The 72089-nt window shown below is 36.1% G+C and overlaps 3 protein-coding genes and 1 long non-coding RNA gene across 8 annotated transcripts in view; 2 read left to right on the plus strand and 2 right to left on the minus strand.

Moving 5' to 3' along the window:
• The first annotated feature begins 8768 nt into the window (after positions 1-8768).
• On the plus strand, positions 8769-45030 carry LOC125670557 (regulating synaptic membrane exocytosis protein 1-like). Of its 2 annotated transcripts, XM_048905781.2 has the most exons (21): positions 8769-9190; positions 9480-9640; positions 10152-10368; positions 12524-12685; positions 20865-21696; positions 25066-25134; positions 29936-30052; positions 31278-31398; positions 31572-31624; positions 31708-31808; positions 32022-32191; positions 32930-33023; positions 34264-34591; positions 35509-35607; positions 35981-36076; positions 36868-36996; positions 37575-37677; positions 37974-38068; positions 38457-38570; positions 40197-40339; positions 42447-45030. In XM_048905781.2, exons 1-21 carry the CDS (start codon positions 9170-9172, stop codon positions 42612-42614), a joined length of 3393 nt encoding a protein of 1130 aa, XP_048761738.2. In that variant the 5' UTR covers positions 8769-9169; the 3' UTR covers positions 42615-45030. The 2 variants fall into 2 exon arrangements, with proteins under 2 accessions (XP_048761738.2, XP_056020049.1); XM_056164074.1 differs by lacking the exons at positions 8769-9190; positions 9480-9640; positions 10152-10368; positions 12524-12685 and having other exon boundaries at positions 19148-21696; positions 35981-36082.
• A 2779-nt stretch (positions 45031-47809) lies between these two features.
• LOC125671458 (serine/threonine-protein kinase mos-like) lies at positions 47810-49425 on the minus strand. Its single transcript, XM_048907211.2, has one exon. It carries the CDS (start codon positions 49167-49169, stop codon positions 48186-48188), a length of 984 nt encoding a protein of 327 aa, XP_048763168.1. The 5' UTR covers positions 49170-49425; the 3' UTR covers positions 47810-48185.
• Positions 49426-61659: 12234 nt separating this feature from the next.
• LOC130054416 (uncharacterized) lies at positions 61660-62485 on the minus strand. The gene is made up of 2 exons (XR_008802732.1): positions 62396-62485; positions 61660-62210 (listed from the first exon to the last, which is right to left on the minus strand). It is a non-coding gene; the product is annotated as an uncharacterized LOC130054416 (long non-coding RNA).
• Positions 62486-64629: 2144 nt separating this feature from the next.
• Positions 64630-72089, plus strand: part of LOC125672299 (uncharacterized) — a 21887-nt gene continuing 14427 nt past the window's right edge. Inside the window, exons 1-5 of one of the 4 annotated variants that reach the window (XM_056164094.1) lie at positions 64630-64873; positions 67650-67838; positions 67930-68067; positions 68158-68221; positions 69998-70185. In XM_056164094.1, the coding sequence (XP_056020069.1) occupies positions 64783-64873; positions 67650-67838; positions 67930-68067; positions 68158-68221; positions 69998-70185 (670 nt within the window). In that variant the 5' untranslated portion in view covers positions 64630-64782. The remainder of the gene's footprint in view (positions 64874-67649; positions 67839-67929; positions 68068-68157; positions 68222-69997; positions 70186-72089) is intronic. The other 3 variants (XM_056164096.1, XM_056164095.1, XM_056164097.1) reach the window with 3 other exon arrangements.

Raw genomic sequence — 72089 nt, forward strand, 5'->3', positions numbered from 1 at the left:
TGCAAATTTTCTCCAGCAGACTGTTTGCCAGAAATGTGCAGCAAGTGCGTGCCGCAATTTTGCCGCAAACTATGTGCATGGCATTAAATGAATTTGCAAACGAAAAGTAGTTGTCGTAAATGTGCATCAACTACAATGTATTTGTAGCAAACTTGCAGGAACTATGTACTTTAGAACTTATATTTAGTAAGGAAAACAAGGGGGTGCTACATGTACCCCAATAGCCTATAATAGACAGCCCAATAGCCTATAATAGACAGCCCAATAGCTTATGATAAATGCATGCAGCCCAATAGCCTATGATAGACAGCCCAATAGCCTATAATAGACAGCTTAATTAGCTTATGATAAATGCATGTAGCCCAATAGCCTATGATAGGCAGCCCAATAGCCTATAATAGACATCCCAATAGATATAATAGACAGCCCAATAGCCTATAATAGACAGCCCAATAGCCTATAATAGACAGCCCAATAACCTATAATAGACAGCCCAATAGCCTATAATAGACAGCCCAATAGCCTATAATAGACAGCCCAATAGCCTATAATAGACAGCCCAATAGTCTATAATAGACAGCCCAATAACCTATAATAGTCAGCCCAATAGCTTATGATAAATACATGTAGCCCAATAGCCTATGATAGGTAGAAGTCGTTTTTACATAGCATTAATTTAGATTCTGAGATTGATCTAGTATCGTCTACTTATCAACACATCTCTCTGACAACAGCCAATGATCCGCTGTGTTGGTAACATACCTCTTTGTCGCACGGATACATGATATATATATAAATGGCAAGTACATGTGTGAAAAACCAATTTGTGCGTAGGCACCTGCTTTTCGCCTCTACGACTGCAAGTGACATGTGAGTCTCAATATAGCCGGTGAAACCAGCTAAGAGGGATTTAACAAGGACCAGGAACTACCCCCGGGGTCAGGGTAAGTCACGGGGAGCGAGTAATAAGGGGGATGCAGGGTGTGAAAAACACCTAGATGACGTAGATAGCGACATTTCGAATCAGTTGTGTTTTAATGATAGAATAAGAGATGTATCGATTTGAATGAGGACTTTTATGGACCTGAAGTCGTGTATATATAACCCACAAATATGTTTGGTTTTTTTAGCAATTTTTTAAAATACATTTTTTTGCGTTACAAGGCCGTCTCGTCATACCCCTCCTGGGGACCTAGGGTTTTATTGTGCTGTAACCCCTTTTGTTGAAAGTTTAGGTTTAAAATGAGTTTACATATTGGGTACTGATATTACAAGTGACCTACATGTAAAAAAGATTTAACGGTAAATTCCACAGGCCCGCATATCTAAGGTAATTTGAATTTATGAAATAGTATGTACCCATGTTGAAAAAGTAAACTTAGTTGTTCAATAGACATTGTACAAGATATGTGTGTGAAACTATTTTCTTTATTTGTTGGTTTAATGATTTCGTGTGTCGTATAGGGTTTAGAGAGAGAGAGAGAGAGAGAGAGAGAGAGAGAGAGAGAGAGAGAACGATTTGCCTCAGGTTAAATTATGGGTTTTGATGACATCGAAGTATAATGATCTTTGTTTAATCTGACTTCGGAAAGTGAAAATGCGGGGGGCGAGGTGATTATCTTCAGAAATAAAAGGTTATCAGAGTCATTAAGAGAATATTAGGTTGGCGGCAACAAATAACAGAGAGTTCAGTTTATTTTTGTACCTTTTTTTTTCAAATGTAAAAATCTAACAGGATTTATGGCAAAAATAGGTTTACGAAGACTACACGAAAGAAAACAGCGGGAAAATCTCACGAAATCGCGTGTGGTGTTGTACAGTATCTCATCTTTATTTGAAATCCATGTTTTGTTACTTAAATGAACGCAATATCATACAAAACATCTAACACAGCAAGGAAGTGGATTTAAAGTGTATCCGAATCATTCGGGACGTGGGCAACCCGGAGTAGATAGATCTAACGTAAGAACAACACACACTAAAAGAGCGTGTCGTGTTCAGACAGAGGATTCATCAGACTTCACTGATGCGGTGGTATCATTATTGGATGTGGTAATATTATATGGTGTGGCAATATCGCTATGTTAAGGAAGAGATATCAATTGTATGATGTGGTATGTTTATTGATCTGTGATAAATTCATTGTAATGTGGTACCTTATAATTAGATGATGTGATAATTCATTATTATGTGGTACCTTATAATTAGATGATGTGATAAATTCATTGTAATGTGGTACCTTATAATTAGATGATGTGATAAATTCATTATAATGTGGTACCTTATAATTAGATGATGCGATAAATTCATTATAATGTGGTACCTTATAATTAGATGATGTGATAATTCATTATAATGTGCACATGGTATCTTATACATGTAATTAGATGATGCGATAAATTCATTACAAGAGGTCGTGAAATCGTTACATGATATGGTGACACCATTAATTGGTTGCTGTCGTCTCGTTTTTTTTATCATCACCAGATATTGATTAGTTTTCTCTCTATTTTTCACTCATTCCTAGCTTGGTGTTTTCTTTCTAGTTTTCTCTCTATCCTAGCTTGGTGTTTTCTTTCAATTTTTCTCCCTATCCTATCTTGTTGTTTGCCCATACCAGTTTTGAGGTAGAGATTGAAAGGTTGATACTAAAAAAAATTAACCATTGAGGGTTTTTTTTTTTATTTTGATAGATAAGTTTATTCCAAGTTTGGGCCCAGAGGGCAAAAGAGCAAGACAGCTTATAAAGAAGGAAATTTCAAAAAAAAAAATTACAACATTCAGGCGCGGATCCAGAATTTTTTTCCAGGGGGGGGGGGCGAACCTTTTATAATAACAGTCAACTCATTTTTCTTATAAATCGTTATATTATAATTTTTTTATCTTTGCAAATTCCAGTCCCCCCCCCCCTCTAGATCCGCGCATGACATTAACTACAGATTGCATGAACTGCAAACTACATGTGGGTGTAACATATGGGGAAACGAGTACATACATATATGAATTGCAAATCAGTTGTATACATAAGTAAATAGACAATATCAGTATTATACCAACATACGAATAATTTAAAACTATAATGATTTTGCAGTTTTAAAGGATCGCCTCTTTTTCTGAAAGTTTTAACTAAATATTAACTCAATTTGATAATTACTGGTTTGTCTTCATTAATCATCAACCAAGTAAATTGATACATGTTAGTTTTGTTGAGCTTGTATACGTGTATATTATGAAAAAACACATTTTTCACTTCAACATAGAATGGACAACTAGTGAGGAAATGAAATGCATCTTCTATACAATTTAGGTTACATAATTCACATATTCTTTTGTTTCTTTCTAGAGGAATCTTCTGGCCGGTATTGCTTTTTATAAATTCATATCTTTCTATTTCAATTCGAAGGTCATGTGCACTAATTTGAAATCTACATAGAGTTTTTCTTAATTCTAGGGATTTTAAAAATATATAATGTTCCATATTAAAGTTTTCTTCATAGTTGTGAGTTTTCCTGATTTCTGACCCTCTTCACGTCGTTTTTTCCTGATTTCTGACCCTCGTCTTTTTTACCAGTAAAGTAAAAATTGTTTCCGTATCTGATTCTTCGTTTGTTTCTTGAAAAATGAGAATTTGAGATTTTTACAATTGGATACCAAAATGCCCATTTTTTATCTAAAATAATTAAGTACCAACAATTTATATTACATGTATATGAATTCAGATTGATATTCTCTGTATAAGCACTGTATAACAGGGATGATTCTGGGCAATTCTCAAGTATATGCCAATATAGTAAAATGCTTTAGATTATAGAGCAGAACATGGGATGTCTACCCAATTCAGAAATCACTGCAATATTAGTACTTCTTTTCCGACACACATTACATGTTTACAAAACTTAATATTCAGGTTTTCTACCTCCCAATCTTCAAAGATATCGTATAAATCTCTGTCTTTTTCCAGCATGCGTGCTCCCACATAAAAATGCACACACACAAATTAAAATAAAATTTATATTTGTTAAAACAAATGTCTCCTCAACTCTCCGAATTACACCCCGCCCAATTTAATGCACTGCATGATATGGAGGAGAAAGAATGAGCAGGAACATAGACATCATGAATTCCACTCGGTGCTTTGGGAAGAAAGATTCAACCAGCAGAGATAAACTACTGACCTTTTTATAACTTTTAAAAGATGTTTAAGCATTCCCAAATTACCTACTTGAGAATTGAACATGGCAATAATAGAAGGTTTCTATAAACCATTTATGAATGTATGTGCTCTTGTAGTTGACCTTTTTTCACTCACAATGATTGCATTAATATTTAGTTATTTTTCATACAATTTTTTATAATAACCAGACAGAATTACGTATTAAATATACACATTTTTTAAAAAGAAATTGATATGATTATACAGTATAGTACACCGAATATGTTTAAATAACAACTTTATATCCAATACCAATGGAAATTTTTCAACCCAAGCGACCCATGGATCTCAAGGCCCAAGGCATCGATCTGAGCTAGCGTGCTCTCACCGATACATGTATATGTATTTCATAAGTTTATAACTTGTAGTCTCACATTGAACCAAAAACTCACTATTAGATAACTCAGAATGCATGCATATTGCATTAACTATTTGTAATTTCTCCCAGTTCAAGGTATATGTGCACTCTGTGTGTGTGTGTGGGGGGGGGGGGGGGGATTCAAACACATTGAATGCAGTTGTAAAATTGGTATTTTATTTTCATTTAGAAATGTTTACTGGTTTTGATAAATCAAAGACTTAGAATAATCAACAATGACACTTCCTCTATATTTATGCAATATTATTGTCTTAAAAAAAGACATGTAATACATGAGTACATGTACTTGTTTTCCATTAAACTCACACTTTAGTATGTTGCACAATATCCATTGAACACATTGTTGATTCCCACATTTTGCAGAAGTTCTTGAATTTTGTCTGTAAACTGTAAAGTTGTACGATCCAGGGGATATGACATCATCACTGTAAACAAAGTGCCTGTTAAAATATATCTATATATTCAAATGTAATATTGAAAAAAAGGGAATATCTAATATACTAAGATTTATCTTTGCAAATGTCTGGTGTTAAAATGAAAAATTCTACCGTAGAAAATATTGTATCTTTCTTGCTAATTTTCAAGGCAAATTGCTGTTGAACTTGTTGGCTCGAAGCCCATTTCAAACTTGCACTGGTCCTTAGGATGATGCTTAGAGAAAAAAAAATCGCCATGATTGATATTTGCAGTTATTAACCATTAATTATACGGTGTCAGACAATTTAAATTTTATAATTGTGTGTCTCAATGCATATTCAGTGAACTTTGAAATACTGATATATTGAAAATTACATACATAGTATGTATTTCATTATCTTAAATTAACTTAAATCTGGTCTGAAATCAATATTACACGTGTAATGTGCAGTGCAGCAATGTGAACTCTGACAGTAGTAGTACATCTGAATGATGGTTATTTATTTATATTGTTATGGCTAACTACTATTTAAACTGTACATATCCCCCAGGGCCTGTGGTTAATAAACATCATTATCATAATTATTGCAATATGAGATGACAGATGTGTGTTTTCATAAACTGCCAGTTCATTCTAATTCAATATCAAAACAAGTCAACTCTAGATTTATCAGACCTGTTTTCTTTACCGAGTGAGAGTCAAGAGAAGTACATACCTATCTTATTTTCATACAATACATAAATTTGCGTATGAGGGGGCTTGTGATTTTACAAATACTATTATTCTGGTAGAAGGACAATCTCTAAAACTTAACAAAAAGGATGAAACGATTACATAAATCGAAAGAGGGATGAGATAGACCGGGAATTCACACATTTCAGAGAAATTATTGCCACAAAAAAGGGGGGGTAGGGTAGTAATGCATCCATACTTTGGGTGCCTGTGGTCTTTTGAAGTCAGGGTTGTCTGTTTTTTGTTGTTGTTTTTTTTGTAAATCTCTATTGATATTCATCGAATGATCTGTTCGGGGATTAGAAGATGGTAGCCGTTTTTAATTATCATTATCATGGTACTTGAAGGCGTGATATTCGTTTCATCTTATAACACAAAGTTTTGTTCTTTTTACTAATTACTCAAATAAGTAATATTATTTCATTTTTATCATCGATTTTGGATCTGAACACATGGAAGGGGCTTAATGAAATATTTGGTTTATACAGAGTCACACCTTTTGAGATAGACGAATGCTATGTGGAGCATTGCCAATGGTGCTTTCATGGCTCTTTCGGATTTCCATGGAAAATTAACTACCAAACTGCGAAATGCTCTGGAAGTTTTAATCATATTTGTGAATATGCAAGTCTTTCCACAACCGGCTTGGTCAGTTATAATGAAATTATGGCCAGGTTCAACGCCTTTACTTGGTCTTCGTCCATGTTTATGATTTAATGATATTCTCTTATCTTTTTCGTGAGGCTAATTGTTGATGGTATTTGCATAAAAGACCTCGTCTAGGGATAGATAGTTGACTGCGATAACATATTTTCATCTATTTGATTCGTAGAAAGAATTCAGTTTGTATGTTAAGATGTGATAAATTAATGGCTATATAGTAAAATTAAACTTTCTGTAGTTGATGTATAAAGCTTTTTCCTATCATTCAACATGATGGACAGAATATCAAGAAATTCATTTTTTTTTTTTATTGAGCAATTTGAATTAAGAAATAATGGGTTTAACTTTGTGTATAAATAATGAAGATTACGTGAATCGACAAAAAAGTGTATATAGAATGTGAGTGTAATCAATTTTAAACAATCAGTAATGTAAAATTCTAATTGAATATTAATTGATCAGATACTATGGAAAATCATTTCAACATCATGAATCTAAAAGGCAATATAATCATTTCATCTATCTGTTTAGCAAACGAAAACTAAATTGACATTGATTCAGTACATGTGTCAATTTTCTAATTTCTATTGTTTTACGCGAGATATGCACGAGCTCTATCTGTCAATCACCTGACGCTTACTGCTTTGTCGTGCCTCAAGGAAAAATGTGTATTGAAATTAAGTTATTAGAATTCGTATTGAAAAACACTGAAATTCTATGGCGTGTCGTTTGAATTTCAAACTTATGACAAAGTGTCTTGAAAACAACAAAATATTTGTTTGTTTGTTTTTTTGCCATCGATATTTGATTTTTAAAGGTAACTCCATACTCGCAGTTTTATCTGATGCAAGTTTGAAAAATGTATCTATTTCCATTCATTAGAGTTAAAACTAACAAATTATCAAATAAAATACATATGTCATCACACTTTTTAAGATACGAGACGTACATAAACAGAATCATATATCACCGTCAGAAAATTGCAATTTTCCTTAAACAGCGTGATCAAAATTTCATACAAACTGGTTATCACGATATAGTAGCATTCATAACAATTTCATGAAGCTGTATCTTCACAAAAATATACAAAATGTCTGTTAAAATACAGGAAATCTATCGCATAATAGACTAGATAAAGAAATCAATAGAAACAGAGTTATTGCCCTTGGATTCAATAATTTAAAACGTATCATTGATTATTCATTTATAATTAAGACTTTTAAAATAATTTATTTTTAACAAGATTTTTTACAATAACTATCGGAAAAGACTCCAACAAAATTTATGTTCCTATCACGCATAAATGTAAATAAATCATTGATTTTGCAAAATCTGATGACATCACAGGAGGGTGGAATTACTGACAGTTTGAAAATGTCTAAGCTGTATGACTGTTTGTTTCCCTGCTAAAATGATTAAAATGAATTTACTGTCGATCTCAGAAGCTTTATCATTAGAGTGAACAATGAATGCACCCACTCTAACATTGAATCTGGCGATTCACGATATTTTTGGTTCGCTTCAATTTGACGCTAACACAAATCAGTTGATTTCCCGATTGTGGACCCGTGTATACATGTAAAAATGTATGTGAAACTTTGGATTTGAAAGGTCCACGCAACTGCTATAGAATACCCACAAACCGCAATTTCAAAGACACCGCCTTATTTCTAGACCCACGCGAAAGCATGGACTTTCCGTCCGTGGTCCCGTGTTTTTGACCTGTACTGTATATTATGATCGGTGATATTCTGTCTGCGTGTAGGAATTTTTGAATAGTGTGAAATATCGCTGTCGACATTAGATTGTATTTCTAGTAATATTTTGGTCGTTTTTCCAGTTACATGCTCAACTGATCGACGTTAGAAAAGTAAATTTTAAAGAAAGTATGCATTTAAACGTGAAATACGTAAACGGTTTTACGAACTATTTGCTGCTAGAGCAGAACATCTGTTTTTAAGAAGTGCTAAGGTCCATACCACTTTCAACCGAGTGACTGTATAGAGGAGTTGATAAAATCAACTCCATAAGGACGACTCTAACGACTGTACAGCTTGTCATCTGTTAACATTCGATAAATGTTGTGAATATAGACACCAGTGTTCGTATCATCTTTCCCGTTACGTATGTGTTTACAGGTTAACCATCAGAATCCATTGATAACTATATATAACTATACATAACAATAGTCTTATTCGTTTACGTGTTCCTTTGTCAGGCATCAGATAGTGTACAAAGTGAAAAAAAAAAAACAACCCAAAAATAGAAGTTACCAAGAAATGTGGGCGTGACTTGAGAATCCGCCTGATGCCAGCTGGGGTTTTTTTTTTTTTTTTTACATAAATGTACTGATGTTGTGGTAGTGTGGTAGATATGGTTTTCTAATAGCTTTATACGCCTTTAAATAGCTCGATCTGTCGAACTCTGGAAGAGGTCCCGGGCTCGGTCCTCAGCTGGACGCGCATTCATATCGTCAATCGGAACTTTTCGGGCTTTTCTCGCAAGCGAAAAACAACCTCGAATGTATTACGATATCCTCCATTTCTATCTAAAATCAGCATACGAATATGAAAAATCTTTTATTTTAACTTTTGTAATAAATTTTTGCTAGAAACGATGAGATCTCTATCCACAGTTTGTTTAAAACATGTTAATGATTGCTAATTAGTGACTTACACAGTGGTTGAAAGTATCTTTTTTAAGTCAATGTTTTAAAGTTTTTATCTTATTTCCAGATCCCAGATATGAGTCTATATAGTTTGTGATGGCGCACGTTTTCAGAAAGGTAAGCAACTATTGATGATCTGACAAATGAACTTGTGAAGTTACTGCTATTAAGAATCATGATTCTACCAAAGCTACATAGGTAACGAATATGTCTTATAAGTTCGCCAACCTTTTCATTGGGAGGGGGATACGTTTTTAAGTTGTTTTTGTTTATAATTTATGTGCATTTAATTATTTTTGTTTATAGTTCATGTACGATATATGTGCCTATTTTAGTATTTATTTATTGACTCAGTTTTCTCCAGTGACCTTGACCTCATCTAAATGTGACCCTTTTCTCGCTGCAGAAAAAATCGACTCGATCCGGATCCGGATCCACTAAGTGCGAGAGTCCTGAGGAACCGCCCTCCCCTGACCTCTCTCAACTGACCCCGGAAGAGATTGATATCCTTCACAGGGTCATTCAGCGACAGGAAGAGTTCGAGAATGAAGAAGCTTCCTGTATCTTGTAAGTAGGGCCAACACTTATCCATGAAAATTTTCAATTTTATTACATAGAATTAATAAAAAGCTATTGTAAAAAGTGCATTATTATACATAAGATAGAATAATTTTAACCAAAAAATGTACCTAACTATTATCAATATCACTATTATTCTGTTTATTAAGCAGCCGCATCTGTTTTCATCAAACCATATCTTAGATCCGACCCCCCATCATTGATCTTAGATTTGTATATGAAGCGAGCAATTAGGATTTGTATTATCGATTGTAGCTCAAATGAAAGGAATCTTTACATCTAGGTAAATATAACTGAGACAAAATCAAAAACCCAAGGAAACACCCATTTTGGCATCAGTAATGTTAAAGAACAGGGTCAGCCATCGTAAATCTATACTACATCATTTCTGAAACCGCAAACTCCGCCGTTTCTAAAATGCATTGTTTAATCTTATATGACGGATTCAAAATCCCCATTCGGTTTCCCAGTAATTAAACTCGACATCACTGAACTTTAGGACCATTCACCATCAGCTGGAACAGTATGAGGAAGCGGTGCGCGCGCAGGGCAGCGGGAAGGGCCGCTTAAAGCACATCGATCTACGACTTTGTCGTCTGTGTTTTAAAACGAAATTTGCCGACGGCATCGGGCGCCTGTGTCACTACTGCCGGAAGCGTGTCTGCCAGCGCTGCGGGGAGTTCACAAAAGGCCGCTGGGATCACAAGAAAAAAAAGGTAAAACAGTTTGATAAATTTACAAAAAAATTCACCGCATGCAGCATCGTTTTCCATTAAACCGTTGTAGAAAATGTGAGTATGACTGTAGACAATGTGAGTATGACTGTAGACAATGTGAGTATGATTGTAGACAATGTGAGTATGATTGTAGACAATGTGAGTATGACTGTAGACAATGTGAGTATGATTGTAGACAATGTGAGTATGATTGTAGACAATGTGAGTATGTAGACAATGTGAGTATGATTGTAGACAATGTGAGTATGACTGTAGACAATGTGAGTATGACTGTAGACAATGTGAGTATGATTGTAGACAATGTGAGTATGATTGTAGACAATGTGAGTATGACTGTAGACAATGTGAGTATGATTGTAGACAATGTGAGTATGATTGTAGACAATGTGAGTATGATTGTAGACAATGTGAGTATGACTGTAGACAATGTGAGTATGATTACAAAACTACTTCTAAAATATAGTACGTCTAATCTAACGGCTTGGATTCCGACAAAAAAGTAGAATGTGAATATAAATTTGAAAATACACGAGGGTATAATCGAGAACGCAAACTAACGCACTTTATGAAGTATGCTGGCGTGAAGCATCGCAATTCATACCCTCGTGTATTTTCAAAGTTGAAATTCATTTCTTGAATATTGTCGTTGGCATCAGATTCCCGTGCTATGTCATGAGATAGTGTAGTTGGTAACATATTTCGCGCCATCTTATGAGATCATTTTATTGGTATCAAATTTCGCGCTATGTCATGAGATAGTTTTGTTGGTATTAGATTTCGCGCTATGACATGAGATAGTTTTGTTGGTATCAGATTTCGCGCTATGTCATGAGATAGCTTTGTTGGTATAAGATTTCGCGCTATGTCATGAGATAGTTTTGTTGATATCAGATTTTGCGCTGTCATGAGATAGTTTTGTTGGTATTAGATTTCGCGCTATGTCATGAGATAGCTTTGTTGGTATCAGATTTCGCGCCATGTCATGAGATAGCTTTGTTGGTATAAGATTTCGCGCTATGTCATGAGATAGTTTTGTTGATATCAGATTTTGCGCTATGTCATGAGATAGTTTTGTTGGTATCAGATTTCGCGCTATGTCATGAGATAGCTTTGTTGGTATAAGATTTCGCGCTATGTCATGAGATAGTTTTGTTGATATCAGATTTTGCGCTATGTCATGAGATAGTTTTGTTGATATCATATTTCGCGCTATGTTATAAGATAGTTTTGTTGGTATCAGATTTCGCGCTATGTTATGAGATAGTTTTGTTGGTTTCAGATTTCGCGCTATGTCATGAGATAGTTTTGCTGGTATCAGATTTCGCGCTATGTTATGAGATAGTTTTGTTGTTTATTAGCGGACATCTGCTTTCTGCTTCTTTATTTTTTTTTTCTCTCTTAAAATGAACATTAACTTCTTTTGAATTATCAATTTTTCGTGTACTCGATTGCTCCACTATGGAAATATCTCTACTTGTTATGGTCAAGTTGAGCTACACCGTGTGAATTCTCTCGACCATGTGACTGTTTAACTTTCCCCTACTGTATTTTTCATTATTCAAAGCAAAATGTTTATCAATTTATAATTTTAGAAAGCGATTTCTCCCTGTTTTATATCAATATATTTCATACTACGTAATCATCTTCCTATCTTAATAAGTACATGTATTAATTTCATAAAGTCGACTGCAACTGTGTCATAAATTTTGATGGAAAAATACACGAAAGCATAAATGTATACTTCATTTCTAAAACAGTTTTGAACAAATGGCAAAAAGACATGTCTGGTTAGATTGTGACAGCCAATCGTTCACAAAAACGTACTCACTTGTATGAGTTTAGTGTCTCTATTGACGTTTCATTTTATCTACAAAAGCTCTACACAACCGTCATCGATTTTCTGTAAGTCACTTTCCCTTGAGCAGAATCAAGTTGCAAACAGCAAATTTTTTTTACCGAGATGGTCAAATGAGGACCACGGTCTTATCGCACCTCTCGCCGGTGTGTGTGGATCACGAGATACGTGGCGCCATATTAGGTACATAGGATGGTTTTGGAAAAATGTAGCACATGAACCTGTCGTGATTTATTGTATTTTGATACCAATAGCATCAAATGATTTGAATTTTTTCAGGTTGTACGCAGTAAATGGCGTTGCAATATGTGTGATATGAAGAGGAAGTTCTTTTGCAAAACCGGTGTCTGGTACCATGGACAACGCGCGCGACCCACACTCAACAACGCCCTCTTCAGTCAAAAGACGAGAAGTCTGGATGCAGATATCACAGAGGACGAGGTAGTAGACATGCCATTTAAATTAAATTTAATGTACTGTATTTATAGATTTCTTACTTTTATTGAGGTAGAGTATACGATACGAAGGCCCACTGCAATAGGGAAATATGTTATTGTACATGTAACTGACAGCCGTCATTTATTATTTGACAGTCGCGATATAATTATCTGACAGTCGCGATATAATTATCTGACAGACGCGTCATAATTATCTGACAGCCGCGATATAATTATCCGACAGTCGCGATATAATTATCCGACAGTCGCGATATAATTATCTGACAGTCGCTATATAATTATCTGAGAGCCGCGATATAATTATCTGACAACCGCGTTATGATTATGTGACAGCCTCGATATAATTATCTGACAGCCGCGATATAATTATCTGACAGCCGCGTTATAATTATCCGACAACCGCGATATAATTTTCTGACTGCCGCGTTATAATTATCTGAAAGACGCGATATAATTATTTGACTGCCGCGATATAATTATCTGACAGTCGCGATATAATTATCCGACAACCGCGATATCATTTTCTGACTGCCGCGTTATAATTATCTGAAAGACGCGATATAATTATTTGACTGCCGCGATATAATTATCTGACAGTCGCGATATAATTATCTGACAGACGTGTCATAATTATCTGACAGCCGCGTTATAATTATGTGACAGCCGCAATATAATTATCTGACAGCCGCGATATAATTATCTCAGCCGCGATATAATTATCTGACAGTCGCTATATAATTATCTGACAGTCGCGATATAATTATCTGACAGCCGCGTTATAATTATCTGAAAGACGCGATATAATTATCTATCTGACTGCCGCGATATAATTATCTGACAGACACGTTATAATTATCCGACAGTCGCTATATAAATCTGACGACCAACATTTAGCTTTTCCGGCGACCGCTGATAATTTTTTGGCAGCGACCACAGAGTGGCGGCTGCTAGATAATTAAACCATGGATGCCATATAGATACCGTATAGCGATTTTTTCCGCGGGGTGATACATTTAACTTATTTTAGCGGTTAAATAGCTTTCGGCCAAAAATTCACTCGCCAAATATGCACCCAATTGCGATTTCAGTATTTGCAAGAGAGATTACTCTTCCTTGTCCGCCAAAATATATTCCGCTAAAATTATTAGCATATCTTTGAGCCAGCAAATCGCTAAAATTTAGACCCGCGGAAAAAAACGCTATACGGTACGTGGTGGTAAGTCAGATGAAATGTTTTCACGATGCGGCAGTGCATGACTTCCTTGTCTTATCAGACCAGTCTGTAGACTTTCATCTCTCAGCTAAAATGCTTACGCTTCTTATATACTTCAGACTCATTAATCTGAACGCCATTTTTCAACAGGCTCGTTCTGACTGAATTTTGGTCGGAAGGCTTTAAATTATATAAAATCTACACAAATCGACGCAGTCAGGCTTGACTATTATGCGACGGGTAGGCGGACGGACGGTCAAAATTTGGTTTAAAAATCCCCCCAAACACTATAAGAACAATAAAAATTACTAATTTCTCCATCTTCCCAAGAGACCGGCCTGCCATTGAACTGTGGCGACAAAGAGGCCTGATCTCAATCAGTTATGTCCTCAGAGATCAAACAACGGTTGCCAATGTTTAGTGATGAACTAGAAAAAGAGAGTATATAGCCTCCGCTTGAAATATACATGTACCTAGTCAGGGGCCTCCGAAATAGAGGCTGGTGGAGATTTCCATGTAGCAACCGTTGGGAAGAAACATAATCTACTTATCAGTATATTGGTACTGAACTCTTTCATTATCGTTAGATATAACTGTCTAATCGGTTAATCCCTGTGGAACTGTTGATATTGTATGTTTTTATCACCATTCGAATCGGTGCAAACTATATGTTATTTGGACGTAAAAGTTTTTTTTTTTTCGGAACGATTTTTCAGAAAACGATATTATACACAGCTCAACAATGCAAGTTTTACCAAGCTCAAAGAAGGTTGTCGTTATCGTGATAATGTTTGGACCGTCATCATTTAATTCACATTGTGCCCTGAACAAAGAATCTAATCCTGTTAGAGCTCTCCTTGAGGTGCTGGTCTTGAATTAGCAAACATGAATGTGAATGGATTGTTTGATGAATTTACAGGACAGGAAATTGTACTTAGTCATTAATTTCTGTAAATAAGACATTTCTCCTTCATTCTTCAGCACACAGCTTTACTATTAACCACAAATAAGTATACAACACTTAAAAGAAAATCGATGAACGTATCGAACATTGTATTTACCATGAAAGGGTGAAGATAACGAAGTGATCAATCTCATAACTCCCGTAGGAACACAAAATAGAGAGTTGGGCAAACACGGACCCCTGGACACACTAGAAGTTAGTGCGATCAAGTGCCTAGGAAGAGTAAACATCCCCTGTTGACCGGTCACACCCGCCGTGAGCCCTGTATCTAGATCAGGTATACGGAGTAATCCGCAGTCAAAATCAGTGTATAAAGAACGACCTAACAATCGGTATGAAACACGTCAAACAGCGGATGACCTAACCGCAGGTTGTATTGGCAAACTAGATCGTTATAATCATTTCTTGTTGACTGTTAAAACCTAAGAAGAAGAAAAATTGTTAATTTTGTTAATCATTGTTACGATATACACATTGTTGGCTGTTGATTGAGTAACTGTGTGTTATGCATCGTTCTGGTTCTCGACAAACAAAACACATATCAGGTTTGTTACTGACTTTCTACAGAAATTTGTCAGATTTTTTTTTTTTTTAGGAAAGTCTCGTTTTCAAAGGACTTAAACAACGCATTCTTTGGACTTTAAACCTGACAAATTTCTACAGACAATCTGTAACAAACCTAATGAGTAATAATGTCACATATGTGATTTGTGGTGAATTAAGTCGGAAAATAACGAAATGTATATTACTGAACCTCAAATGGAAATGGAATAGGTCGGAAGTTTCATTAAGCAAGCAATTCCCTAATCAATAGATTCGTGGCAAGGAACGCCATTTTGTTGTTTTGTATAGAGTTACCCCCTTTAGGTGGCTTATTACACTGACATTTTATCCAAATGGCTTGTGTTTTATCATTCCAGGGAAAGAATCACAAAAAATTCATATCCAATAACCAAAAGCTTGTATCACTCTTTCAATGGTGAAATAATGCTGTGGAAGCATCATTGTTGTTAGACATTGATGTTCGTGGATTTCGTGGGTCACTCTTATTCACGAATTTACGTGTCCTCCAACATTATTTCAAACCAAAAAGAGTTATCTGTCCTAGTGACACCGTATCGCTTACCCACGAAATTACGTCCCCATGAACCAGCAAAATTTTGATTGCCCACGAACATTGGCCCCCACGAATTAAAGTGATTCCACAGTACTTCATACGAGGTGTTTTAACGAACCATTATAAAAATAAAAAAATTTTTTAATGAGCCTCCTTAAATCATAGCCTGATTATGTAAAATGTATATACATCTAGTTTAATTCCTAATTAATATTTTAATGATGTTAATGATGACGGTCCGGCCATTATACTAAGAATTATTACTGTACGTATATCTATTGAGTATATGTCTGTGGAAGTAGAGCAAACATTAGTATGTTTATTAAATATGATTGTGTAAGAAGACTTTGAAAGGCGAAGATAACGAACAGTGCAGTGATCAATCTCATAACTCCTATAAGCAATACAAAATAGAGAGTTGGGCAAACACGGACCGCTGGACACACCAGAGGTGGGATCAGGTGTCTAGGAGGATTAAGCATCCTCTGTCGACCGGTCACACCCTCCGTGTGCCCTATATCTTGATCAGGTAAACGGAGTTATCCGTAGGCAAAATCAGTGTGCCATGAACGACCTAACAATCGGTATGAAACATGTCAGACAGCATTTTACCCAATGATAGGTTGTATTGGCAAACTAGATCGTTATAACGACCATAGAATTTGTGAAATACTGATTTTAAACGAGACTGTTGGAACCCCTGCACCATGACTAATTAGTACAAAATGTCTCGCTTATCTGGTGAAGTTAGAAGATAGATATACATATGATGTACAATTCGTGTCTTTCTGATTAGACAGTGATTAAAATTGTCTTCATTAACATCAGTGTATGAGGGAATTCTCTGTACATCGGTGTCAGTTACGCTGAATTATTGTAAGTGACCTAATGTTTCAGTGCTGTTAAGGCTGAAGGCGTGTCACTGACACTGTAAAAATAATGGGATTGTTAGTATCTCCTTGGCAGAGTCGCGCGTAGGGGATGTTAATATCCCTGTGAAATGTGGATAGAAGGCGATGTTAATATCCCTGTGAAATGTGGATAGGAGGCGTTGTCACTATCCCTGTGAAATGTACATGTTTGTGTTAATATCCCTGTGAAATGTGGATAGGAGGCGTTGTCACTATCCCTGTGAAATGTGCATATTTGTGTTACTATCCCTGTGAAATGTGGATAGGAGGCGGTGTCACTATCCCTGTGAAATGTGCATATTTGAGTTACTATCCCTGTGAAATATGCATGTTTGTGTTACTATCCCTGTGAAATGTGGATAGGAGGCGGTGTCACTATCCCTGTGAAATGTGCATGTTTGTGTTACTATCCCTGTGAAATGTGGATAGGAGGCGGTGTTGATCTCCTCTTGTATCTAGAGTCCGTGAGAGGTGTTAGTATCTTCTACATAGGTACTAGTTCTCATTAAGGCTCTGTAGACCTGGTGAGTCTTAGGTCTCAGTAATGTCTTGTGACTGGAGAGAAGGCAAGCCAACAATTGACATCCATAGTGAAGGCCAGGCAGGTCATTTATATACAGTGTGCATATTTGTTTATTTTGATGCGCGCCAAGGTATCCTGAAGGTCAGTTAGACCTATTGTAAATAATTTGCAATTATATCTTCCGTTTACCAGCTCAAAAGATAGGGCTCATGGTGGGGTCAATATAGGATTAAACATTCTTTTTGAGAAATTTATCGATGTGTAAATTCTGGAGATTTTACTCACAAAGTGAATAAAATGTGTGAGTAAAATGTCAGAAGTTTGTAACACATCGATTTGATTCTTATAATTCCAATTCGTTCCCTGTATTATCAATTTTAAAAAAATTGAATAGTTTCCCCGTACTATGTTATTTGTTTTCAGGCGCGTATGTATACATAGCGTGTTTGGATTTATTGATGTGTACATTCTCATGTCCAATCAGAACAATTGTAATGAATAACATTGGAATTATCAGGGGATGTTTACTCCTCCTAGGCACCTGATCCCGACTCTGTAGTTTCTAGCGATCTGTGTTTGCTGTATTCTCGGTTTTGTTTGATAGGATTGATGATTTTGATTACTGTATGTTATCTTCACATTTTCATTTGTTTATGACAATGTCTGCAGCTGTACATCAGGCTCATTAAGGCGAAATTCGCCTCGCCGTCTGTGGATTTCAAAACCCATTGTAATTCAGTAAATGGTCAGCAGCAGACCGTTGAACCGCTTCATTCTGTCGATAACACAAATGTTAAGCAATGCTACATTAATAAGTCTAAAACTAAAAACATACATATACCCACCTCAACTATAGATAGTGTTTACAAAAGGGGCGCAATCCAGATTTAACTCGCTCTCATTCAATTCATATACTGTGATCCATTGCAGGTTGATCGTAAGTTTCAGCACGGGTCTGTCATATTGCTGTCTATGTTTTTGCTACTGACTGTAGACGTATGATAGCTGTCAATCACGTGACATGTTTCACCCAATGACAGAGCGAAAGTCTAGTCCAAGACAAAATAAATCTTAAAAGTCCTTGTTCAGTATTCCCGTTCTAATATTAATGCTTTACGGCAAATCGAACCTTTGTATTCTTCTATGTGAAAACTTTCTTAATTTGTCAAGAAAGGGAAAGGGGGGTTACGCCATTTGTTTGGTTTTTTTAAAATAAAGTTCCACTGTTCTCATATGAGAAGAATTGTGTACCTTGTCATAGCGACATGGTTGTAACTTTAGGAGATAATGCTTCTTTCAGAAAATATATCTCTACAGAAGTATAATTGGATCAGAGTGAGAATTTAGCATGTCTGAATGACAGTAGCATCGACATTGAAATGAACATATCTGAGATTTTTGAATCCACATTCAAATCTTAAATTTGCAAAAAATGGTTGTGTGACGTTATTCTGGACTGTTTGATCAGTTTTGACTGTAATGTCCAACAGGTTTTAAAGTGATTTAGATAAAACCTTTCATGTCGACATTTCAAGTACACAGGTCCTGCATGTCGCGGTCTTTTCCCTGTGAGTGTGTTTGAAAACTAACTCTACTAGAATAAATATAAGACTAATTACGAAAGAGTCTGTCAGGAAAACCGGGTGAAATAGTGCAAGACAGCTTTACAGAACGTAGTACTATTTGTATTGAAATAAGAAAGAGGAGATAAAGCAAACATTGAGATGAGGCAGCCATGGTAACCATTGAACGAAAGGTTTGCCCAGTAATTTCGGATTGGAAGATTCTTAAAACAATACTAAAAACGAATGCAGCCCTCAAATTTTGTTTCAAAGAGTATTTTGTAAGTTGCAATAATGAATTATTTTCGTTTTTGAGCTGGAGTGGTTGATTTCAAATTTGTACTATTAAAATTATATGAAGCGTCTTTGATGTACTGTGTTAGTGACATCGTGGATCAATTTGTGTACATAAATCACGTGATATTGTGAACTGAGAAGAAACGCAGATCTTAACATTTGTAAATTCCGTCCTTTAGAATGTGTTTGAATTGTTCATGTAATGGTAAGTATGCATTTCTAACATAATATGTTTCGAACGTTGCAGGTTTTAGAGGTGTTTGATATGTCTAATGGACAGGGAATATACATTTTTCATTTGAGTTTTACAATAATTGGGAATTTCTGTTCAAATCTGTGTACAGATATTGGGAACACCTAGGAATTCCCGAGTGTTCGTGCACTGGGAATGTGTACGTTCTCTTTTAGTACATGTAGCTAAAGGGTTCCCAAGTTCTCTGTAGTGAAATTCCCAAGTTTCCATAGTGAAATTCCTAAGTTCCCTGTAGTGAAATTCCCAAGTTTTCTGTAGTGAAATTCTTAAATTCTCTGTGGTGAAATTCCCAAGTTCTCTGTAGTGAAATTTCCAAGTTCTCTGTAGTGAAATTCACAAGTTTCCGTGGTGAAATTCCTAAGTTCTCTGTAGTGAAATTTCCAAGCATTCTGTAGTGAAATTCACAGGTTCTCTGCAGTAAAATTCAAAAAAAAATCTGTTTTAGGATTCTTTGAGAAATATTCTTTTCAATAGCAAATTAGCTATAATATTTTACATCTTCATTTGGCGTGGAGCCTCAATATAAAATCATCAGACTTAACCCAGGTAGGACTGAAAGAAACAGGTGAGTGTTGTGGCTCACATAAATCCTTAATATAAATTGCATAACAATCTATATCATACATCGTAAGCTGTGTTGGATCAATAGAAGGCATAATTACATAAGTTTTATTTACGATGCAAATGAATATTCGTGGTGTTGAAGTGCCCGATAGCAAAACACGATCGTTTTGCATTTTGATACACGTCCATCGTATTGCAGCTGATTTCCCGAACGTTAAATGTAACTCAATAAATCAGCTCCGTAAATTACAATAACACTTATTGACAGTCCGGAACGATTCCGTGGCATTTAACCAGAGTAAATAAGTGGACATTAATATAGATGTCTGCTCTCTTTGGAATGGATTAATCGACACTGATATGGCTCGTGAACGAAAGCCATTTACCAGAGTACAATGTAAAAATTCTTCGAGAAGTCATTTGCCGTAAGGGTTTTTGTTGTCCTCGAATTATAGAAAACCACAGTGGCGTCCAGCAAACGGTAACCACATACTCGTCAGGTAGATCTGCTATTGATTCTTATATCGTTTACTAATCATCATGCGATGACAAAAGCGCCACGCTTCACCATGGTGACTTACTAATGGCCAGTCATCATTAAGATTTAGCGACTTCCTGCATCAGACCAGATTGAAATGAAGCGCATCTGTTGACTCGTTCTGTGATCGATTTTAATTTTCTCGCGTCTCAGCGGACCTCTTTTTTAACGAGGACGAATATTGCGCAGCCCTGAGCAATCTGTGCTTTATCTTTTGTAGAGTCACTGGCGCGCACTGTCTCCCGCCTCTTCGGACGCTGTTGTCACGGACACTGACCTCCCAAGGGCCCATGTATCCTCCTTCCAGGCGATAATGCAGACTAGGGGACGCCGGAAGAGTATGCCGATTTTCCGGACGGAGTGTTTGGACATCTCTGACAATGAAAGTGATGAGGATCCCTACAACCATAGTATTCGGCGCAGGCGATCTAGGCGTCACAGCAGACGACACTCTAGGCGCAGCCGACAAACATCGCCTGCACAGACAGTCCGAATGCCACCTAGAAACCACGTGGGAAACGATGACTACGAGGAAAGTTGTCCAAATGCAGGTGAAATAGGCTTTATATCACGTGATATTCCTAATCAAAGAGAGCTATTTTTCTACATGTCGGGGGATTCCGATAACGACAGTATACCCGAAACTTCCGATTATTTACTGAGTAATAGGAAGCCGGATGGTCAGAGTCATGATTCTTCGGAACACCTCGTAAATGTTCTGTCTCCTGATCATATGGGCAGCATTTCGTACAGCGGACCGCCTGAATCACAGTTTAAATATCCGTCAAATAAAAGCCCGGAAAAGATTGTGATAGACAGTGTGTGCCGAGATATAGAGCGAAGGTTTTCTAGCGAAGTCGTATACCAGCATAACACACCACGAACCGAAAGACGTCGAAAGAACCCAAGTGTTGACCCCAATTATCTAACTCCAGAAAACCCAGAGCGGAACCGAAGTTATTCGTCGGATTCCAATTCGTCGATGAGATCTTTCGTGTCCTCCATCACTGATTATGATAACGCTGAAATCCATCAAATTCCTTTCACTCAAGGTAAGATCAGTTTAAATTCTATGACCTTGACCCTTCTATCAGTTCATGGAAACACTGTTACAAAGAAGTAAACAGGGCATCGAAAACAAGTTCATTATAGTTTTTAGAAATATTAGTCTTACTTTCTGATTATATTGAAGTATATTGACCTTGGAATGTACTGTAGTAGTTAGGGCTATACGGAGACTGTGGATATCGGATAGCTGGATAGATCAGTGGTTAGAGCACCTGACTAGTAATACAAACTAATGCATGGGTCCAGGATTCGATTTCCGGTCCAGCCATAGCTTTTTCCTCTATTATACTGCAGTACATGTGAATTTGTACTTAAGTTTTCTAATCAGAGATAGTGGCAAATCAGAAATCGGGGGGATTTAATGCTCTCATCAATAATCGTATTATAGGTGATACTGACTTCAAAATCTATTTAATGAACATTTTGGATGAGATTTATTTTTTTACCGAACCCACAATACAACGGTATATTGGAAATATAGCTGGTAGGCGTTCTTTCGATATTGTTTACAATTTTACTGTGGGCTTTTTTTAAATCCAATTTTCTGAAATTTTCAATTCATAAAAAAAAAAAAAGATTCGATAACTTCATTTGTTTTAAAAGATCATCAACATACGAATTTGAACGGAATTCGAATATCAAAGATTTAGGCCGTGGCCAAATCGATTTGTCTTGCATGTAAAGGTTTGGATTGTTTCAAATGATGGCGATGTAATCAAGTTAACTTTTCCAAGAATGTGGATCAAAATACTCTAAAGATTTAACTTGCAGTGAAACACGTTTAAACGAATACTATTAGTCGACGTCTTATTGAACGCGTATAAGACAGCTGATTATTCAGAACAGCGCTTCCTTCAGAGGTAGGATAAGTGCCCCATTTGACCCCCATTTTTCTTAAAATTTCAAAAATAAACTTGAAACCGTGAAACCTTGTAAAAACAACCTATTTCAAGATGATGCCTTAGTAAAGATATATTACCATGATCATGAATGTTTATGACTAAAGCTACACATTTGTCATTGATTTCAGCAAATTCAGTGACACGGAAGAAAATGGTTTTTTGGGGGGTTTTTAATAACATTTTGTTTTGGAAAACAAAGCACATTTTTTGCCTATATATCATTTGTATGCCCCCCCCCCTCCCCCCTCTAAATAAGGGAGTATATTGGTCTGCACCTGTCGGTCGGCTCCATGTTGTCAGAACTCTTTGATGGACAGACATCAAACTTGACATACTGAATTCCCCTAAAAAGTAGATGACCGCAATTGATATGTCCGTTATCTTCACCTTGCATGAAGATCACAAGGTCAAAGTTCAAGGTTCAATTTATTTTGGACATAGGGAGATTATATATTGTCTTGTAAATATCTTGAGGACTCTTTGCTTGACAAACGTCAAACTTGGTACACTAATTCTACGTAAGGAGTAGATTACCCCTTTTGATTTTGACGTCACAAGGTCAAACACCGGGGTCAATCTACCCTGGATATAGGAAAATATCCACTCGATATGATGAGAACCCTTTGCTTGACAGACATCAGATTTGATACACTAGTTCTACTGAAAGGGTAGATGACCCATATTAAGTCACAAGGTCAAAAGTCGTGTCTCAAAAGACTGGTTGTTTGGAAATGTCTGTTCAGTGTCTTGTGAATTCTTGATCTTATCATTTTATAATTGTTAAAGAAGTTAACAGGAGCAACATGAAACGTACTACACTGGTACCTCCTAAAGTGTAGATATCCCCCAATGGTTTCCTAGTTACAAGGTCAAAGGTCAAAGACGGGTTATTTGGATGTGTATTCTCTGTATTTTGAGAACTCTCTTGTCACATCGTCTTGTAAATCAGATTACAGTCAAACTTAAATTTGCGGTTGTCCCTGGCCAGAAGAAAACCTATATAATTATTTACTAGCATTACAAACATTCTGAATTTTAAGTGAACCCTTTTCAATATTGCTACAACAGGGTGGGGAGTATGTTGTATGTTCCTAAGCATGTCTTGTTAACCAAAGTTGCAACAGGTACAGGTTTACAAAATATGCATGATCGAGAGACAGGCAAGTGCATGCTCTGAATTTTTAAAGTAACATTTGCTTTTTCAAAAGTTTGCCAAAAACTACGCTTTCATTTATTTCGAGACCTTCCCGTGAACGGTGAAAATGTCCTATGTGAAAACTGATACTTATTCTAAGCTAGACATCCTCTGGAATACTGAACAATGATTTACAGTTTTGTTCGTGATGACGTTCTAAAATGGGATCATATAAAGCCTTACTCTCCCGTCTTATTTCAAATAATGATGCTAGTAAAGCCTTTTAGAGCTTGAACCGGAAGTACCGGTATGGCAAGTTTTTTATGCGCCACCTAAAAGCAAAATCATTTTGCAAACAGGAGTGACTCTTGTTTGTAAACGCTGCCAAGCCTTGAAATTACGACGCAGATGAGTATCCATTGAAATCTGGCTCCAGATTTATATAATAGTTGTTTGTTTGATCGATTTATGTCACAGATTGCAAACCACACTTTTCTAATGTGAGGAGTGGTCTTTAGATTCATGACTTTAAATCGAGAAAAACGTTTGATCAAGATTATGGAATTTAATTTCTGGTATTTTATAGATTTCAAAACTTCTAGTCACTGTAGATATTTTATTTTTAAAAAATTTAAAATTCTCGTCACTGTAGATATCTCTTTTTTTTTCTTTTTTTTTTTACGATTTTCGAAATTTCTCGTCACTGTAGATTTTTTTTAAGGTTTTGGAATTTCTTAATATTATTTCTGATATTCTGTATAAATGATATTACGGAGTTTCACGACATTGTTTATATATATGCAGATTTCGGAACTTTGTTTCACTATTTATATTTAATTGATGTTTACCATATTTTAATCATATGCATATCGAATAAAGGGACACAAGTTTTCGATAGTATGTACATATATGAACTGTATGGTACGAAAATTGGACAAGCAAATTGATCGTCTGTGTATCTGTTTGTCTCAATATATATACATGTGTGTGTATATATATATATATATATATATATATATATATATATATATATATATAAAACAGCTCTATCCCTTCACAGGCTATACATCACATTAACAGGTTCGCAACAATTTATAAACGAAATTTTATGGAAGAAAATGTTCGTTGGCAAATACACATATTTGCATATTGCAAGTAGCAGGATATGCGAGGAATTTCTCGAGTATTTACACAATGTGGTGAATGTCATCACAGCTTAATTTTGTTACTTTACAATATATTTCAATTTTCGTGACTTTTAACAGAAGTTTTTAGACATACCTGAATTCATCAGCTACCATTCTTATCTTTTTCAGACTACTTCACATCGTTGGAGCCACGGGAAATTCTTTTGTATCGTGACGTCATGGATCAAAGCACGAGGTGTAAGTCAAGCGACATACTATCGAAAATAAGTATCTGTTCAAAGTCACTCTGAAAGAATATGTAACGTACATTCTAATGCAACTGTTTTGTAATTTGCAATTTGATTGGCTAATGCACTGATTTTAAGCCCATGAAAGAGGTTCGCACCTGAGATTTGGAGTAATGACAATTTTTTTTATTTTGAGAAGTGTGTTTTTTAATTTCTACATTGAAGGAGAATTAGGAAATTAAAAAGAAAAACACCGAAACGCTTGTTATTGAGCTACAGTGTTCTAAACATGACCTTTTTGCACTTAAAATTTATTCAATTAAACTTGATTTGTCTGTTGGTGTCAACACAACATAAGCAACACAAATGAATAATTACATAAAATAAATACAAAACCATGTCTTCTAACACTACGGATTAAAAAAAAGTTTAATACTAGTAATGGAAATAAATAATTACTTTTTTGCACTTGATAGACAAAAAATTCATGATTTCAAATTTGAAAGTTTAAAAGGACATATTAGGAGTAAAGTCAATTTCTAAAATTTTATATAATTTTCAAGGTCTTGTCTTAAAATTCAAAATGTAACTTTAAAAGAGACCATTTTTTTTAATTATTGGCGAAGATACTGAATTTTTATACCAAACTTCGAGTAAATTAATTTAAACGTTTTAAAGAATCAGTGTTCTCTTTGCAAAAATATATCAACCAAATTAATGAATTACAACATTTGAACTAGTTCCAGGTCTCAACTACTTGTATCATAAATTATAAAACTGAAATACATGTATAGGAGTGATTCGATTTGAACATATTTTATTGTCTACATGTTATAACAAAAGGATTGAGCACAAGTTCTTAAAACTTAGAACACCCTCTCCTATATAACAATTGATCACACAAGATAATGTTCAAGAAATGAAACACAAAGGTATCAAAGGTCAAAAAATTATTTGCTTTCATAAGGTAATTATATAATAAATTATATCTTTAGATATGTATGTACAGTTGATTAATATGTACATGTACGTGTGTGTACAATTGATTAATATATGCATGTAGTACGTACAAAGTAATCGCTGTGAAAATTCCATTAACTCAAAAACGACCAGATCTCTTTATAAATAACTGAACATAGGAAAATATTTTTTTTCATTTTCTGTGGCACTGGTTGCGTTATCTCCTCATAATAAAACATGGTGTCTACTATATGCAAATTATCCATTCTAAAAATAGCATTAAATAGGTCATTACTTGGATCGGTGTCTTTTGCACATGAGAAACAGAAATGGGAAGCATCTTCTACTTTACTTCAAGTACACAAAGGACTGTCAATGATGTTGCATCTAAATAAATCTATACTCAATACACAGTCGTGTCTTAGTCTCGTGTGGATTACGTTCCAATAACGTTCTCCGAAAGAAAGAAAAAAAGAATGGAAGGTACGATTTTTGGAGGCGTAAATAATTTCTAAACGAGATTAGTGTCGTAGATTGCCTTGTTCCTACGGGCAAGGAATTCCAGCCACGTACCCCTCTTGCTACAAAAGATGATATATAGATGTTTAAAATGCATGTAGGAATGTCATGATTTTGCCATTGTCTGGTAACGTAATTTGATTCATGTGAACGAATATTTGGTCAAATTTCTTTCAGATACTCGGGTACCATATTGTGATAAATTTTGTGCATAGTTATTCCTCATTTTGTCAATCTTCTAACAATACGTGATTCCCACCCAGTTTCGAAATATAGAGATTCCTGTGATGCCAATGATGTTAGTCCAGTAACTAATCTTGCTGCTGCTAATTGTAGTTTTTCAAGTTATTCAGAATCTTTATTTTAACACACTTCCCATTCTTCAGAGGTATATTCCAGCGGAGGTCTAATGAAAGTAGTATACAAAGTAGCTAGTAAAGTTTTCGAATTGGGTTTGAACTGTATTTTTTTTTAAATCTAAGTAATCCAAGTTTTTTTTATAAGCATTGTCTAACAAAATCTATATTGCAATTTTCAAAATGTAGACAAGGGAAATGTGTATTTTTCTTTGCACTAAAGAAGACGGCTTTTGTTTTAGAAGGATTAAGATTTAAAACAACTATTGTTTAGACCATCGTTCAAGCCGAAGTAAATCATTATTCAACACGAATTGGATATCATAGATATTGGTAGAACAATTCTGCAAAGAATTATCATCAGCGAAAAGCCTACATAAACTTGACATGTTTTGAGCAACATCATTGACATATATAAAAAATAAAAGAGGATCTAATACGGGCCTTTGAGGGACTCCAACATGCAAAGGTTTGAAATCAGACATTACATTTCTATGTCATACCCTTTGAATTCTGAAATTTAAATAGATTTGAAACTATTGTAATAAGTTACCACTCACTCCATAAGTTTGTAGCTTAAAAAGAAGTCCCTTATGCCATACACGATCAAAGGCCTTTGACAAATCACAAAACACCATGCAGCAACATTTGCCCTCATCTATAGATTTCGCTATATGATCATATGTTTCAATAAGCATATAGACAGTTGAATGACCAGGTAAAGAAACCAGCTTGGTATTTGTAAAAAAGAATATGAAAAGGATATATTGGAAGAAACAGAAACTGTAATATCACGCAGATTTAGAACTTTTTGATTAATCAGTAAATACTTAGTTGTAGCATTCTGCGCAGTTGTGCTCAGATGAGGAAAAGCTTTTCATTGTGACGTCATAATAGAATGATGCAAACACATAACGTTAAACGTAAACGTTTCGTGACGTATTTCATATAATAAAAAGCTAAACTCAACGTTTTTTCTTTAAATTAAGACATCCATTGACCATCTGTAAAACTATTGGACATCATTATAACATGATGTCCGACGCCTATTGGTCAATTGTATACATATCTATACGACGCCTATTGGTCAATCTGTATATCATATATAAGACACCAATTGGTCATCTGTACCTATTGGTCATCTGTGGTGAATGCATTGGTTGTCTGTGATATACTTATTGATTATTTGTAATACACGTGTTGGTCATCAACCTGTATACTATTAGTATTTCCAAGACACCTAGGCCTATTGAGCACCTCCAGACACAAACATGAATAGCTCTCGGTTACAATTTCATCAACACAAATCACAATTAAGACGCCTCTACATGTACGTAATCTTATGTTCGCGCGGCATCTTGGTCTCTGTCGAACTTTACTGACACGCGCAGATGTTTCATCACATCTACACAGTAGTTACGTAGTGTAGAAGGCTATGATGTCATATATACAGTAGTTACGTAGTGTAGAAGGCTATGATGTCATATATACAGTAGTTACGTAGTGTAGAAGGCTATGAGGTCATATATACAGTAGTTACGTAGTGTAGAAGGCTATGATGTCATAGCGGCGTTGTTTAACAAATTGCTTCCAGCTTGATGTCGGTGGATACGTAGATAAATCAGGAGAAAAATGTCAATATCATTCGCTTTTAGTCGATGTTCTTTGATTTGTTTGTATTTTGTTTTACGTCTTATCCGAGAATTTTTCAACCATGTAGAGACGTCACCGGATTTAGGTGAAGCAAATCAATTACGACTGTAGAAGTGAAGGTCTTTTATCATGCTAACGTCTACCGTGACACGTGATATCCGAAAGGCCTGTCCCCTTCAGGGATTTGTCCAGGACCCATTGGAGGCTATACGACAGCCCCCAAACCTCCAACGTTTTACTCCCTCCACCCCCTTCTGAAATTTCTGGATGCATCACTATTCAAGTAACTTACATAATCCTTAGGGAGTACATAGGCCGAGGAAATCACGGCTTGGTATATCGATCGCAGTGAAGTGGAGTAATTTAATCTAGGACATGCTTACACGTGTCGGCTGTCAGATAGGATTAGGTTTTCGCGATCCGTCCACAATTGTTGATTAGCATGCATTCCTTAGTGGAATACAATATAATCACTGAAAAGCAGAGGCTGGCAAAGATACACCAATACGTGTCGTTTAAAGAGGCTGTAATGGCTTGTACAGCAGCAGGTTAAAAGCTTTCTGATATGTTCATTTCCAAGAAAATGGTTGCCCTATATTATCCACACTTAGATTGGTGATGCATAAATTGATGCATATTTGGTTGCTGCATCTGACGGAATATTTTTTTCGGATGAGTGACCAGAGTGTATGGTTATTGCATCAGATATATTCCTCAGTAACTGGGGTTGAATGAATGTGTTGATTCATCATTCAGAAGCTGCATCTGGCCTGTATATTCCGGATGAGTGACCTGCATATTCCGGATGAGTAACTAGGTTGTATGTGCAGCAGGTTCTATTTGACAATGACTCTATAACTTCAATATGCTTCAGACATTTACATAAAACTCTTTGATAAAGTTCATCGCTTTCCTAGCTGGTGGATTCTCGTGTTCATTCTGGGAGTTTTTTTGGGTTTTTTTGTATTCTGGGAGTTCCTCTGTGCAATCTTGGGGTACGTTATGTTGATTGAGGAGGGGGTGTAAGTACCGGTACTCGTATTTAAATTGACACGTGTATTACTGCTTTTCTTCACAAATTAATATTTGAACCCGTCCAGCGAGCTTTGTTTACACGCACAGAGTTTTAGTTCACAATAAATATAATCTCAATTCAATGTTGCAAGAACATACATCAAAACCAATGACATGTTGTTAGGTCTTTAGAAATTGATGCAGCTCCATCAGTGCTTCCTATCATGATTATGTTTCACCATGTTGAACGCCTTTCCTCACTAAACATAAGACTTTAATCTAATTTTGCTGTTACTTGATATACTACAGCTTCCGGGTTAGGCATGCGTGTTATGTTTGGCAAAAAGGGTTATGGCGGGAAGCTGGGGGCGTTTGTATCAAAGGTGGATAGAAACGGACCGGCCGACTCCTACGGAATCCGGAAAGGTAAGTGTGTTTTATTACAGTTAATTAGCTGTTTCCACGTGCCAATGTAAAATAAAGTGCCTTATCTTAATTTGAAATCTAATTATCGAGTATTATTTAAGGATCACGTTTACTGAAGGTTGTTTCTAGTATGCGTAAGCTGAAAAAATAATTTCACGTATCTATTGTTTGTTGTTTAATGTTCCATTCGAGATTATTATAATCAGCTATAAGAAACGTGACACAAATTTTGACCTATGCATGTCGCTCAAGGCCGAAGCAGTGACGATCTTTTTTTTTATCGTGCTAACGTCTACCATGACACGTGACCTCCCTTTATATAAGGTAATACAGAGGAACAGTCACTACACAAATCTTAACTTTGGCACAACTGACAGGATCGATGGTCGGAACCTCTCGTCACATGCGCATTGATGTCATTGAAAGTTAAATTCAGTATGGCGTCATAGCTCATGAATAGAAATTTCGAACAGATGTCTATTGATAGCAATGTGGAAATTCTACCATTATCATTAGTTATTATTGTTCCTCTAAGATTCAGTCAGGCTAGCGAAGATATGCCAAAAAACCTGCCATTATTGAATTTATGTTTACATGTTGAAATATGACCGTCTTTCGTTTATTTTTAGCGTTAAACGTCACCAATAAAATTGTAACGATTTTCTAACCTGAAATTTTATCACTATGGATAGCAAGCAGAGTTTTTGTGATCGAAGCCAGTGGATAACCCCCCCCCCCCGCACCACCACCACCACCACCCACACACACATGTAAACAATTAAACAGAAAAGAATCCGGAAGAAAATTATATTATATGATTTTTTCCACAATGTAAATGAATTATAAATACATGAAACAATATTATGATAATTTGTAAGAAAAGATATGGAGAATATTTGTGAGACTTAATTTTATCCTGTTATTGCATTACAATTCAACCTAAATAAAATGAAGATCCAGCGTCTAGTCAGAATGCAATGATAAGTAGGTGTGAGTGGGATGGGCAGTTACACGCATTGTAAAGCTTGTGAAACTTTCATAACTTTCTGTTTTTTTGTTTCCATCGTACATAAGAATTACATTATTAGTAATTCCGGGATAAACAGTTTCGTCCTGAGAGTTTTAATATTGATTCTTGCAATAAATCTCAATGATTAAAATGACTAATTAATACGTTGTCGTAATTCACAGAGAAATTTTATGAATTATAATTGATTTTGTTCAGGAGATCAGATACTTCTGTGGAATGGGAAATCCTTAATGGGGACCACTCTAGAGGAATCCATGGAGGTCATAGGTCAAAGTTCAGATGTAGTTCAGCTCCTGGTAGTGCATCATACCACTAGGTAATGAAGCATTATGAGATAGATTTGCTTTGAAAATATACATGTTACGATATCATGAACCACTCAAAATGGTGCTTTTTATGTTGAAAACAATTATATATTTATCCATGAATTTGCGATGTTGATTTCAATCATTGAAACCATGTCGAATTTATGTTGCGATGTTGTGCTAGTTTCAGCGACAACGAAGAGTCGAGTACAAATGGATGTGAAAAATTTGCCCCACGTGAGTATTGCATTACATACAGTACACAAGATTTCTAATAAGCTGGAAAAGGTTTTTATTTACAAGAAAGTTTTTTTTTTCAGACAGTGCAACGACCCGAGAGATGGACGATCGATCCAACTGCGCGACACCTCCTACTTCTCTTAATCTCACCCGGAAGCGGAGAATGCTTCCGAAAACTCCGGTAAACTGTCGAAAACTATACAAAAAACTCAAACAATCTTTAATATGAAATCTGAAACTGCTCTAAATATAAATGTTTTCACAACTTCTGATTTTATAGAAAATGGCAGTACGATGTAAGAGTTATCCATACTGCGTAAAACACGTACTATTTAATTAGTTTAAAAAAAAAACCAACATCAATTTGATGTTTAGTTAATATTTCATTCCTAAGGTTGAAATCAAGAAAGAAGACCGGCGTGTCAGTGGTTGCGTGCGCATGGCAGTGACGCACGAAGATCTGTGTTTACTGGTGACGCTAGACAAAGCGGAGAGCCTCGTTTCTGTTGACCATCACACGCCGTTAAATCCTGTAGCGATGGTGCACCTTCTGCCCAACCGTGGGTAAGATGTAGAACCATTTTGATATCCGTGGGTTTGTGGGAAAGTTGTTGTTCATCAGGAGTAGCTATCTATCCTATGCCAACGCAAAGAAATTCTAGACTACAATGTAAACGAATAAAACCTCGGTAAATGTAGTGCGTTCTACCATTTTAATATTCTTTGTATATAGATAAAATTCCAATGTTACGCATTACAATTGTTTTGATTGGACAAAAATAAAGCTGAACGAGAAGTTACATATCAATAAATCCGAAAACGCGATGTATTCATACGCGCCTGAAAACAAAAGGAGACTTGGCGAAAAAACTCGTTCAAATTTTTTAATACAGGGAACAAGTTGGAATTTGCACTTTTAATGAGTTTGTGAGTAAAATGTCTGGAGTTTACTTATCGATAAATTCTTCAAAAAGAATGTTTAATTCTAATATATACTATAGATTGTTGTGTGACCAGTCTTGAAGAGATATATTACAAGTCAATTGTCGGTACCCACATTTGCACGGATGTATCTATTCATTGTCTTCCAGTGGCTCTATATCTATTCATAATTAAGAATGAATTCATTGTCTTCCAGTGGTTGTGTATTTATTCATAATTCACTATTCAACATCTTCCAGTGGCTCTGTATCTAATTATAATTCACTATTCATTATCTTCCAGTGGCTCTGTATCTATTTATAATTCACTATTCATTATCTTCCAGTGACTCTGTATCTATTTATAATTCGCTATTTATAGAGGTTTTCCAATGCACCAGACTCGGCTCCAATTCAACATGGCTGACCCCACCTTTGATGAGACCTTCACTTTTCACGACATTCAGAGGGAGGAGGTGCGTTCTATTAATTAGTTTTAATTCCTCTACCCAGAACTGCTACTTAGAACTAATTGATTCTTAATCAGAGCATATCCTTTCAACTGAAAAAGATGCGATGCTTAAATCCTGGACAGAACCGTTGCTTATGACACGAGGATGTGTCTTGATCCAAATCAAAGGTCATTTGGATGATGTAAAGGTCATTGGATGAATGTAAGATTAAAGCAGAAAAGCTTTCGATATACACCCTGGATGCAAATGCTGTTCTGTCCATCTGTGCTGTGATAATCCTATATCACGATTATCTGAACAACTTCAAGGTCACTTCAAAATAGATTCGTTCCATACAGTATATTGCTGTAACGATCCTCAATATGGCCGAGTTATACTGCACGTAAGCACCATTGTATTTGGCTGTAACTCCAACGTACTGTACATAGCTTTTGTCAAGAAATCGGGTTGAAATGTACATGTAATTCATGGCTGTCGGTGTTTTGTTGTACTTGCATACCGACTGTTGGAGTTTTGAAGTAGCTAACTAAATGATCAGATATCGACTGTCTGTGTTTTACAGTAGCTGACTTAATGATCAGATATCGACTGTTGGTGTTTTGCAGTAGCTGACTTAATGATCAGATATCGACTGTCGGTGTTTTGCAGTAGCTGACTAAATGATCAGATATCGACTGTCTATCTTCCCGTGGGGGTCCGGGTAAGAAGCGATTAAATGGGGCGGTCCTTCGGATAAGACCGCAAAAACCGAGGTCCCGTGTCGCAGCAGGTGTGGCACGATAAAGAACCCTCCCTGCTCAATGGCCATAAGCGCCGCGATTTTGCAGCCCTTCACCGGCAATGGTGACGTCTCCATATGAGTGAAATATTTTCGAGAGGGACGTTACACAATTTATCAATCAATCAATCAACTCTATGTTTTGCATTAGCTGACTTATTGATCAGATATCGACTGTCGGCGTTTGGCAGTTGCTGACTTAATGATCAGATATCGACTGTCGGAGTTTTGCAGTAGCTGACTAAATGATCAGATATCGACTGTCGGCGTTTTGCAGTAGCTGACTAAATGATCAGATATCGACTGTCGGCGTTTTGCAGTAGCTGACTCAATGATCAGATATCGACTGTCGGCGTTTTGCAGTAGCTGACTCAATGATCAGATATCGACTGTCGGCGTTTTGAAGTAGCTGACTTATTGAGTCGGTGTTTTGGTGTATATACTTATTGATTACTATGGTTACAGCTGTCGCGCCTATCTCTGGAGGTGACACTATGGACAGTAGTGGAGGACCAGCACCTATTTCTGGGGGAGGTACTCCTCGACTTCTGCGACATTCAGCTGGATAATCAGTTCCGGACTTACAGTCTACAGGACCACGACGAAAATAGTTCACCGCTTCCGGTGCGGAAACGGAAACAATCGTCTGACGTGACCACGACAAGTCCCATGACGTCGATTAATGATGGCTCCAGTTGGTCAACCAGTCCTGGTGTCCAGTATTCGCCTTGGAAAGACCCCCTGCAGAGTGAAGACAGAGGTGCATATCATATGACCAGTGGATATGCCAATGGTATTCTTTCCTCAACTTTTTCAGATGTTTTAAAGAAATATGCTGATATACATTGCAATATACTAAGCACTAATAATCAGTGACCTTCATATTACACTATACACGTGATTTTCTGTAACCTTCACATTACACTCAGTAGTCTGTAATCTTTAAAAGACACCACAGAGTCGTCCACTTCTGCTTCATACTTAGATATTTAATTGAAAGTAGACATGAACGGTAAACTGACAACTCAACTGTATGATAAACGGGATGATTTCAGCTTCTCCATCATCAACTTCCCATATTTATGTAGCAATATTCCATTATCACTTGCATATGGTGTTTATATCTCTCAACTGATTCGATACGCAAGAGCTTCTTCTGCGTACAGTCAGTTTTTAAATCGAGGCAAGCTACTGACAAACAGGTTTCAACCGTCTCGATTGAAGTCAGCATTTCGCAAAATCTATGGTCGTTACAACGATTTAGTTCGTCAATACAACCTATCATTGGGTCAAATGCTGTCTGAAGTGTTTCATACAGATTGTTAGGCCGTTCTTGGCACACTGATTTTGACTACGGATAACTCAGTTTACCTGATCAGGAGATAGGGCTCACGGCGGGTGTGACCGGTTGACAGGGGATGCTTACTCCTCCTAGGCACCTGATCCCACCTCTGGTGTGTCCAGGGGTCCGTGTTTGCCCAACTATCTATTTTGTATTGTTTATAAGAGTTATGAGATTGATCACTGTTCGTTATGTTCACCTTTCATTGCATCAAATTATCTGACCTTCTCATTGCAATAAATAGTATCTAACCTTTAGTTATATTAAATTCTGAACTCTATGATAATTATACAAACCATAATTAATCTCTGCATGTCCTCGTGCTGTTATACGCCTACAACCTTTATAAGGATTTTACCAATTTCTAGGTCGGGACCGGCGGTTCAAGCTCAATGTAACCCAGTCGGTCCCTAACTCTCCACAACTGTCCCCCATCAGCGCCGCAGAGGACTCGGTATACCTTGGAGGTGAGTACAACTCCGTGTTAGCTGGATAGTCCCGGTGTGCTTTGCATTACTACACCTTTTACATCGAGTTTCTTTACCATAAGTAATAGTTTTACACAGATCAGTGTCGCTTGTACGGATTATTATGAATGTCAAATTGACATTAGTCAATCCCATGTTGATATCACACAAAGGACTCTGAAACTTGTCTTTATATCGATGATAGTGGGGTATAAATTGATTTTTGTTTTTATAATTGATTTGGGGGGGGGGGGTAGGCAGACAATGATATCTTATTGTATACATACAAAAAATGCGTATCATAAATTGTAATTGATTATGGTTGAAATTGATTAAGTTGCTTAAAAAGAATGACATCCTTTCATTGTTAAAGGAGACCACCGTGAGAGTATTCCATCATTAGTCAGGAAGAGAATGTCGAGCGCCAAATCGAAAGTAGCTGTCCTCGCTGTAGAAAGTCGCCGCCACAGTATGTGTATGTATGGTCGGATATCTGTCTGGTTTGTGCAGATGAGTGGGGGCTCTCTATAGGAAAGGTCAAGGTCACTGAATTAGGTTAAGAATTGTCTCTGCTGGGTGATAAATTGTTACATACTCTTTATTGTATCACTAATTGTATTTTGGGTGTCACTAGATTCCAGTTCAAGGCCATTCTCAAGTTCTCCATGTACACTGAACTGTTTGGTTCACAGATACATACGAGTACGTGCAATGCTCTACCAAACACAGAGACATACGAGTACGCGCAATGCTCTACCAAACACAGATACATACGAGTACGTGCAATGCTCTACCAAACACAGATACATACGAGTATCTTTCTGTCTTGCCTATACAGAAAAATCAATAAAATCGTATGTTCGCCCTATATAAATCAGCGCTCTTTCTTTCTGAGTACAGATATTCGCCCTGTAAATCAGCTGTTTCTTTTTCAGTACAGATATTCTCCCTATAAATCAGCTGTTTCTTTTTGAGTACAGATATTCGCCCTATAAATCAGCTGTTTCTTTCTGAGTACAGATATTCGCCCTATAAATCAGCTGTTTCTTTTTGAGTACAGATATTCGCCCTGTAAACGAGCTGTTTCTTTTTCAGTACAGATATTCGCCCTGTAAATCAGCTGTTTCTTTTTCAGTACAGATATTCGCCCTGTAAATCAGCTGTTTCTTTTTCAGTACAGATATTCGCCCTGTAAATCAGCTGTTTCTTTTTTAGTACAGATATTCGCCCTATAAATCAGCTGTTTCTTTTTGAGTACAGATGACCGTAGGAAGCTGACTGTTCGCAGTTCCAGTCTGTCTGAAGATACTGCGGAGACGGCATGGTCTGGCCGTAACTATGACAACCCATCGCCCATCAGTCGCCGTTCTGCCGTCAGCTGCATGTCAGGTACTAGCCCAGCGCTGATTGTACTAACATGTCAGGTACTAGCCCAGCGCTGATTGTACTAACTTGTCAGTTACTAGCCCAGCGCTGATTGTACTAACATGTCAGGTACTAGCCCAGCGCTGATTGTACTAACTTGTCAGCTACTAGCCCAGCGCTGATTGTACTAACATGTCAGGTACTAGCCCAGCGCTGATTGTACTAACATGTCAGCTACTAGCCCAGCGCTGATTGTACTAACTTGTCAGGTAATATTTAATAGCCCATCGCTGATTGTACTAACATGTCAGGTACTAGCCAAGTGCTGATGCGTACTAACTAGTCCAGCGCCGGTTCCTTTACTTTGATTTATACTAACAGTTTTCTTACAACCATTTCTGGTATAGGGCACCATATTGTTAACAGAAACAGTTACAAAAAGTAGATCTTTTATATGTTAATTTAGTTGCTCTACACATCAAAACATCGTATGTTGTATTGCTTTCTGTTGCTACCTACTTACTGATACAAGACAGACGGAGGAGGCAATAATTTGGTGACTTTAATCTTTGATATTTTGGTCGGTTTCGGTGACATTTCAGGTACAGAAGAACTTAGCAAACCGCCACAGCCTCTTAACGCGGGAGACGGCACTAATCACTTCCCGGAAGATGATGATGATAACTCCAGCGAATACCAGGCTAGGTAATGTCACGCAAGTCAAAACGAGGCTGGGAAACAAGGTCATCGGTAGATTTAGCATGATAATGCACATGTCAGAAGGATGACATGTATCATACATACATCAGAACGAGATTACCGGTAGATATGCACGTCAGAATGAGGCTAATTAATGTTTTAAATACAGCTTAAAATGACACGGAAGTCAGAGCGAGGTCAGGTACTTCAGTAAAAGTCGGAAAACGAATGTAAGTTATTAGTTGTAATAGTAGTAGTAGTAGAATTACTCGCTTTTCAAAATGAGAATGTTACTTTTGTAGTGGTGTTTGTGGTACTTTTGGGAGATTGGACCCGGACGGAAATGACGTAGCGTCACTCCTTGGCCCTGGGCAAGTGCCCCCGAAACCGTCGAGTGGTAAGTACTGACAAAACCCTGGTCTTAATACGTCTTTCAGTAAGTACTGATTCAGAGGGCATTCTCTCTGTTATTCTCTTGGTTTCTTTATTAACCTTTATATCAGCAATCGGTGCCTTAATGACCGTGTAGTTTTACGATAATTTGGTGGTAGAAAATTTGTACATGTATCTTCGTATCTCGGAAGGGAAGAGGGGGATGAGTTAGAACATTTCATATACATAGGTGTACAAACAATATATGAAGAGGTCATCCTCATACATTTAGGACAGATTCTAATTCAATACAAAATAGAATTCATTTCAGGGTTCTGACACCTATTGATGGAACACTGAAATCTGGTTACTATTAATAGTGTGTATCTGAGTTTTTGGTTACTTTTTTTCAGAGACGGCCATTTGCGGTAGCATACGTCTAGCCTTTATGGTGTCCAAAGGTCAGCTAGAGGTTGACATCATCAACGTCACGGACCTAAACAGGAGTCCGCATAGTACTCCTCCAGGTCTCTCTTCTCTGACTGTTTTTTCTGTCTCCTTCTTTCTCTATTTTTTCTCTCATACTCTCTTTCCCCATCTGTCTGCCTGTCTGTTTCTGTATGTCGCATTTTATACCTGTGATTTGTATTAAATTCTGACGGTTAATTTTTAAGAAAAAAAAGCATATGCAAGGACATGCATGAATTTAAGGATTTTTAGCCAACTGTTCATATTCCTAGTGGGTTTGTACACCACATTCGTTGTATTGAATGACTGTTTTCAGTAGACTGTTCTAGTGAGAATAGTCATTGGTATGGAGGTAATACCGGTCCGGACTCAATGTTGTAAGCCTATACTGATCTTTATCATGTCATCGCTTACGGCAATGAACCTGTGACAGAAACTGAAAACCGATTTTGTCCTTGTAGCATAGAATTTTTCCCTGTAATATACCACCCCTATTTTTTTTTCGAAAATAAACCAGGCCCAGAAGTGGAAAACGTGTCGTAGAATAGAATCCCCCCTACACAAAATCTCTGTAGTTTTCCCGCAATAAACAAAATCTCTGCAGTTTTCCCGCCATACACAAAATCTTTGCAGTTTTCCTGCCATACACACAATTTCTGTAGTTTTCCCGCCATGCACACAATCTCTGCAGTTTTCCCGTTATACACACAATCTCTGTAGTTTTCCCCGCAAAAACACAAAATCTGTGCAGTTTTCCCGCCATACACACAATCTCTGTAGTTTCCCCACTAGACACAAAATCTCTGTAGTTTTACCGCCGTACACACAATCTCTGTAGTTTTCCCGCCATACACACAATTGCTGTAATTTTCCCGTTATACACACAATCTCTAGTTTACCCCGCCAAAACACAAAATCTGTGCAGTTGTCCCGCCATACACACAATCTCTGTAGTGTCCCCACTAGACTCAAAATCTCTGTAGTTTTACCGCCGTACACACAATCTCAAGTTTTCCCGCCATACTCAATCTCTAGTTTTTCCGCCATACACAAAATTTTTACAGTTTTACCGCCGCGGTGACCGAGAGGTTGGAGCGTTCGCCCCGCATGCGGAAGGCCGGGGTTCGAATCCCGGCCGCGACAGACCTAAGTCGTTAAAAGAGGAAGTGACAGTTCCATCGCCAAACGCTCGGCATCAGGTGTGAATGTCACGAATCTTCGGAGATGACCTTAAAAACGGATGACCCGTGCCACAGTAGGTGTGGCACGCTAAAGAACCCTCACTGCTCAATGACCGTAAGCGCCGAGCATAGGCCTAAATTTGAAGCCCTTCACCGATCTTGGTGACGTCTACATATGAGTGAAAAATTCTCGAGCAAGACGTTAAGCAAGATAAAATCAATCAATCAATCACAATCTCTTTAGTTTCCCTGCATAATGGAAAGACTGCTGTGTTAGACTCTCATCTTGTTTCCGGGATTTTTATAATGTAGCTGTCACTGAACTAATTTTTGACAAGTCAGAATCGTTTCTGGATTGTATAATTCAAATTATTAATAATGACCCCAATCAATGGATACACTGACAAACATCGAATGTGTACACGCCTTAAGATTGATCAAGCATGTAGGGACTATTTAGTTAGCGGATCCAAGGTTACTGATGTCTGTATTGTGTATTGACAGATACCTACGTGAAGGCTTATTTAGTTGGCGGATCCAAGGTTATACAGAAGAAGAAAACTCACACTGTAAAGGCTTCCTTCAGTCCCTTCTTCCGCCGCACGATCAAGTATTCCGCCTGCAACATCCATGGTCGCGCCATTAAGGTACGTCTAACCAACGAGCCATAAACAGCTAAAGATATTATCCATGTTGTGAACCAAAGCATGCAAAAACAACTTTGATATCAGGGATGGATCCACATTTAAACTGGCCGATGAACCGGTGCTCAGTATATCAGAAACTACCACTATGGCATGTCAAACGTTGCAATATTTGATCTTTTCCATTTGTATTGTATAATTTTCCATTTGAATTCTATATTTTCCATTTGCATTGTATAATTTTACATTTGCATTGTATAATTTCCATTTGTATTGTATAATTTTCCATTTGTATTCTATATTTTCCATTTGTATTGTATAATTTTCCATTTGTATTCTATATTTTCCATTTGCATTGTATAATTTTTCATTTGTATTGTATCCAGGGAATGTTTATTTTGATTTGTTACGAAGGATTTCATTAGTTAACGTCACTGGTGTACCACATCTGTAAACGTGCTTAGCACACAGGGCTGCATCGTCGCAAACCACGGTTTTGAGTCCACTCACGCTCGAATAGAAGCACCCGTGGGTAACCGACGATGACAGTGCCGTAGCAATGACGGTTCTTTATCGTGCCAACGCCTGTGCAGCGATACGGAATATCTGTGTTTAAGGTCATTACGGAAAGACCCGTGATTCTCACTTTTAAATACCGAGTGTTTGGCAAAGGAACAATCACTGTCTTTATGTCTTAGGTTTCATGCGGCAATGACAGTAACGGTTCTCGAACTCACGACCTCTCGCCCACAAACCAAGCGACTAGTTATTTTTTAAAATACGTAGCTAGCTCTAGTAATGGCGACCCCCCCCCCCCCCCCCCCCCCATCATTTAAAAAAAAAATAGAACTGTCCAGAAAAGCATGCACATTTTTATTTAGTCAGAATTCAGTAGATTCAGGGGACTTAATTCGGCACTTGGGTCCCCACCAATTGTTAACATCGAGTTTGGTTTGTTACAACTATTCAATGGATTAATCTTAAGTTATCGTTTATCGAATTTGGTAATGCGCGAGATGTTGAAGAGGTAAAGTTCAGGAGCCACGTTTCGCAGGAATGTATCGTATTTGCTAAGTGTAATGGCGTAACCCCCCTCCCCCCATTAATTGATCGCTTTTATGTGTCTAATGTGATCAGCATATTCACCGTAACCGCAATTCTGGATCCGCCCCTCGAACAAGTGCCTTCTGACAAAATAAAACGTACATGCATGCTTTATTCGACATCTATATATAAAATATCATATTTGTGAAGGGAGGGGGGGGGGGGTCTCCCGGCGCAAGATTCCTCATTGCTAGCTACATGTATGTATGTTCAACTAGTCATTATAAGGAACCGATCGCGGTAGTTCAGTGATATAAAATGCCCTTTAGTTCGTAACCGTGAAGTTGCATGTTCGAGTTCTACTCGTATCATGGCTGCATCAAACCTTAGACGTAAATATCGACAGGCGTTGACACGTTAAAGAACCCCCAATGCTACGCCACTGTGCCCATACATGTAGCATAGTAAGTCTATTTGTGGTACGTCACCTGCAGCTGGTGACGGCTAAATATAAATGGGACCTAAACTAATGAAATCCTTCGAAACAAATCAAAATAAACAATCCCTCGGATGCAATACAAATGAAAGATTTTGCAATGCAAATGGAAATTATACAATGCAAACGAAAAACATATATAATACAAATGGAAAATATAGAATACAAATGGAAAATTATACAATACAAATGGAAAATATAGAATACAAATGGAAAATTATACAATACAAATGGAAATTATACAATGCAAATGAAAAATTATACAATGCAAATGGAAAATATAGAATACAAATGGAAAATTATACAATACAAATGGAAAAGATCAAATATTGCAACGTTTGACATGCCATACTACCACTTGGTTGTGGGGTGTTTTTTTTTCGTGGTTTTTATAATTTAGATGTCGAATAAGATTTACAATGAGCGTTGTTGGTAACAAAGTGCATCCGACACCCCATTCCCATGAATTGAATTACACTGAATATTGTTAATTGTTTTATAATTCGATATCTTAATCTTGTACAGATGCATAGATTCCAGACATCTATTATAACTGATTTTCTGTTGTAGGTGATTCTGTGGGCGCGTCATGGCGCGTTCGACAGGAAACAGTCCCTGGGTGAAGTGGTTATTAAGCTAGATGGCCTCGATCTGATGCACCAGTCCAGTAACTGGTACAAACTGTTCCCGTCCGGGGCGACAGACTTCGGCTCAAACGAATCTCTTCATCTCTGGTGACTCGAATGTTACCCTTCACCTCAACATCACTTGATCGGTCATGGGGAAACGACACTGTCTCGCACATAAACACGACCGAGTGACTGTAGGATGGGTATATATACTGTCCATTATAACAGTAGAAGAGGACAGTCTGTCTCGCTCTTAAACACGACCGAGCGACTGTAGGATGGGTATATATACTGTCCATTATAACAGTACAAGAGGACAGTCTGGGTGATCAGTTATTACAGCAGAAGAGGACAGTCTGGATATTAGGATGGACAATGGACAGGTGTGTGTAGTTCATGCGACTTTTGTTGGAAATACACCCCGTCCTATGAATATGTACAGCACTGTAGAAAATGTAAACAATGCCCGGAGATATTCAGCAATTTATAACAGGATATAGACATATTCACGGAGCTATATAGGTCACTCACTACCCAGGAGTCTATATATAGGTCACTGTCTATCCAGGAGTCTATATATAAGTCACTGTCTATCCAGGAGTCTATATGTAGGTCACTCACTACCCAGGAGTCTATATATAGGTTACTGACTATCCAGGGTCTATATAGGTCACTCACTACTCAGGAGTCTTTATATAGGTCACTCACTACCCAGGAGTCTTTATATAGGTCACTGTCTATCCAGGAGTCAATATATAAGTCACTGTCTATCCAGGAGTCTATATATAGGTCACTCACTACCCAGGAGTCTATATATAGGTCACTCACTACCCAGGAGTCTATATATAGGTCACTCACTACCCAGGAGTTTATATATAGGTCACTCACTACCCAGGAGTCTATATATAGGTCACTCACTACCCAGGAGTTTATATATAGGTCACTCACTACCCAGGAGTTTATATATAGGTCACTCACTACCCAGGAGTCTATATATAGGTCACTCACTACCCAGGAGTCTATATATAGGTCACTCACTACCCAGGAGTCTATATATAGGTCACTCACTACCCAGGAGTTTATATATAGGTTACTGACTATCCAGGGTCTATATAGGTCACTCACTACCCAGGAGTCTATATATAGGTCACTCACTACCCAGGAGTCTATATATAGGTCACTCACTACCCAGGAGTCTTTATATAGGTCACTCACTACCCAGGGGTCTATATAGGTCACTCACTACCCAGGAGTCTATATATAGGTCACTGACTATCCAGGGGTCTATATATAGGTCACTCACTACCCAGGAGTCTATATATAGGTCACCGTCTATTCAGGGGTCTATATATAGGTCACTCACTACCCAGGAGTCTATATAGGTCACTCACTACCCAGGAGTCTATATATAGGTCACCGTCTATCCAGGGGTCTATATATAGGCTGCTGACTATCCAGGAGTCTGTATATAGGTTACTGACTATCCAGGGGTCTATATAGGTCACTCACTACCCAGGAGTCTATATATAGGTCACTCACTACCCAGGGGTATATATAGGTTACTGACTATCCAGGGGTCTATATATAGGTCACTGACTACCCAGGGATCTATATATAGGTCACTGACTATCCAGGGATCTATATATAGGTCACTGACTATCCAGGGATCTATATATAGGTTACTGACTATCCAGTGGTCTTTTGATATGTCACTAACTACCCAGGGGTCTATATATAGGTTACTGAATGCATGACTATCATGGGGCCTTTATATAGGTCACTCACTACCTATATATAGGTTACTGAACTACTTAAACAACTACATATATTTCTTTTATTGTCGGTGCTGCATGCAAAATATAATTGATTGTTGTTAACAGGTAACATATATTAGATGATATAGTGTGGGCTTTAACTTCCAGACAAGCGGTGCCTTTATATTCACAATATCGATCCCCATTTTATATCTTGTCTGTATATATAACTCACAACACTGGTGCTTGTTATGTGTCTAAATATACCGCAAGTTTCAAATGGTGTTCTAAAACATAATTAACATGAATCAAGATTTTCCATTAATTTTTATGAACGTCACGAAACGGTTCTGTGAATTTCATGTCTTCGAAATTTTTATTTGAGATGAGATGTTACGTGGGATGAGATGTTCATGATATGATATGTTACATGAGTTGAGATGTTATGTGAGATGAGATGTTACGTGAGATGAGATGTTATGTGAGATGAGATATTGTGTGAAATGAGATGTTGCGTGAGATAAATGGTACGTGAGCTGAGATGTGACGTGAAATGAGATGTTATGTGAGATGAGATGTTACGGGAGATGAGATGTTATTTGAGATGAAAGACGTGAAACTTAAGTTGGACGACTTGTTATGGATAGACTTAATATGATATCCTGAACTGTATACTTTATAGAGCATTGTATGCATACCACAGTATTAATTTGATAGAAAAAGAAAGTAATGTTGCATATCGATGGTCATTAAATTGTTATTTTGATTTTAGATTTGTGCAAGTGTTATTGTTTTGGTTTTGGGGATTTTTTTTTTTTTGATTTTTTTTTGTTTTTTTTTTTTGATTTTTTTTTTTCCATTTGAATTGAAATTAATGACTTTTAAGTCAGCTTGAAAAGTCCCTTGGAATTGAATATGATTATCTGAAATGTCTTGTGGTGTATATTTATATTTTTAAATGCTGTTTCGTGTAGATCATGAAAAGGAATTTGATCATTGATTTCGAATTATTCCCAAACATCAAAGGAGGCCGTCGGTGTAAAATCGAATATACCAGTACACCACATTGTAAGAATATAACTCTGTTCATTGGAAGATTATTTAAACAAAAAACAAACAAAAAACATGATCTTGCCCTTTCATTTTCTAGCGATATATCTCGACTTCAAGGATAAATATTGTCTTCTTTTGCAAAACATTAAGATGAATATATACTTCACAATTTTTCTGTTTGGAGAGCTATATATTGTGCACTACCTCACAGATGTGTGTGCACGAGGTTATCCCCAAAAAAAGACAGTGAGAAGTACATTTTTTGTCAGTTTTTTAAACTCCTTTTCTTCCCCATAAATCAGGCAAAGTAATTTTGTTTCATCATCGTGGCACTTCACAGGGTAAAATAACTAGGCATAAAGACAGAAATATCTTGTTTTGCAGTCTGATTAAAATCAACTCCTCGATCCGCCCCCTTTTCATATTGTCGATACATGAGGTAGAGACAATATAAAACAGGAGTGGGTCGATTTTAAGGTAGCTCATTGCATCAAAATTCTATCTAATGGCTTGTTAAAACACCTCTTATGAAGTAAGATTTCACCATTGAAAGAGTGCACAGGAGTCAGGTTTTATCAATTAAATCAAAATAAAAATCCGGGGGGAAATATCCAAACCGGAAAAAAATATCCACCGTCTTTTAATAAAAAAAAACCCATTTTATGTTAGGAGACGATGGAAATTTTATTAATTTTTATTATTATTATTATTATTTTTTTTTAATGTCTGGAATGCTGAAAAAGTTGTGTTTGCAAACAAGAGATTCTACTTTTCAAACGCTATGATTTGATGCATTATGAAAATCTAATATAACATGCCTAAAAGACTCGAATAGACTTTGATTTCTTGAATAAAAATATTTATGAAAACGTTATTTGTTAATATTCTATGAATCTCCGCATGAAATAGTTTTTAAAAAACATGTGAATTAGAGAAAAGATATATCGGAGAAATATATTTTAAAAAAGAATTTGAAATGGTCAAAATTCAGAAATAATGGGATTTGTCAAATTTGAACCAAGCCCCGATCGCAAAGATAAAACATTTGTCATAGAGAGCATTGTAATAAAAAAACAAACTACATTCTCTTGATGCAAAGTGCGTGGTTTACAAATTTTAAAAATGAATTAATAAAGGAAACTAATTTCTCGATTTAAAAAAAAAGTGCATACAATATGATTATTTTAGTAATTTCTATCAATTTTGATCGGGATCGGTACCTTTTTCCTGTTTCGTTCAAATGTAAAATATAGCGATATATCCGGAATTGGTCATTTCATTTCAATTTCTTTTTTTAATATATTTCTCTAATATATCTTATTTCTAATTGACATGTATTTTGAAGATTTTATCTTTAGATTAAAAAGATATTAACAACTAAACTTTTCAATTTTCATAATTTCCCCCTAAAAAATTAGATGTTTATCTGAATCGTTTAGACACGTTTTACTAGATATTCATATCACGAACCAAATCACAGCTTAATTTGGACTCCAGAATTTCTTATTTGCAAACAAGACACCCTTTTTATTCCGAAAAAAAAATCACAAAAATCATATAAAGTAATTAGGAGCTTGTGTTACTTTTTTGATGGTGAAATCATGCTTCAGACAAGATGCTTAAACGAACCATTAACTAAAAATTTAGTGTTATGAACCACCTCAATCAGATTGGCTAGTTTGCGTCGCCATTAGAGATATATTTTAGAGGATCACTTGACAGATTTGCATAAAATACATTTGCCAGCTATGACAATGTTCTCTTTTAATCTCAGACAAAGACGGATCCAGGAATATTATTAGGCGGGGTATTTAATTTTATTTGATATCCATATGAAACTAAATCACGGAACCCTCCTCCTTAAATCTCCAGCGAGTCCACCTGTGTCCAAAATCACAAGTTTCTGATAATTTCCTACGGTAAGAAACAAAACTCAGGTATTTTCTCCTGTGTAGTATTAATGACACTTGTTACGAACTTTTTTCGTCAAAAAAGATGAATATGAAATCTAACTTTGTTTTTACACGTAAAATGAATTCAATATACCGTTTGAAATGTACTATTCCCATAAATTGTCAATTAAGTTTAAAACAGTAGGGATTGATTGATTGTATGTTTACCGTCCAGGGAACATTCTTAATTGTGTTATATAATAAGGGGTAATATACTTCAACTTTTAAACATCATAGAAATTTAAAAGTCCCTTACTTTAGGGTGGGTTTTTTTTTCCAGGAATTAAACATTTGCACTTCTTACAACTAAACTAAGCATATATATATATTTTTATATATATATATATTTTTATATATATATATTGTATATATATATATATATATATATATTAGTATATACAATGTATATATATATATATATATATATATATATATATATATATATATATATATATATATATATAAAACATTTTTTATATCAAGTGTCTTAAATCAAAAACCCGTTAGCTTGCACAATCTCGATGTCAGTCATTCCAACAAAACACTTCATGTATAACATTTATTAAATTTTGTAACAACAAAGCACTTGTAAAGATAAAGTGTATATAAACTATGTACAATCATGTATAAAGGTGAAAAAATGTAAAGAGAGAAAAGGCTCTCAAAAAAACAACATAATGTATAAACAAATAAATACTTGTACAAACTCCCTCGCACCACCCATCGCAAGGTGCGACCATCAGATCGCGAGGTGGTGCGAGGGCGATTTTAAAATAATAAATACATGTATAAATTATAAAAACAACAACGTGCAATAGCACAAAAAATAGCAAATATAGAAAAAGGCCTCCAAATGCAAAAACAGCGCTCAAATTATCACAGTCCAGGAATTTGACCCCATATCACGGTCGACGTGAACAGCTACATGTGTTCAGTCCAGATCTTGAGCGTTTCGTAAAGTTCTTCTGCCGAGGGCCGGTCGCATTGAGCCACTGACCAGCACTGTGTGTAGAGATCTCGGTAACACTCTTCGAAAGGGTCCAGCTTAATGTTCGGGTGGGCGGGGCGATGTCCATACGCCACAACACTGAATATAACCACATGCTGATTCTCATTCCCATACGGGTTTTCCCGCGTTAACATCTGCCACAAAGTCACACCTAGAGCGTAAATGTCCGCCTTACAGGAGGGGATCTGACCCTTAAGAAGTTCCGGGGCGCGGTAAGCAAAGGTTCCCGTCAGGTGGGAGCGCTGGGTGGGGCTGATTAGCCCAGTGTTTGCCTCCGCTTTCTGTGAGCAGCCAAAGTCCGCGAGTTTTACATCCCAACAGGCAGAAACGAGAATGTTTGTGGGTTTCAGGTCTAGATGTATCACGTGATTATCATGGAGATACCGGAGAGCATCCGATAACTGAAGGGCGAACTTGATTCTCGTCTCCTGTCCCAACTCTTCCAGATTAATCAGGGTCTGCAGTGTTTTATTCCCGGCGTACTCCATCACTATCCACGCTCCTTCGTGAAATTCTTGTATGGAGGTAGCGGCTAAAGTCCTCACGATGTTCTCATGATCAAAGTCCAGAACGTGAAGCTCGGCCTTAAAACTCTCTAACTGGGCCGCTACGTTTTTACATTGTTTATGCATGATTTTCACTGCAACATCGCGTTGTCTGAAGGCTCCCAGATACACAGATCCGAACCCGCCCGTCCCCAGTAAGTGTCCCAGTTTCACGTCATACTTGTTCAGCTTTGTTTTTCTCTTGCCATTCACCAAGTTAATTTTAAACTTGCGGGAAACTCTCCGACCTCGCCTGTACTTGGACAACAAATTCTTTAACTTCTGCCAGCTTCTCTTGGTGAAACTCGTCTTCATCATGGGATTTGTATTGAGGTGATTTGCAGTTTTCATCTTGTCGAGTGTGCATTCCTTCAAAATTCAATAACAAGGGTTTGTCGCGAGACCAGATCCTTGTCTTAAATATGTCCTTGTACTGAGCAGTACTAAGCTGTGGTTGGCTGGTCACGATACTCTACCATCTAATAACTGAAGGTACCCCGAAGGTTAGTAACGCTGGTTCACTCGGACTATTGACACCCCGGCTCCAAAACCTCTAATGGAGGCGTTAATAGACTGTCAGGTGCTTGTTTACTCCGTGTTGTAACAAGCAATTACATAATTATTGCACATTAAGAATCTGTACTCTTCAATGGACTACTTCGACAACTGGAAAACAGCTTTCAATTAAGTGGTTATCTTGTTCAAATCACTTTCCACCAATTACAACTCTATTAACTTGTCCAGGAAGTGCAATCTTTCACATAATTAGTGAAAGTTTCAACACAAGTATTTGATTGTTATAATTTTAATACAAGATACGTGCATATAATTCGAAAATTTATAAAATAAATGAATTGATTCTGAATATTGTGTCGAAACAAACTATGCTCATGAAAACTAAATTGATCCAACAATTTGATTTTAACTTGAGTAAGATACTGGGGAGAAAATATCTTATGTGTTGTAGAAATATTTCATTAAACGTTTTGAAAGAAGAAAATGCCGATGATTAAGTGTAAAGCAGAAATATTTCATTAAACGTTTTGAAAGAAGAAAATGCCGATGATTAAGTGTAAAGCATTCTATTTTTATAACTTTCACATTATGCAAATAATTGATATTTTCAGTTTCACCTTCTCGAACACTACGTTTAAGGAGATACCTTGTATGCTACATGTACATCGTCATAATGGCCGATCTCTTTTCAGACATGAATATCAGCAATATTTGTCTATTCCTTTTAGATTTATCTTAGTCGCTCAGTAGATTACCGTAGCGTGTCAATGGCAAATCTGTAGATCGCGAGTTCTGAGTCCAGCAGGCTTTAAAAAAATTTTTCCATATTGCTTTCTACTAAAACTGCATTTGTTTGACTAAATAAAGTAGAATTGAAACTTTTCGATATATATATATATTTGTACACCCTCCACATTTTATCCATATCAATTTTCTTTGGTGTAGTATCCCTCCTTAATGGGACTGAGTTGAATTTGTTTTTACATCTAATGTACATTCTGTAGTTTAAAATATCTAAAATGTTTTATCTTTCTTTTTTTTTCGTTTCATAATTGTTGTAGGATGTATTCGGAACTTTTTTGGGAGGTGGGTGGGGGTATGCTGTTCGCTGAAAGCACCAAGAGAAGTCCTACCTACACAAAGTTGGAGATATTGTGTATATCTGTGATTGATATGTGGTCAGTAAAGTATTGAACTTGACCTTCACTATGCCAGGTAATCCGAATTCAAATTAATTGCATATGTCATACAATTTTGTACATGCTCATATCCTGTTCGATTCTTAGGGAGAGGGATCATATAGGCTAAGCCTGCTGTCCAATCTGATCAATTTATCGAATAAGTATTGTTTAAATTAGATCTTGTATAATGCAAGTGATATGCACCGCTGTTTGATTTTGAGACATACATGCGAGAAATGCTATCGTTAGTTTTTTTTTTAGGCCCATCACAAAATATTAAAGTTTTTTAAGTAAGTACTAAGAGTGAAATAAACAGGTCATATAGAGTAAATATGCTGTTGAACCAACAAATATATTTGTAGATATTTGAATGAAGTTTATGTTAGCTATAACAAATAATTTTTCCAAGGCTGCTGGGCCAAAATTAGGCTAGTAAATCTAGATTATATAAGTTTTACTTGGACCTCATAGATACCTTGTGACATTGAGTATTTCTGGAAGTTTTTGATACAATTGTCTTTCCTTATTCTAACGACTGTTGTACTGTTTGGGGTAATATGAAAAACAAGGACGGTCATGACAAATGATGTATACTTCAAAAGCGAGCTGTTAGAGTGATTATAAAGTGATTTTAGATAGAAAGTTTTATACACCTACAACAGAAATGATGGAGCAACTTAGGTGGATGCCTTTGTCGGACTAATTTGTACACAGAACTATCATTCTTGTCTTCAAGTTTTACATGGTTTAATTCCCGATAATGTAGATGTTTTTCAGTGAAAATTAGTGGTAGTAGATCTACCAGATTAAGTCAAAGTAATTCATTATATATCCAGAGGGCAAAGAAACAATATTTTAAAAGATCTTTTACAATTTACGATTAACAGTTGTGGAACAATATGCCAGAATTTTTAAAATATCAACCAACATTTGAAACTTTTAAATCCTCTTATCTTGGAAATTCTTTTCATCCTGGAAATTAAAAACATATAGATTTGTTTTTGTTTTCAATTTTATGTATATAGATAGCGCATGTATGTAACATATCTTCATATATCAATTTATATTTCATCTGTACAATACCGGTACTGCTGTCTGTATAGATGTTTTCAGGACCACAATGTGAATATGTTCTGAACTGTGCTATCCTGTATAAATAAAGGCCATTATTATCACCATTATAGAATTTTAGTTTTTTGTACTTGTCCTGTTTGATCAGTAGAGACAGGGCTTATATAGACCATGAATATATTGAATAAATATTGTTTAAACACGTGAACATGTGCCCCAAACAGGAGTGACAGTTCTAGCACTATCGATTGGAATACACATCAGCTACGATAACATACACGAAGCAAGAAACTGGCGTAAAAAAAAATTGATAAAAAGATAAAACACTGCAAGTTATTATCTGAGGAGAAAGAAATGCATGGTAAATAATTTCTAGATATATTAATTACAATACCTAGTAAACCTACCCCTTCTGAAGACTGTACAAAACATCGGTATACGTAAAAAGTAATTCAATGTGAGATACAAACTTTTTGACTAGTAGTAGATATAGTACTTGTAATAGAATACTCGTACGTCTCTCATGCTTTGGAACAATTGATGTAAATAAAAAAATATGTGGTGTTTTTGTCATGTACAACAATTTTATTGATTTTATTAAGATCTGAATTATAGTTCAACATACTGTATTATAATGATTCTTATCCAATCTTGTATTTTTAATTTTACTATTATAACGTGTAGAATCATCGCCATGTTCTCCGATTAGGGCAATTGTACACATAACGCTTAAGAATAGGAACTTGTAAGAACTCGTTTTTGATCCATTTGTACTTTGACACAATAAAAAATGTTCGAATGACGTGAAACAACTTAATGATATATAACTGAGGTGCAGAGAGAGAGAGAGAGAGAGAGAGAGAGAGAGAGAGAGAGAGAAACTAAATTTTCGTCAGTTAAGACCTTGTGGATATTTAGAATTTAGATATCAAGTGGAGTAGGTGTTGTTTATACAAAATACGATCAGTAAAGCAAACACTGCTTTTGAAGCTTAATTTAAAACTAATGATAGGCATTTCCTTATGAACGCGCTGTTGTTGTAAACAATGTGCATAAAATTTAAATATAGACGTCTATTTTAACGAATGGCTGCCAGAAATGAAAGTAATGTAAATATCAGATATAATTTCATTATTGAAAATACCTGAGGATGTGAATTGCAACGTGTGAAGCCGGCATACTTTTCAGATCTAAGCGCTAATGTGATTCATGTAGGATGTTGACGTGGAGTGTCACAGTCCATAACTTCATACCCTCATCTTTTTTTCTCTTTTTTTTTTTTTCGTGCAAAAATGAAAATTATTTCTTGAATATATCCAACATATCACGGGAAGAGCGCTTTATTTGAGAATTTTTATCAAATGAAGTTTACACAGGTGCTGTCAAGCTGTCAATTATAATACGCTGAGTAAACATCTCGAAATTATTGTTCCTGTGCAGCCAGAGTTTATCTTGCACCTTTGTAATAACAAGTACTTTTTCTCTTTAATTTGGTAAATTTATTAGAGTTACTGAAGAACACAAACAATTGTATATTAAAGGCTTGTTACGAAGACATGTTCACTTATAATAATAACTGGTTAGCTAATATAAAAGAAGAGTTGTCTAATCTGGGTTTAACTTACTTGTGGGACCACAATAGGAACCAAAATATTTATAGAATTATCGAACACAAAATGTTAGATATATACAGACAAAATATAATGTGTAGTTATGAAAGTTCATCAAAGTGTATGCTATACCGGCACCTTGTTGACAATTTTTGTGTACAGTATTATCTAAGAAAACCAATAGACTCTTATAGTAAGCAGCTTATTACTCGTTATAGAACCTCGTCACATTCATTATGCATAGAAACCGGTAGACATAATAATATTCCCAGAAATATGAGGATTTGTAAATACTGTAATTTAAATGATATTGAAGACGAATTCCACTTCATTCTAAGATGCCCTCTTTATAAAGAATTAAGAAAAAAATATATTAAACAATTCTATTATGCAAAACCAACTGTATTTAAATTGACCAAGCTTCTGAGTGTAAATAACATCAAAGAACTGAGTAATTTAGGTAAATATCTGAAATGTGCCGCGAAACTACGTAATGAGACGGTTATCAATAGTGCATAGAGCATATTATTTTGCCGCATATACCGGATACAGTACATATTATGAATCAGTGTAATTGGTTATGAATACCTGTAATATATGTATATACTGTGTTTATATATAACTTCAATTTATGCAATGACATTGAGTATTTAACGTTATGTAAGTTTATGCACTCTCCATATCCTGCTCCTGTATGTATTATATCTATATATCTACTGCACTACCTGTGTATAATTATATATGTGTATGTGAATCCAATGAGCCATATGGCTCACGGAATTAAAGAAACTGAAACTTCCCTTGGTAATGTTTGTTTACTGCATCGTTCACCATCACAGTACTGCGGATTAGCGTTCTGAAGGGATATATAGCTTTAAGGCATGCGATAATTAACATCGATAATTAACATGAAAATAAAGAACTGGTATAAACGACCCAAAAAAACATTCCCTTCGGTTAAAATCTTTTTACTTAATTTTTGTGTTTCCTATGTGGCAAATAATGGAAATTTACGGTAAAAAACTGCGGCCCCGCGGTATTATGGATCTGTGAAACCAAATAAGCTCCTCTATATTAAGTCATTGTATGACACATATTCAATAATTGTATCCAGTTTCTCGATGATTCAAAATTATTTTTCATAGCATGTATTTGAATTGAAATTCAGAAAAATCAGTGTAATATATTGTAAAAAAAAAAATAAAATAAAAAAATAAAATGATTTAAAGAAGTCTGTAAATATATCTGTAAAGTATGTTAGAATCACACATTTTCGTTAAAAGATGTATCAATATAACAGTGCTTTATGTTTTTAATGTAGTTGTTCAGTCGGCTACTGGTACCCCCAGGTAATGGTGAATATTAAGGGGAGGGGTTTCTGAGGAGACTTTGTCCAATTTGTACAAAAACTGATTATACTAGAAAACGAGAGAGAGAGAGAGAGAGAGAGAGAGAGAGAGAGACTCAAACATTCAAAAGCATGTAAACTATAAACAGGATTTCTGATGAACTTTGAACAGTGTACGTGTACACTGCCGCCATGCCTACACATTTCAAGAGGAGGTCCACGAACCATTACCTACGCACGGTTAATGCCGTGATTATATAACTGAATACTAATTTGACAAATTACTTAACTTTGGGCCGTGTTCTCCAAAAATAAAACAAAAATATTGCATGACTTTTCTGTAAATAACTCTACTCTAAACGTGAGTTCATACTTATGTGAAGATGTATTTAAGCTGCATGTTGAAACATATCTTGCATGTCGACATACACATGTTGAAATATATCTTGTATGTCAATATAGAAGGATGTTGAATTAAGGAATGAATATATTATCTTTTCGGTGGATGGAGGGATCCATGAACAAAAAGGACGGAAAACTGCATCATTGCGCTTAGCGCATGATGCAAAGTTTTCCGTCTCTTTTTTCGTGGAATCCCTCCAACCACCGAAAAGATAATAAATTCATTCCTTATCATTTAAATATGTAAAGCATCGAGTTTGAATGATAAAACATGATATGATTTGAGTTCAATTAAAGATTTATTCTTGAACTACATTATATGACGCTTCGAAATTGGCGTAGTAATTTATGAAAACATCGACTGAAAATCGGAAATGGCGGCTTCCACGAACTGTTTACTTTTGACTTACAAACGGGTCCCTGAGAACTGAAAGGTGCAGCTTTGAAAGGATGAGTTAGAGATGAATCCTGTGGATAGAAAATTACTGGAACTTTGTAGAGTGGAACTGACATTCACCTCAATGTTCGATGTCGGTACGAACGGTAAGCGTGGAACATGTGCATGATGTGTCATGCGATCAGAGACCAGGTGAGTAGGGTTCTCTTGAGGGTTTCCAGGGGGACAAGTGAGTGCTGCAGAGGGTCTTGCAAGTTTTACTAGTGAATTACTAAGGCATTGCTTTTGATGGTCACTGCAATTCCTGTTATTACTGGGCACGGACGCCTCGTTCCGGTGCCCACTCATGAACATATAATATGTCGGAGTTCAAAACCATCGTCGTAGAATTGCAGTCGCTTTGAGACAGTGTACGGGGTAATTTTGAGAGCATCCAGAATTTCTAGATATGTCAGACATGAATTTCGAAAACTGGTACGCTTTGACAAGCTAATTTGCTGTGAACCACGCTTTCTCTGATTGTGGAGACGCCATTGCAGCTTCGGAACAGTGATTGAATAATGATGTGGCATTCGGGTCTGTGACATGAAGAAGTTGTCGTAGGGTGAGAACTGGACAATTAATTGTCATTCCCCGTTCAGTACATTCGCTTATTCTGTGGAGCATCAGATGTGTTGAGACCACCCTGCCAATTCGTTTGCTTGGTTTCATGGGAGTCATATTTATTTTATTTTGTAAAATTAATTATTTATTTATCATTTATTTTTAATATGTTAATGTTTTTGTTGAATGAATTTATTTGGATCGATAGAGTTGTTAAGTTGTTCTTTTCAGGATTCCCAATCTATAAATAGATCTATAAATAGACCATTCAAGGGAATCACCAACATTCCAATAGAAAGTAGTTCCGGTCTTTATTTTATTTTTCGGGGTATACGATATTCATATGATAATTCAACCAATGAAAAGATGTGTAAACATGTAAACTTAAATGATATAGATATCGTGCATGTCGACAGACGCATGTTGAAATAATTATCTTGTATATCTACATAAGTATGTTGAAATAGATATTCTGTATGTAGACATCCCGTGGGGATCCGGGTTAGAATAGATCCTCAGTACCCCCTTGCTTGTCGTAAGAGGCGACTAAATGGGGCGGTCCTTCGGATGAGACCGCAAAAACCGAGGTCCCGTGTTACATCAGGTGTGGCACGATAAAAAAAAAACCCTCCCTTCTCAATGGCCATAAACGCCGAGCATAGGCCTAAATTTTGTAGCCCTTCACCGGCAGTGGTGACGTCTCCATATGAGTGAAATATTCTGGAGAGGGACGTTAAACAATATTCAATCAATTTTGTATGTAGACAGATGCATCAAGACTAATTTAATGGAGGTTTGTTTATTCAAAAACTTCTACGTGAGAAGAAAAAATATCTTGCTGTGGCCTTCAATTCGACATTTAGATATATCGACGACGTTTTGTCTATTCTAAAATAGTAATAACTTCATTCATATGTCGATTTGATATATCTCTGTGAGCTCGAAATAAAAGACACAACAGAGTCGTCCACTTCTGCTTCATACTTAGATATTTTATTGGAAGTTAACATTAACGGCAAATTGACAACTCAACTTTATGATAAATGGGATAATTTCAGCTTCTCCATCGTCAACTTCCCATATTTATGTAGCAGTATTCCATTATCACCTGTATATGGTGTTTATATGTTTCAACTGATTCGATACACAAAAGCTTGTTCTGCGTATGGTCAGTTTTGAAATCGAGGCAAGCTACTGACAAACAAGTTGAAGGTAAAGGGCTTTCAACCGTCTTGATTGAAGTCAGCATTTTGCACATTCTATGGCCGTAATAACGATGTAGTTCGTCAATACAACCTATCATTGGATCAAATGCTGTCTGACGTGTTTCATACCTATTGTTAGGCCGTTCTTGGCACACTGATTTTGACTACAGATAGCTCCATTTACCTGATCAGGATATAGGGCTCACGGCGGGTGTGATCGGTCGACAGGGGATGCTTACTCCTCCTAGGTACTCGATCCCACCTCTGGTGTGTCCAAAGGTCCGTGTTTGCCGAACTATCTATTTTGTATTGCTTATAGGATTGATCACTGTTCGTTATCTTCACCTTACATACATGTATTTCATTGCGAAAATACACAAAGATAAGAAGCCACTTTTTTAACAGCATACGAGTTCTTCTCTTAATGTATCCCTATTCAATCGTATAGAATTAGATCCTTTAAGCTTCCGTACTATGATATATGTATATCGCACGCGTGAAGATTGAATCGAAACAATTGTCATAAAATGACAAACAGATCAAATTATCCACTGAACAGAGATTGGAAATTAAACAAATTATCAAAATCTGTTAAATTCAAGAATATACTATTGGGTAGCGAAATTTTGTTATACCGTTTACATCATATTACAAATTTCTACTGCCACAAAGTAATAAATGAACATCAGAAATGTAAAGCCCTTTTAATCTAAATAATTCTATAAAAATCAGTTTCTAGCAGATGGATATATTTTGCAAGCAAACACAAAATGGTATGGATCTTAAGGTATTGTATGATTAATAATATTCTTGATGTGTGATATGTTCAATAAAATTGAATATTGACCGACACACCTCAGGATACAGGGGAAAGGTATTTTGTTACATGTCACAATATTTTACTTCCTTTGTTGTTTCTGTCCTGAAAACTTTGGATAAAATCAGTATAATTGAAAAACAAAATGGAAATAAGATATTTCTCGACTATTGATACACTGTGAACACGTTAATTGTATTCCCTAAAAGTGTTGTATTTCCGAAGTCCAATATATTAGAATGATGTTTGGATTCATGAAAAAGTTGGTCATCAAGCTAATCGATGTAATGTGAAATTTTATTGAAATAATTAATAGAAATTGATTAAGAGTGCCCATTTAGGTAATTAATGTTGAAAATGAGCAAATACCGTAATTTGTCAATTTCGATCATCAAACGAGGGTTTCTGAATGACTGCATATGCATGTGTCAAACTGCATAAAATTTGTTTCCAAGAATTTTACAAGTCATTTTTTCAATTCTAAGTCACACATATGTATTGAAATAGATCATAATTTTAATCTGAATAACAATCCCTGAACAGATATTAAATATTTATTATCAAAAATATCCCAGGTAACAGTGAAACCTATTTGTATTAAAACGAATCTTTATTTGTGAATGGGTACCGAATAAGACCATTTTTGATGTGTTTTTTTCAATGGGGAAATATTTATTGATATCCGCTCCGGATGGGATGTCATACTTTGGATCAATTCAGGGTAAGAAATGTAGCATGATGCCTGTATTGTTTACGCTATTTCCAAATGATACTTCATGATTTTGAGGCTAATTGCTTACTTACTTTGGTTCTTGCTACAGTAAAATATGTCACTAATTCTTTTTAATCAATCATAAACCTACAGTTTAAAAACCTTATCTAGACTTAACTTAGCTTGCTTTCATACGTAGCACATGTACTTGAGTCGAGTAACACAATGAATGATCATTGCCCCCGGAACAAAGCCTGCTTCCTCGAGATATCGTTCCATTTGGTTGCGTTTGTGTACAGGGAATTTGCTTTCACATAAATGCCTTATATATATATATATATACACACACACACACATATATATATATATATATATATATATATATATATATAAAGAATTAACATGCATCTTAATTAGATTATTGCAAGGAAAATATATACATTTTTAAACAAAATTTTAAAAACTTTTTAAGAAGGCAAAATTAAAAGAAAATTGTATAAGCGTGGAATGAGGTGGATTCGAACCCAGACAAAAAACAACAACAGTGTACTGCGACAGTGAATTCGTTAATAACAATGGTCCTCCTATTGAATTACAATTGATTAACATGTTACTATCAATGTACATGCTGACGAAATGGTGATTATGTCGGAGACACTTTCAGAAATACAAAACATGTCAAATACTCTCTATAATTATTCTAATTACTGGGATTTAATTGTAAATGTGTCAAAAACCAAGGTCGTTATTTTTAGAAATACTGGGGGGAATTTGGAAAATGGGAAATGGGTGTATAATAACCCGTGCCTTGAAATTATGAATACAGTTAAGTATTTAGGAATGTTGTTTAATTATAATGGATTTTTTTTCAAACACAAACACTTTTTGCAGTACCTAATACCTTGAGAAATCATCATTTCAATGTTGAAATACAATGTTCAATATTTGATACTAATGTACAAAGTATTCTTTTCTATGCATGTGAAATGGGGTTTTCATAAAGCACCGGACATTGAAAAAGTACATTTTTCTTTTTGTAAAATATCATAGGAGTAAACAAAAGATCTAACAATAGTATGGTGTATTGTGAACTTGGTAGATTCCATTTTACATTAGAAGAAAAACGAGAATTTTTAAATTCTCGTTGAAAATCAAAATCATGAATAACTGTATTTCGAAAGAATGTTACAAAAATATAATTACAAACAATGACAGTTGTATTGTTAATGTAAAACATGACATGCCAAGCATTGCTTTAGATATTTGTTTGAGGAGTTATGTCTGAATCAACTTAAAGATAAATATATAAGATAATTGAATTCAGAATATTGGATATTTAAAAACAGAATCTAGTGTCGTCTCTTTCAAGTTCACCAAAGGGTGTCCTTTATCAACATTTAATAGATAACTTTTGTTTACAATCATATCTCAAAAGACCAACTTAAATGGGGGAAAAGTACTACTGCGCCTTCACATTCTTTGAATATTGAAAAAAGGCAGGCATAACTGTGTTAGGAGGAGTGCGAGGCTTTATAAATCACGTGACCATTAATAATGATATACAATATGAGCTTCATTTTATCCTGAAATGTCTATCTTATATTGATTATCAAGGGTTTCTACACATATATTACAGGGTTTTTAAGGCGCGATCGATCCCAGTACTTGTCCATCGTTATTATATGGTTCCAAAGGCGCAACCTATTCCGTTAATGCCGACAGAACAGTGTTAAACCGTTTGAAGCGGTGTGACAAGAGTGGTGTGACAAGAGCGGTGTGACGAGTGGTGTGTCAAGAGTGGTGTGACAAGAGCGGTGTGACAAGAGTGGTGTGTCAAGAGTGGTGTGACAAGAGTGGTGTGTCAAGAGTGGTGTGACAAGAGTGGTGTGTCAAGAGTGGTGTGACAAGAGCGGTGTGACAAGAGTGGTGTGACAAGAGTGGTGTGTCAAGAGTGGTGTGACAAGAGCGGTGTGACAAGAGTGGTGTGGCACGATGAACGTCGAGGAAATATCGCATCGCTCTGTTTTGGGCTATTTCGAAAATAGTGTGTAATAATCCCGTACTCCACTACAATACTAGTAGTCTAGAACCAGTCAACACAATTATGGCATCATGATGTCAATGGTCGCCCTGCCTCACTCCTTCAGTTCATGTATCGCTCGTCTAAACGGAAACACGAGTGTGTATCTTTGTACAAAGATTTGACAGCACGATAGAGGTTACCATCAATTGCACTCCTCAAAACTTTGTATTCTAACAACTCTCTGTCAAACAAATCAAATGCATTATGTAAGTCAATAGATGTCACAAAAGTAAAATTTCTATTGATCTGTTCGAAAAGCATTTTGTTCATCCGCAGGACATCAACAACTCAATAAGTATATCAAAAGTCTATTGTTTAGAACAGACCTGTACATTACAGCCACTGTAGAATGATTCCTGTTGTAGTTGATCTGAAGTATATTGTCTTTAAGAATCGGACGAATCCGCCAAATCGACGGAATAATGCGAGTGTCAGAGTATAACAAAGTATTACTTTGATTTCAGATTTAATGACCTCCAATGGTAAATCATCCACTTCCGGAGATTTGCCGGATTTATTAAAAATTAACTACTTTTCTCATTTTCCCAATTCTGATCTGTTTATTAAATTCATCATTCGTTCATGGAGAGGATCGAGCATGTTTCGTTCCAAATTTTGTTTTTCATTCACAATGTTGATTTTGTTGAATATGGATGTCCACTTTTTCTCGTACAGAGTTTGAATCCGTTGTCAAGTCATCATTATTTAAATAATACTCATCTGGAACCTTGCTTTTTCTATGTAGTCCCAACCGTTTGATATACCACATTTTCTCGGGTCAATGGAATGAGGAGCGACTGAATGAATGCTTATAGACAGTTCTTTCTTTTTTTTAATTTTATTTCATAAAAACGGATACTTCTATTTAGTTTACTTGGTATCACAAAAGTCGAAAATATATATGGCAAAATTTCATTTTTTGGTTGCAATATAAACAAACACTGCAAAAATATTAACAAAATATTCCTGCAAAAAAGACGCGTTTCATACCTCACGCATGCGCATGTATTCAAAATGCTAGTCCTCAGGTCATTCTCTCGCAAGCTGTCAACGCTTGGAATCACGCACGTGACAATATAATCACATGATATAAACAGCCATTCTCGTTTCCTTTCCCTTTAAACAGCATTTCATTGTGAATAACATAATGGCAGCAGACAACGCCTATATAAGCCTTCTCCTTTAAGGTACAAGGTAAAGTCCACATAATGATGTACATAAGAAATTACAATATAGATATGAAATAAAAGGATAATATATCATTCAAATGATAATATAAGGATTGATTGATTGTTTGCTGTTTTCCGCCACACTCAACAATTTTTCAGTTATCTGGTGGCGCCCAGTTTTTATTGGTGGAAGAGAGAATCAAGATACAATGTACCTGGGAATAGACCACCGACCTTCCGAAAGTAAACTGGGTAGCTGCAGAACTGTACGTAGCTGTCTGAAAAAATATTTTGACATAACAGAGAGCTACAGATCCACCCCTTATAAAAACCTTCGATTTACGGTGCACAAAAAGCTGCGCACGGTTGAGGCCTTATATCGTATTCTTGAGTTGCTGTCTCAAAAATGTAATATCAAAAAATTCTTAACATATGTTCCTACTATAATTGTGTCTAAACATACCTTCAAATATTCATTAAAGCCCCATACGACCTGAAAACTCCCAGCTTCAAATGATTTCGTTTGTTGACCACACAAATCACAAGTAGCATTATCTCGTAGAAATTGACTATGTGGGTCAAAATTTAGATTACTAGCATTATCTCTCAATTGGCAATGCTAGATGTTTGCATTGCGTTTACCATGATTAAACAGTTTATCTGGTTTTTGTAGTACATATGTTTATAGCAGTTTTAGATGATGTAAGAGTAAGAGGTTTCTAATATTGGTTGGTAGGTCATTCCATAGTTTAATTGTTGAAGGTACAAAGCTATTCATATATGATGAGGTCCTAACTTAAGGAAGAATAAATTTAAGATTATCATAGTTTCTCTATTGATATAAAATTTGGTGGAGGAATGTAAGGTATCAAAAGTTCTTGAAGATATTGGGGAGCAATTTCATATACTATTTTGTAAAATAAAATACGTTTATGAACTTTTCTTCTGGTTGATAAGCTATACCAGCCTAATTCATCATATAGTGCTGACCTGGAAGAATTTACTCTCATTCCAGTATTGTATTGTTTATTTCCAAAAGCATTACTGCTTATAGGTTGCAAATACATGTAACATATTACAATAATAACACAAGTAAAAAAGACATCAATAAGTTATGATAACAGTAATTATTCTTGCTGCAGAAATCTGAACATTCTCTAGTAAATTGGTTTCTCTTCCTGTACAATTATCCCAAACTAAATTACCATATCCAATAACAGGGCGAATAAAATAAAATAAATTTTTATCAAAGATTGCCTATTTAGAGTATATTTCAGCATACGTAAGAGGTTTAGTCTATTAGATGCCTTTTCATGAATATCTGATATACAGGTGTATGTGATCTCCAAGTGCCATAAACAGCTATTATCTGTTCCTTTTCCTTTAAAAGTTCTGGCAACAAGTGATACATGAGGCTCTTTTCATAGCCCATTGGCACTTTGTTAAGTAAAGTTTTACCATTTAGCTATTTGTCTCTTATTTCACAAGTTAAATCTCCACCACGTGAATGTCCTATATTCATACGCATTATCGTGAGGGTTGGCAGCTCTGCGCATATTATGAAGTAGTTCCAAATCTAATATCAGAAAACAGCGATTTTAAACAATTTACAGTAAGCATCAATTTACTTACTTACTTAGGCATGTCGTTCCGTGAGAAACATAAGCCATCGACGACAGTCATTCTGGGCTGCTTTTGCGGCGTCGTGCCAGGTCATGTCCTACGCTTTTAGTTCTTACTCGGAGTCACTCCTCCAGGTGTTTCTTGGACGTCCCCTCTATCTCTTACCCTGCGGGTTCCAGGTCAGGGTCTGGCGTTTGGTGCTGGATGGTGGTTTCCTCAAGCATCAATTTAATTGCACCCAAAGTATTTCATAATATGACGAAATATTTAGTCCAAAACATAAACGTTGGGTATTAGAAACTTTTGCTAGATTTCTGCAAATTGACCGTATATAGTCCGTGTAGCGCACGGAACTCTGGGTAGAGAATGTACTCAGGCTGAGATTCTTTGTGACGTCAAAGTTTTTAGTCACAGGCACTCGACGTTTTAAATATATCAGCGATTTTTCGCATTTGAGAAGCAGTAGACGATGTTTGACGGTTGATTATAGCCGATAAATGGACTTTATTTCCAGTTCAACATGACGATGCGAGAGGGAAGACCTTGACAGAGTTGTTTTTAAACGGTGGGGGTCGAATTATCATATCATATCGAACTTTTCGCCGAAAAAGAAAACCAAGATATGGCGGCGTAATATACCTTGTGAATATTATGTTTACAGGAAGACAATTTTTTTTATTACATATATTTAAAACGTCGAATGCCTGTGTTTTTAATTACTCTATAGAAAATTCGATATAAGAATCTTTATACAAAGACATACTTTACACTTTACAGCTTGCAGGTATGAAATGAATTTTCATGCACCAGCAACAGAAACTTTTAAACCTGCACATCTCATCTGAATTTTCACCCATCAAACATCTCATCTGAATTTTCACCCATCAAATTGACTACAATCGCGTTCTTTCACGTATCATTGATCGTGCTCAGTTTTATATTCAGTATGTAAATAATGTATGCATATAACATCTATATCTATTTTGTATTGTATCCGTATATTACTGCTGTCTGTAAATATGTTTTCAGGGTCACGGTGAGAACTAGTTTTGTAAACTAATTGTACTGTCTTGTATATATAGGACACTATTTCTAATAATATGTATCATCATTCTTGAAACATAGTACATCTTTAAAAACAAAGTACATATTTGAAAGATCCTGACAATCGAGTGTAAACCACAGTTAGATGTCATTCAGGGTAGAAATAGCCCGTAAGTGATTATAATGGTGTACAACTTGGATGTGGATGGTCTGCAATCCAGAGTGACTCTAGATGAAGAAAAAGTAACGATCGAGTCATTTGGAAACACTCACAGTAAGTACAAATGGTTTGTGTTTCGTAAATTCGCAAACTGGAGCAGAGATTTTTTAAATATTTCTAGAATGCATGTACTGTTCTTCGTAGGTACAGGTATACATGTACACATCGTCCTAAATATTAATGAATATTTCTCGCATCAACTAAAAGTTGGGTTTTAATACCACTCTTTTTACCTAATGATGCAGTTTTAACAACTTTAACATTATGAACGATATAACTGATATATACATGTATACGTAGTTTCCGATTGTTCTACTGATTGGTGAGTTTTTATTTATGTATTGCCCGATTGTTCTACTGATTGGTGAATTTGTATTTATGTATTGCCCGATTGTTCTACTGATTGGTGAGTTTGTATTTATGTATTGCCCGATTGTTCTACTGATTGGTGAGTTTGTATTTATGTATTGCCCGATTGTTCTACTAATTGGTGAGTTTGTATTTTGTATTGCCCGATTGTTCTACTAATTGGTGAGTTTGTATTTTGTATTGCCCGATTGTTCTACTGATTGGTGTGTTTGTATTTATGTATTGCCCGATTGTTCAACTAATTGGTTTGTTTGTATTTTGTATTGCCCGATTGTTCTACTAATTGGTGAGTTTGTATTTTGTATTGCCCGATTGTTCTACTGATTGGTGTGTTTGTATTTATGTATTGCCCGATTGTTCAACTAATTGGTTTGTTTGTATTTTGTATTGCCCGATTGTTCTACTAATTGGTGAGTTTGTATTTTGTATTGCCCGATTGTTCTACTGATTGGTGTGTTTGTATTTATGTATTGCCCGATTGTTCTACTAATTGGTGAGTTTGTATTTTGTATTGCCCGATTGTTCTACTGGTTGGTGAGTTTGTATTTTGTATTGCCCGATTGTTCTACTAATTGGTGAGTTTGTATTTTGTATTGCCCGATTGTTCTACTGATTGGTGTGTTTGTATTTATGTATTGCCCGATTGTTCAACTAATTGGTTTGTTTGTATTTTGTATTGCCCGATTGTTCTACTAATTGGTGAGTTTGTATTTTGTATTGCCCGATTGTTCTACTGATTGGTGTGTTTGTATTTATGTATTGCCCGATTGTTCTACTAATTGGTGAGTTTGTATTTTGTATTGCCCGATTGTTCTACTAATTGGTGAGTTTGTATTTTGTATTGCCCGATTGTTCTACTGATTGGTGTGTTTGTATTTATGTATTGCCCGATTGTTCAACTAATTGGTTTGTTTGTATTTTGTATTGCCCGATTGTTCTACTAATTGGTGAGTTTGTATTTTGTATTGCCCGATTGTTCTACTGATTGGTGTGTTTGTATTTATGTATTGCCCGATTGTTCTACTAATTGGTGAGTTTGTATTTTGTATTGCCCGATTGTTCTACTGGTTGGTGAGTTTGTATTTTGTATTGCCCGATTGTTCTACTAATTGGTGAGTTTGTATTTTGTATTGCCCGATTGTTCTACTGATTGGTGTGTTTGTATTTATGTATTGCCCGATTGTTCAACTAATTGGTTTGTTTGTATTTTGTATTGCCCGATTGTTCTACTAATTGGTGAGTTTGTATTTTGTATTGCCCGATTGTTCTACTGATTGGTGTGTTTGTATTTATGTATTGCCCGATTGTTCTACTAATTGGTGAGTTTGTATTTTGTATTGCCCGATTGTTCTACTGATTGGTGTGTTTGTATTTATGTATTGCCCGATTGTTATACTAATTGGTGAGTTTGTATTTTGTATTGCCCGATTGTTCTACTGGTTGGTGAGTTTGTATTTTGTATTGCCCGATTGTTCTACTAATTGGTGAGTTTGTATTTTGTATTGCCCGATTGTTCTACTGATTGGTGTGTTTGTATTTATGTATTGCCCGATTGTTCAACTAATTGGTTTGTTTGTATTTTGTATTGCCCGATTGTTCTACTAATTGGTGAGTTTGTATTTTGTATTGCCCGATTGTTCTACTGATTGGTGTGTTTGTATTTATGTATTGCCCGATTGTTCTACTAATTGGTGAGTTTGTATTTTGTATTGCCCGATTGTTCTACTGATTGGTGTGTTTGTATTTATGTATTGCCCGATTGTTCTACTAATTGGTGAGTTTGTATTTTGTATTGCCCGATTGTTCTACTAATTGGTGAGTTTCTATCACAGGCTGCCAACATTTTTACTTCACCTCTGAGTGGGCAGTATATGTATTTATACGCGATAATATTTCTTTCTATTCTGTTCTCTCAGTATTCAAATCTAAATGTTATACAAAATGTATTTGAATTTTCTAAATGAGACACATTGGTAAATCTAATGGAAACCACAATTTACCCTAGAGAAAAAAATTGTAATTGAAATTCATCTTTCACCACATTGATATCGCGGCTTTTCAGTGAGAGACCTGACTACTCATATTCTAAATGTATATCAATTAGCATTTGATAGAGACTGGGGTCATTGGATAAGTAGGTCATTGACTGAGCATGTATACAGCGTCTTCTAATGTATTTAAATTCCTTTTTCTGTGGAATATGGTGGACATTTTGAGCCAGAAAGTTGAAGACAATTAGTAAAGTAAAATGGCAGAGGAGCTGAGGGGGGTATTGCAAGATGATGTCTGAAGGACATAATTCTTGTTAATTGGTGATGTGTCCGCTAGGCCTTTAAGATTACAAATCTTAACTCTGCATTTTAAAATATTCATATGATAAGAAGCCCGCATATTACCTTTGTAGTGATCCACACAGAACCACCATTCTGATTTTCCGACCAGCATTTATTCTGATTTTCAGAAAGTTACCCGATTGATGACGTCATCGGATGTGAAGAGGTAGTGACGGGATGGTTTTGGAGAACTGAGGTCACTCGGGTGTGGCTTATCGAACATGGGCCTTCGAATTCATTGCTGAAGAGGAGCATAATCGTTTCGGGTGACCTAAGGAAACGTTTCCAGCACGATTTAACAGAAAAGACAACAACAGGTAAAATAAAATAAAAAATCTTTATTTTGTCATGATGATACACGTGTTTGTTGAATTTATAGAATATCATTTGGCACTAACTGTAATCAAGAATTTGCAGAAACGAAGCGTCCCAAACGAGTGTTGGTTATGATCAACCCAATTGGCGGCAATGGTACTGCCAGGAAAGATTTCGGAGATATTGTGGAACCAGTGTTTAGACTTTCAGGGATATCTATGGATACAATCTGTATGTGAACATTATTTCCCAAGCTGAAGATTCTTAGAAAAATAAAAAATAAAAACGATCCTTTTTTGGAGATGTTTCTTTCTGTTATAGTCTCTGAGCGTTCTGGACACATGATTGAAGTTGCTCAAACTTATGACTTTACCGGCATTGATGGGTAAGGCGATCCTTTATGTTCTAAACATAATGTCGTTATAGCTAACGATGCTGCCTTTCTGCGCGTATTTCAAAAGCTAAAGCGTGTATGATTATTTGTTTTACGTCTCTTCGATCATCTTTCTCTGGTACTGACGGGCCACTAGTGCCACAAATTCAGACCTGTGTAGGACGCCCAGCTTTAGGAGTGAGTGTTATCTATAATTCCAAGGTCGTCGTGTCGCAGGACCTGCGATTTTTACGTTTGAATACCGAGTGTTTGGCGAACCACTTAATTTTACGTCTATTGATTTGATCAATCTCTACCCAGAGTTATCGTTCCTTACACTCACACGTATATGTGCATTGTACCTCTGTCAACATCTCAAATTTAGCAGTATTATTCAACGTGTAAATTCACTTTTTACGGTTAATAGTAGGGCTGTCACGCTTCCAAATATTTCGGGTCGGATCGGTTCTAAAATTTTTTACTTCGGGTTCGGGTATTTCGGTTCGGGTCTATATAACTATTTTATGAATCTAATATACAGTTAAAATCAAAAACCTTTATAATGTATTTAGTCACAATAATTACTCGAGGACGTGGACTGAGGTTTAGACTCGACATCCATGATACTAGAAACAGCATTGTCACTTCTACTCATTTCCATTCCATGCTTTCAATGTTTTGTCATTGACGATGTTGCTCCTGTGGCGTATTTTCAATGCGTCTGTCATATCTTACATATACTGTCATTATTTACAGTTTTGTCGACAATGCCATCATTTAACAATTGATCAAAATACAGTCACCTTTGAGGATTTTGGCGATATAATGATTCTATTTGAAAAACCGAACCGAAATACGGAAAAATGGAACCGAACCCGACCTGAACAACACGACCCGCGGTTTTCGGTTATTTCGGGCACCCGTTGCAGCCCTAGTTAATAGAGGGCGAAGGACCATGAGAGTGGAGCTCTCCCTATAGGTAACACATATATACATGTTTAAAAGGAAAATATAGACAACTAATGAAAAATTAAACCATACCCATGGAACGTGAAAATTTTGGTCCCAATGGCGTCGATTCGAATACTAGCGCGTGGACATGTATTTATCCATTTTGAATCTCGTGTGCCCAAGTTCACGTCGTTCTGAGATGTTACATAAAATCCGTAAAAGCATGTATATTTTATTTTCTTAATCATATATAATCACTCCTCGATTAACGTGTACAAAACGTTTCCTATGTTTGTGTATTTGCTAAACACCGACGCTGAATGCACTGTTTACATCAGTTGCACAGCGTTTCTCTCGTTCAATGAATAGGCGGATAAAAAATGTCTAAAGTTAGAATACTTTGATTGACCTCTGTCCTCACACGTTAGGTGCTAATATTTCGGGATATTTTTTGTCCTGTTATGGATCTAGATACTAATACCAATATTTTTTGCTTCGCCCTCAAACACGGTCACGCCGTAAGACATTAAGAATATAATTAATAGCTAGTGGAAGAAATATCGGAGAAATATAACAATGTAGACGTTCTTTAAAATTTTCTCACGTTTGTCTGCGATATTTTGATTTACCGGAAGACAATGGAGTTTCACCGGAATTACCGCCATTATGACGATGTCTCATTCCCCCTATATGTTTATGGCGCGTGAATAATGTTTCGTATGACATTGAACGTGGTTTACATACACGGTTTCAGTCATGTGACATTGTATACTAACTGGTATATAATACTTGTATTGACTGCTAGATTTTTGCTTGTAAGGTGTATTTCAAATTCAGGATCGTTTTACTTGGAGGTGATGGGACATACCACGAAGTGGTCGATGTTCTGATGAAAAGGAAACAGGAGGAACAAGGAGTGGATATAAACGATCCACAAGCAACGCTGTCTCCCTTAAACATCCCAATAGCCATGATACCAACAGGTAAACCTGCCTTCAACATCCCAATAATCATGTTACCAACAGGTAAACCTGACCTAAACATCCCAATAATCATGTTACCAACAGGTAAACCTGACCTAAACATCCCAATAATCATGTTACCAACAGGTAAACCTGACTTAAACATCCCAATAATCATGTTACCAACAGGTAAACCTGCCTTCAACATCCCAATAATCATGTTACCAACAGGTAAACCTGACTTAAACATCCCAATAATCATGTTACCAACAGGTAAACCTGACTTAAACATCCCAATAATCATGTTACCAACAGGTAAACCTGACCTAAACATCCCAATAATCATGTTACCAACAAGTAAACCTGACCTAAACATCCCAATAATCATGTTACCAACAGGTAAACCTGACCTAAACATCCCAATAATCATGTTACCAACAGGTAAACCTGACCTAAACATCCCAATAATCATGTTACCAACAGGTAAACCTGACCTAAACATCCCAACAATCATGTTAACAATAGGTAAACCTGACTTAAACATCCCAATAATCATGTTACCAACAGGAAAACCTGACCTAAACATCCCAATAATCATGTTAACAATAGGTAAACCTGACTTAAACATCCCAATAATCATGTTACCAACAGGAAAACCTGACCTAAACATCCCAATAATCATGTTAACAATAGGTAAACCTGACCTAAACATCCCAATAATCATGTTACCAACAGGTAAACCTGACCTAAACATCCCAATAATCATGTTACCAACAGGTAAACCTGACCTAAACATCCCAATAATCATGTTACCAACAGGTAAACCTGACTTAAACATCCCAATAATCATGATACCAACAGATAAACCTGACTTAAATATCCACATAGCCATGATACCAACAGATAAACCTGACTTAAATATCCACATAGTCATGATACCAACAGATAAACCTGACTTCAGTACCCCAATACCCGGTAGTCATATAACCAATAAGTAAACCTGCCTTCAACATCATACTAACCATGATAACAACAGGTAAAGCTGTCTTTAAAATTCCAGTAGTCAGTCTCTTTACAAGTAAATCCGACTTTAACACCCCAACAGCCATATCAACTACATATAAGTATGACTTTAACACCCCAACAGCCATATCAACTACATATAAGTATGACTTTAACACCCCAACAGCCATATCAACTACATATAAGTATGACTTTAACACCCCAACAGCCATATCAACTACATATAAGTATGACTTTAACACCCCAACAGCCATATCAACTACATATAAGTATGACTTTAACGCCCCAACAGCCATATCAACTATATATAAGTATGACTTTAACACCCCAACAGCCATATCAGCTATATATAAGTATGACTTTAACACCCCAACAGCCATATCAACTACATATAAGTATGACTTTAACACCCCAACAGCCATATCAACTACATATAAGTATGACTTTAACGCCCCAACACCCATATCAACTACATATAAGTATGACTTTAACACCCCAACAGCCATATCAACTACATATAAGTATGACTTTAACACCCCAACATCCATATCAACTACATATAAGTATGACTTTAACACCCCAACAGCCATATCAACTACATATAAGTATGACTTTAACGCCCCAACAGCCATATCAACTACATATAAGTATGACTTTAACACCCCAACAGCCATATCAACTACATATAAGTATGACTTAAACACCCCAACAGCCATATCAACTACATATAAGTATGACTTTAACACCCCAACAGCCATATCAACTACATATAAGTATGACTTTAACACCCCAACAGCCATATCAACTACATATAAGTATGACTTTAACACCCCAACAGCCATATCAACTACATATAAGTATGACTTTAACATCTCAGAATCCGCCATTCTAACAGGTTGATTTAACATTAACACCCCAACAGTCATGTTACCAACAGCGAAATC

This window comes from Ostrea edulis, chromosome 4 (assembly GCF_947568905.1).
Source record: "Ostrea edulis chromosome 4, xbOstEdul1.1, whole genome shotgun sequence".
Taxonomy (NCBI): Eukaryota; Metazoa; Mollusca; class Bivalvia; order Ostreida; family Ostreidae; genus Ostrea; species Ostrea edulis.

Excerpts from the sequence above, each read along its gene's own strand:
- LOC125670557 (XM_048905781.2), top strand. The coding sequence starts at position 9,170 with ATGGCGCACGTTTTCAGAAAG. Across the intron at positions 10,369-12,523 it reads GGGATCACAAGAAAAAAAAG|GTTGTACGCAGTAAATGGCG; the intron begins GTAAAACAGTTT and ends GAATTTTTTCAG. Across the intron at positions 37,678-37,973 it reads TCCAGCGAATACCAGGCTAG|TGGTGTTTGTGGTACTTTTG; the intron begins GTAATGTCACGC and ends TTACTTTTGTAG.
- LOC125671458 (XM_048907211.2), bottom strand. The coding sequence starts at position 49,169 with ATGAAAACTGCAAATCACCTCAATACAAATCCCATGATGAAGACGAGT.